Source organism: Trichosurus vulpecula, chromosome 5 (genome assembly GCF_011100635.1).
Source record: "Trichosurus vulpecula isolate mTriVul1 chromosome 5, mTriVul1.pri, whole genome shotgun sequence".
Lineage (NCBI taxonomy): Eukaryota > Metazoa > Chordata > Mammalia > Diprotodontia > Phalangeridae > Trichosurus > Trichosurus vulpecula.
The window spans coordinates 102,127,267-102,199,355 of NC_050577.1; the positions used below are offsets into that span (position 1 = coordinate 102,127,267).

The 72,089-nt window shown below is 41.4% G+C and overlaps 2 protein-coding genes across 3 annotated transcripts in view; one reads left to right on the forward strand and one right to left on the reverse strand.

The window, feature by feature from the left end:
- The window catches only part of LOC118850968 (olfactory receptor-like protein OLF3), a 936-nt gene extending 310 nt beyond the window's left edge, over window positions 1-626 (forward strand). Inside the window, exon 1 of the mRNA XM_036760574.1 lies at window positions 1-626. This exon is cut by the window's left edge and continues 310 nt beyond it. Coding sequence (XP_036616469.1) covers window positions 1-626 — 626 coding nt within the window.
- Window positions 627-27,617: 26,991 nt separating this feature from the next.
- Window positions 27,618-55,600, reverse strand: ARHGEF5 (Rho guanine nucleotide exchange factor 5). 2 transcript variants are annotated; one of them, XM_036760929.1, is made up of 15 exons: window positions 55,504-55,600; window positions 44,200-47,413; window positions 41,906-41,963; window positions 41,347-41,411; window positions 40,917-41,170; window positions 39,342-39,502; window positions 38,668-38,820; window positions 38,247-38,376; window positions 37,869-37,943; window positions 37,027-37,116; window positions 35,653-35,810; window positions 33,027-33,188; window positions 31,075-31,145; window positions 30,466-30,570; window positions 27,618-30,121 (listed from the first exon to the last, which is right to left on the reverse strand). In XM_036760929.1, the coding sequence occupies exons 2-15, from the start codon at window positions 47,399-47,401 to the stop codon at window positions 29,964-29,966; spliced, it is 4,842 nt and encodes a 1,613-aa protein (XP_036616824.1). In that variant the 5' UTR covers window positions 47,402-47,413; window positions 55,504-55,600; the 3' UTR covers window positions 27,618-29,963. The 2 variants fall into 2 exon arrangements, with proteins under 2 accessions (XP_036616824.1, XP_036616825.1); XM_036760930.1 differs by lacking the exon at window positions 55,504-55,600 and adding an exon at window positions 49,515-49,587.
- Window positions 55,601-72,089: the final 16,489 nt, after the last annotated feature.

The window sequence follows — 72,089 nt, forward strand, 5'->3', positions numbered from 1 at the left end:
CACTGGCACTGGGTGGAACTGAATTCTTCCTGCTGGGAGCGATGGCATATGACCGCTATGTGGCAGTGTGCTATCCCCTACACTACACAGTCATCATGCATAGAGGTCTGTGCATGGCTCTGGCTGCTGTTTGTTGGGGTGCTGGTTTCCTGAATTCACTCATGGAGACAATCATTACCTTTCGACTTCCCCTGTGTAAAGATGTCATCAATCACTTTGCCTGTGAGACACTAGCAGTGCTGCGTTTGGCTTGTGTAGACATTTCCTTCAACAAGATCATGGTGACCTTCTCAGGTTTTGTGGTCATCATGTTACCCTGCTCCTTGGTCCTGTTCTCCTATGCCCAGATTGTTAAAGCCATTCTGCGAATCCACTCCACTCAGGGACGTCGCAAAGCCTTTGGGACCTGTGCCTCCCATCTCACTGTGGTCTCCCTTTGCTTTGGGGCCACCATCTTCATCTACATGTGGCCCCAGGCCACCTCCTCGACAGAAAATGAAAAGATGATTGCCTTATTCTATACTACAGTGACCCCTATGCTGAACCCTATGATCTATAGCTTGAGGAACAAGGAAGTGATGGGTGCTCTGAGAAAAGCACTAAAAAGATTCTCTGAAGAAACATGACAGTTCCAACATTTACCCATTCCTCTCCCCAACAGTAACAAGAAAGAGAAGCTAAGTTATAGAATGCAACAGTACTCTATTTTCTCATCATAGACCTCTACCTATTTGGTACCCTATGGTGGTTAGTGCCTCTCATAGGTTATTCTTCAATTCTGAAGGAGGGTTTTTGTGGCAGTCCTTGACCATCAATATTGACATGTGGTGGGACATGAAAGTGAATTTTGTGTGCCCTGCAGGTAACCTTTCCACCTTTGTTGGTGGGGGATAGTAAGGAAAGTTTCCCTCTTCACAGATGTTGTCTAGTGCTTATACTATGGCTTTCTGTAAATCCACATTTCAGGTTTTCCCTGTGAGTTAGATTGGATCACAGAATCAGAAAATCTCAGAGTTAGTGGGTCTTAAAATCCATACTTCCCACCCCATACCAGAACTACAGTCCTTTCTACAACATTTTGTTATTCACTTGTTGTTCAGTCGTGTCTGACTCTTTATGATCCCATTTGAGGTTTTCTTGGCAAAGATACTGGAGTGATTTGCCATTTCCTTTTCCAACTCATTTTAGGGATGAGGAAACTGAGGCAAACAGGGTTATGTGACTTACCCAGGGTCACATAGCTAGCAAGTATCTGAGGCCAGATTTGAATTCAGGAAGGTAAGTCAGCCTGATTCCAGGCCCAGCACTCTATCCACTGCACCTCCTAGCTGCCCCTAAACATCTCCATTTCCTTCAACCTCTACTCATGTCTCATGGTCTCACCATCCTTCCTCATTCTTGTTGCCCTTCTCTGGGTGCTCTCCAGTTATTTACATCTTTCCTAAAATGTGGTACTTAGAAATTGAACATAAATCTCTAGATGTGGTCTGAGCAGAACAAAAGACAGGTGAACTTCCAGCTTCACTCGTTCTGGACACTCTTGTTCTCGTAATACAGTTTAAGATTCCTTTTCAAGATTCCATTTTAAAAAAATTTTTTAGCTGTCATCTCAGATTGTTGACTCACAGTAAGTATGCAGTTCACTAAAACCCAGGGTCTTTTGCCAACAAGCTGCTGTCTAGCCATGGTTTTGCCTTTCCTATCTTATATTTGAGAATTGATTTTTTTAACTTGTGTAAGAATTTATATTTATTCCCATCACGTTGTTAGAGTCAGGCCAAAGTCTTAGCCCACCAAGATATTTTTTGATCTGGACTCTGTCATTCAACATGGTGCCCTCCCTCAAAGCTTTGTGTCATCTACAGATTTAGTAAGCATGCCATCAATAAAAAAATGTTAAATAGAGCCATGCAAAGATCCCTGTTCAGCCTGTTCCTATGAATGTCAATTTCATTTCTATCCCTAAGAGATAGTCCAAAATAACTTATTTTGTGGGCCTTTGCTGAGAGCTATAAGATTCACTTGCAACAAGCTGCTTCCTGCTTCTGTCATTTCTTGACACTTTCATAACCTGTGTTTTCTTTCCCCATTTAATTTACCATTGGGCTTTCTGCATCTTCTTGCCTATGGTGTCAGAGGTCTAAAACCTATAGAACTAATAGTTAGGGTGGAGTAACCATTATTTTTCCCCAGGGCACTGAAATTTAGAGGGTACAAATATTTTATACATGATTTTTTAAAAAGTTATGAAGGTTTATAATTTGTTACATTTTCATTTTCACAGAATTTTCATTCTTCTAGAAATGTTGAAACTAGTTATCCAGAAAGAAAAATGTTTTTTTTTTTAAAATTAGAAAATAACTAGGGGGCAGAGCCAAGATGGCAGGGTAAAAGCAGGTACTTGCTCTAGATCTCCCCCAAACCCCTCCAAATACCTGTAAAAATGACCCTAAAAATTCTAGAGCAGAAGAACCGACAAAATGACAGAGTGAAACAAATTTCCAGCCCAAGACAACCTGGTAGGTCAACAGGAAAGAATGGCTGAGAGGGGAGCATAGTCCAGCATGGGCTATACTAGCACAGATGAGCTGGAGCAGGCCTCAGGGGGACTCAATCACTGGCAGCTGTGACAGTTTCCAGACTTCTCCAGACTTACAAACACCAAAAACAACTTAGAAGGTCAGTAGGAAACATCTGTCAGACCTGAGTGAGAGAGTATGGTCTGGCCCCAGTTCCAGGGTGGTGGTGGCAGCAGCAGTGCAGACAATGGCAGTGGCTGCTTCTGGAGCTCTCAGCCCACAGACAGTGGTGGGATCAAATGGCTCATCAGAGGGGTATTACAGGGATCTCTTTGCTGATGCTGAGGCAAGATTCTCTTGCTTTGCCCATGCCTGGATCTGGGTCACAGTTCTGGGTGGCAGTCCTGGGGTGAGGAGGAGTACTAATGTGAAGGAACTTGTGGTGGTGGTGGAGAGAGAATCCTCATAGTTCCAAGGCAGAAAAGAGTGCTTGTGGTCACTCACTGACCAGAGCACAGGCCAGGAGAGGAGTAAACAACTCTCCTTTGATTATACCACCTTGGAAGAACTGAAAATTTATAGGTCTGTAGAAATATCTCTGAAAACAGTTGCACAAACCCTGAAGCTTGGGACAGTACACACTCCACACTGCAAGCAGAGTCCTGCCTTAACAAAGAATTAAAAAGTCAAATAATTGTCTGGGAAAATGAGTAAGCAGTGGAAAAAATCAGACTATATAATCTTACTTTGGTGACAAGGAAGATCAAAATATACAACCAGAAGAAGACAACAAAGTCAAAGGTCTTATATCCAAAGCCTTCAAGAAAAATATGAATGTTCACAGGCCATGGAAGAGCTTAAAAAGGATTTTGAAAATCAAGTAAGAGAAGTAGAGGAAAAATTGGGAAGAGAAATGAGAGAACGCAAGAAAATCATGAAAAATGAATAAACAGAATAGACCTCAAAAATGCTGAAGAAAATAACACCTTAAAAACAGACTAATGCAAATGGCAAGAGAGGTCCAGAAAATAACTAGATGGTATGATTACTTTGGGCACCAACATTGCTATTTACCACTCTGGAAATCAATTGGTTGTGCCAGTCTGACCTCTCCTTACAAAACCTATTACATTTGCTTCGTCATTGAGTCACTGTGTTGAGGAGGTGGTAGGATTCTAGTGATCTTGCCCATCAATGAGTAGGAGTCATCAAAAGCTTAGATAAGCTGTCTGTGACAAGTCTGAGGTAGCCTTTTCAAAAGACTTCTTCTGTTGCCCTTCTTGCCATGGCCTAAAGATCACCACATCTGAGGTTTCAGAGATCTCTTTAGTTTTATCTTTCCTTTGTCCCTCTCCACCCCCATCCCCATACTCCTTACATGCTGTTGTTAAAATTAAGGCTGTGGGCTTTCCTTGGGTCAGCTAAAAGCACCATGATAAAGGCTTAGGATTTATGCATTACTGGCCTGTGTGATCTTTTGTGAAATTATGTCCCCTGCCCTCAAGTTTCCTAACCTCTAGTACATACCATGACAACTGGTGACCCTCAAATGGACATATCCAGCCATGATCTCTTTTATAAACTCTATTACTGGCATGATGATGATGGCCAGCATTTCTATAGCACTTTAAAATTTACTAAGTACTGTATATAGTCCTCATTTGGTGCTTGCTAGATGCCTCCTGGATACCCCAATATCTCAAAATCGAGATGATAAAATGAAACTCATCATCTCCTACCCACCCCATAATTCCATATTGCCTATCTGCAAAATTTCTTTTTAGGGTACCACAAGCCTCTAAATTAGCTAGGTTATTAAGTTAGAAATCACCCTTGGTTTTCCCTCTCCTTTAACTCCCTCCATGACAACCCCCATCCCATATGCAGTCAAGTAATATGTCTTCTCAATTCTCCTTCCATAATATCTTTCACACCTGTTGCATTTTTTCTATTCACAGGGTCAATGCCCTATTACATCAGGTCCTTATCTCTTGTCAGGATTATTGCAATAGCCTACTAATTTTTTTTGTTCTTTTGGTTTCTTCCTTTTCTAATTCCCTCCATGTAGTTAATAACACAATCATCCCATGTCTGACCTTATCACTCCTGTACTCAAAAATTTTCAGCAACTTCCCTTTTCCTCTAGGATCAAATACAAACTACTCCAACTGGCATTTAAAGTACTCCAGGGCCTAGCTCTAATCTACCTTTCTAGCTTTATTTCATATATGTCCATATATTATGTATAAATAAGCATATATATATGTGTATATATATACATACCTATATATATATATACATATACACACACACACACACACACACACACACACACACACACACACATATATATATATATATATATATATATATATATATATGTGTATATATATATATGGAAACTAGCTATTTGCCATTCCATTCCATGTCCTGTCTTTGTGCATTTGGCCAAGTTGTTTAGGATTGAAATTAAAATCCTTATCTCTGGCTCTCCATAGCCATATTTTTCTTCAGGACTCAGATCAAGTACCAACTCTAGCATTAAGTTTCCTTTCATCTCCCTAATTAGTGCTCTCTCCTTTTTTTTCAAATTACCTTGCATTTAATACCCCACAGGAATAATGTGGGGCTCTGGAGGGAAAAGAGTTTTCTGTTTTTTTCTTTGGGTCTTTAGTGCCTCACAACTTTACACAATTCTGCCTCACTTCAATCCAATCCATGCACAAGTCAAGACATCACCAGTGATGTCATCGGACTTCTTCCAAAACCAAGGACGAACAGCAACAGCCCCACGTAATACTATGCACATTGTAAACAAGTGCCTACTCTATGTTCTATACCTCCTGAGGCTGTGGGGAGCCACAATAGTGGATCATACAGGTCTTACCATCATGGAGGTTAGAGTCTTATAGGAAAGATGTGGTACATATGCAAACGACCATAATACTAATATAGAACACAAGGGCATAATAAAGATACAAACTGATGGAAGTCAATACACACAAATAACTTATGATTATCATCAGTGATAAATCATATAAGGAATAGATGCTTAGTTAATCATGTGTTACTTATTCATGATGCAATTTTAATCCCAAGCCTTCTCTATTACACTGCAGACAAAAGACCTTCCCTTACTGGACTGTTTGCTCAGGGAATGGGAATGTTTGCATATGTACTACCTAATTGCAAATATAAATCTGCTTTACTCACCTTTCCCCCAATACAATAGATAATAAATAATAAATAAATGATAAATTTTAATTATCTTAAAATTATTACAGATTTAGAGCTAAAAGGTACTTCACAAGTCATCTAGTCCAAACTTCTTATTTTATAGCAGAGGACATCGCAATACAGACTTGCCTAAGGTCATATAGGCAACAGCCTCAGAAATAGGATTTGAACTCAGGTCTTCTGACTCCAATGGCAGAATTCTTTTCACTCTACCACATTGCCTGCTATGAAAATTGAAGTTATTAAGATGATTTTTAAATGATAAAAGCTATCACCACTTCCTCTTCTATCACCTTTCAGCGTCACTTCTTAAACTGTGGGTCTCTTTGCAGTCATGACCCACAGTTTAAGAAGCAGTGAAGCGGTTGTGAGTAGAAAAAGTTTGAGAAGCCCTGGTAGAGAATCACAAGTAAACCACTGCATTTAGTAAATTAATTTTAACTTCCAAGCCTTAAGTTAGATTTTCATTGCTATATGAAAAAGGTAGCAGTTGCCACAGGGCAGTCATCTTGTTTGTACTGACAAACTGTCCTCTCTCATAAGGGAACTTCCCCTTCAGTTGGACTGTTAGGCATTTTCTCAAAAAGAATGAAAGGGAATTACATGACTGGATGGACTGCTTTTCCGAGTGTAATATTAGTCTGTGTGACAAGACCTTTCCCATAAGAACACATCCTCAACTGAAGAGAAATCAATTTTGTTACAGACTGGATTGCTGTCACACAACTATGCTATGAGCAAGACCTGCTTAGAATAAAAGAGTTACCACTAGGAGGCAGTAGAAAGTTAAATTTATAGTCAACTAGGAGTCTAATGCTATTTCCAATGATGCCATGGTCCTCTTGGACAAGGAAGGACAGACAACGACAACAACAGCCAATGTGGGGAAGTTACAGAGAAGTAAATTTCGTCAATAGTATAATGAAATGTTTCTAAAAACAAGAACTACTCCACAGTGGACTGAATTACTTCTTAAGGTAGTGAACTTTCCATCACAAGAGATATTCAAGTGTAAGGTAGACACAGAGCTTAGCATCCAGGGTAATAGAGGGACGGTTCTGAAAATCAGTGTCATGTTGCAACAAGATGTGTAGATCTCATTATAATTGAATGTGGTCCTGTATCTACATGCTGAATAACTCAAACCTCTTGCCCTCTGCCCCCCAACTACATGTGAAGCCAGAGAGCTTAGCGTCCAGGGAAGCATAAAGAAGATTGTAGTGATGGAATTATTTAGCAGCCAGGGAGATGGTAGACCCATTATCCTCTGTAAAGTGAGACTGCATCTGAACTACAGTGTTTAATTCTGGCGACCTCATCATAGGAAGGGCACTGAGGAACCAGAGAAGTGTGCAATGTAGCAGGTGACATCTAGAGGGCAGTGCCAAGGGGAAATTAGATGGGTAAGTATTAGGTAAGTAGACTTTATCATATGTCCGTATGCGTTATATACTTTTATCTGCTAAAGAAAGTATACCTTAGTTCTCAAGGGAGGCTAGAGGACTAGAATCTAGGGAAGTAGAGAGAACACTAGAACTGTAATAAGAATAGACCTAAGTTCGAATCCAGCCTCAGATACTTTCTAGCTGTGACCCTATGCTTAATCTCTGTCTGCCTCATTTTTCTCATCTATAAAATGAGGGTTATAATAGCACCAATCTCCTACAGTTGTGAAGATCTAATGAATTAACAGCTATTAACATACTATATAATAATAGCTAACATCTATATAACGCTTGAAGGTTCACAAAGCCTGGTAGAGATGTTGCCTTGTTTGCTCCTCACAACAATCCTAGGAGATTGGTACTATTAACATGTCCAGTCCATTTTACAGATGAGGAAACTGAAGCAAACAGATTAAGTGAAAACAATATCTAAGAATGGGGTTTGGAATTTTGAAGCACAGTTTAAATTACAGAAATGATGGATATTTGGCAAGGGATGCAAAGCATCTAACAGGCCAGTAAAAATTCTTGAGAAGCGATAAAGCTTCAAGGCAAAAAATAAAACAACAACAAAAAACCCAAATCCAAAACCCAAAACAAACAAATGACCTGGATAAAACCCATAAGTCTGGTACTGTGAATAGTATCAGGTATATCAAACACTTAGCAGATAATTCCTAGGGAAGGGCCTGAGGCACAGAAATAGGATCATGGATTTATAGCAAGGGATTTTTAACCATTTTGTCTTGTTATAGACCCCTTTGGCAGTGTGGTGGAGACTATAGAGCCTTTCTCAGAAAAAGTGGTTTTAAGTGCCTAAAACAAAATACACAGGATTACAAAGGAAACAAATTATGTGGAAATATAGTTTTGAAAATATTTTAAAAAAACCCAAATTCACAGACCCCCTCCCCATATTAAGAATCCCTAATCTAGAGGTATTTAGAGCCTCATTTTACACAGGGAAACCTGAGTGCCTTAGGCTCACTGGGTCATAGATATAGAACTAGAGGAGACTTCAAAATTCCTCTATTCTAACACTTTGATTTTCCATTTGAGAAAACTGGAGCCAAGAGATGTTGAATAACTTTCCAGGGTATGACAGGCAATGACAGAGCACGAATTTGAACCTAAGCCCTCTGATTCCACATATAGCCAATTTCCCTCTATAACATGCTGTCCAGGTTCACATAACTGGTAAATTTCAGAAGGTAGAATTTGAATGAAGATCTTCCTGACTCTGGATCTAGCACTCTATTCACCATGCCATGTTGTCCATACTCTAGACTGATGAATAGACAATCCATTTTACTTTATGATTACTATCTCCATTGGGCCATAATCACAATTATTCATTACTTGTCAGCTCATATTGTTTTCCACAATCTCATCTGGTACTGGAAAACAAAATTCATTAAAACAAATAAACAAACAAAAACTCCCTGCATTATGTCTATTAGGTGTGTTCAGACAAGTCAAGACTTTCCAAGACTGGATGACTGATTGTACTATGCTCAATGCCATCAACCCTTTGAATCTCTCCTTTCAGGGTTCTCATAGGAAAAGGACAAGGGTTTTACCATAAACAGCAGAGGGCATCAGAGGGCATCATCTGAAACAAACCACAGTGAAAGCAAACCGATCAACAGCTTTGATGGAGGAGAAAGCCTGGAGAATGGGAGGGTGAAGGCCAAGAAGTAGATAGGCAGCCTAGAGATGGGCGTATAGCTAGAGTGAGACAGTAAATGCACTACTTTGATGAAGCAGAGAGAAAGGAAAGGATAAGGAAATGTACAGATCTCGCTATGTACAACCCTACTGCTACAAAGACAAAAATTTACTGTCTCCCTTCCCCCCACACTTTAAGAAAGCTTACATTATAATCAACAGCATTATGCACCTACCATGTTCCAGGCACTGTGCTAAGCACTGGGAATGCAAAAGGAAAAAATAATTACAAAAAGAAAGAAAAAGAAAAAAGAAACGAAAGAAAAAAAGAAAAAAAATAGTCCCTGATCTCAAGGAGATCACAGTCCACTGGTGTAGGTGTGGAAGGCAGAAAATATAACCAAGCATCATATATTTCAAAATGAAAGGACATTAGAAGCCATCTAATCCAATCCTCTCATTGAAACCAAACTTTTAAGAGTGTAAATAGCTTGTCCAAAGTCACAGAGGTTATGGTTGTTGTTGTCCTTTGAGCTCAAAGAGGACCAAAATGATATCACTATGTCCGGGTCAAGGTACAGTGTGTCTGACTGTGGCTGATCAGAACAATACAAGCTCAAGCTGGGAAGGCTCTACCACGAGTCAGGCAGAAATAGTCCATGTGACCATCTGAGAGGAAGATGTCTGTAAATTTGTGTATGTCACATTTCTTTGGAGCTGCTGTAATTCTGCTTTGCTCATAGAGCATAGCAAATTCTTTGATGTGGGGTTTGAACCCTGGTCCTTTGATTCCTAATCCATGGCACTTTCTACTCTACCATACATGTCCACAGACAAATAAATGCAAATAAACTTGAATAGGGAGAGACCATTAAGATATTGGGAGATCAAATTATAAAGTATGTACCAGATGAGGCTTCATAAAGTCAAGGATACCATCTTGAATTAAGAGTTGGAAGGAACCTTAGAGAATGTCTAGATAAACTCCTTTATTTTACACATGAGGAAACTGATATCAAATGACTTACCCAAGGTCATAAAGGTATTAAGAAGCAGAACCAGCATTCAAACCCAGGTGTTTTGACCATCCAGCTATGGTGCCCTTTCCATAATACTACTCTGCGCTACCTCCTCCTACATCTAGAATCCAAGGCAGCTATATCCCTCTTTAATCAACATAACAGAATATTGGCATTTCAGGCACTCAGAGAATTCAAATGTGAATTGACTACAACCCAGCACTTGCCAAAAGTCTGTAGCCACTTGAAAGAGACAGAGTAAAACACATGTTAACTCTGCATTCCTCTAGGTTTCTAAGCTCTAAGATCTATCCCTGCATTAAGTCAGCTATGTACCTCTGCTATATTATCTTAGTTCCCCACAGAAATGCCTTCCCCAAGTTAAGATTTAAAGCTCTGCCCTCAGCTTTGAAGGTTGATTTAAGAAACATATATTTGACTAACATTCCTGGATTTTTTTTGCTAAACCACAATTGAAGATACTGTCTGATGTTATCTAATGTCCCTTATATGAAGACCCACATGATGAATTCCTCTTAGAATTCCATGCCAGGGGGAAAATAGTTTCTCTTCAGTTGAACTTTTATGCCTCATCTTATTGACTTTTTAAATTTTATTTTTTCAATTAACAAAAATACTTCCCCTCTCTCTCCTACCCCCCCTTTGAAAAAGAAAGAAAACTGATACTTGTATAACAAATATTTTATGCCCCAATTAAAAAAAATCAGTGCCAACTACATAAATTATTCTGTTTCCCTTTTTGCCCAGTTTCCAATGAGCTCTATAAGTTTTTTGTCTTTTAAACTTTTGGCCTTTACTTCTGGCTAAGAGCACTAAAACAATATCCTTGAACTTGACTAGGTTATACCTGAAAATGCTTGAGAATAAGGTGTACTTCAATTCTATTACATCATGATGATTAGTCGAGTGACGTAGATGCTTCTTTGAATCTTTACGATGTTTATCCTACATGTGGTCCCTTACTTCTTGATTTTGATAATTTATTTTCAAAAAGAGAAATTGAAATTTGTTCAGAAAAATATATGATATATGTCCCTTATAATTTCAGAGGTCAAGCAATTTATTTTAATGAAAGAATTAAAACATCCTTTCTGTAACAAAAGTTTCCATTAATTCCATTCATAATCCTTTTGACTACAGAGTACTATAAAAGCTGTTTATTTTTTTCCTGGAAAATGGATATCATTCTCCTTAAACACTCAATACATAGAAATTCCCGCAAAATATATCTCTTTAAACTAACACATTTTCCAACATTACAGTTAGACTTCTGTTAATATTGCCAGTGACAATCATCCTGAAGCTCCACTCTTCCAACTCAATCAACGGCAGTTTGGTTCTTTTTATTTCAAAATTTTTAGTAGTTTATGGGTGAGAGAGGTTGAAGGTTTTCCTGTATAAGGTCTTAAATATTGATCATAAAAAGTTATCAAATCAAACAAATATTTACTTTATTGATGGCTTGATGATTCACAGAATCAAAAATGAAAGCAATTACTACAATCACCCACTTCAAAGGATTAATTAAAAGAAAAATAGTTTCACTGATATTTTGAAACTTTTATAGAGGAAAATGTTGATAATGCCAATTAAATTTAAAAGTGTGTCATTTATACAAGTTCTCCACCCAGAGCCAGTCATTAAACATTTACCCTGTTGTTAATTTTTCTCTTCTGGCCAGAAACTCTGAGGGTCTTTTCCTCCCAGACTGATTTTTTTTATAAAGGCAAACTAGGCCATCTTTTACCTCAATTCTTACCTAGCCTTTAATTACTGAATGGGCATTGCCTCAGACAAACTGAGATCTGGGAAAGAACTTAGCTTGAAAAGGCCAGGGTCTCCCACTGTATCTGGGGACATTGCCAGTCATCTTGACCTGTGTCTTGCTGCTGGACTCAGATGACCAGAGTGAGGCTGATGACTTTGCACAGCTCTGCCTCACTTAAATCCAATTCACTTGCGAGTCAAGACATCCTCCTCCTCCTGATGACATGGTCCTCTGAAAACAAAGGACAAACAACTACAGCGACATCACGATAATTGAGTGCTAAGGAGGCATTTTCTAAAAACAGTTCGTCACTTACAAACAAATGAACTGGAAGAACACTTTATTAATATTATCTAGTGGCAAAGTAGATAGAGGCCTGGAGTCTGGAAGACCTGACTTCAAATCTGGCCTCCAACACTTACTAGCTGTGTGACTCTGGGTAAGTCACTTAATCATATTTGCGTCGGTTTCCTCATTTCTAAAATGAGTTGGAGAAGGAAATGGCAAACCATTCCAGTATTTATGCCAAGAAATCACCAGATGGGGTCAGACATAACTGAAAACAACTAAACAATACTAAAAGGCAATCATGAAACAAAATTCAATTCAACAAATATTTATTAAGTGCTTACCATATTTAATGTGCCAAAAAGAAGCATTCTGGTATGAAAAAATATAGAGTTCCTTGGCTTCAAGGAGTTTATGTTCTAGTGATAGGGTTGATAAAATTTGTCTATTTGCTTATAAGTTAGTAAACAAGGATTCTACAGGTCTCTTGCCCTTGTGTTAATGTTTAGAATAAATGAAGGAATTTTTTAATGTTGGCAAAGGAAGCTCCTGTTATGGGACTCTTGCTAGTTTGTGTGATAAAGATGAGACATAAGCTAGCAGAAATAATGTAAAGTCATACCAAGGAAGTCTAATCCATCCTGCACATAACAGTCTTTCACACTGAGTAAGATCTAGAAAAAACATAAAGTATGATCTGACTTAAAACAAAAACAATTTTCTCTGGAGTATGTAAAGAAGGGAAAAAAGTTAAGTTTTCTACTTGCCCCTCTAACCTAAGAAACAAAGAGAAGAGGAGGTGTCATCTACAAAGGCAGACCTCATTTTTTTCATGTTAAAATAATATTAAAGAGAGGAATTTACCATATGAATATTAAAGAGATGACTTGTATCATGTAACTTGTAAATAGTCTGCCTGTACATAATCTTTGCTCTCCATAATAAAGTATTTATGATGCACTCACAAAACCCAGCCTAACGTTGTTAACAAGACATTTCACTATGAATAGTACAAGAATATGGGAGAATCATTGCTGAAGACATAACTAACAGAGAACATTCCAATCAGTGTCTGTCTGTGATGGCATGGAACAAAGAGCTAGTTATTCTAAGAAGTTGGGGGCAGGGTGGCATGCTTTGTGGGGAGAATGGCGATTTAGTGTAGCTTCAGAAATGCAAGATAAAGAAGGTCAGTTCCTCCCTGTTTCAATCTTTCTAGGTAAAGCATGAATGTAATATGCTTGGCCTTACTGCTAGGCACCAAAAATTTAGGATCATAGACTCAGAGAGAGAACAGATGTTCAAGGTCATCTAGTCCAATTCCCTTACTTTATATATGAGGAAACTGAGACCCATAGAAATTATGCTATTTGTCCAAATTCATACCAATACTAAGTGTTGGATTTTGCCTTTGAACTCAGTTCCTCTGACCCCAAAGTCAGTACTCTTTCTATTTTTCCATACTGCCTGGGTAGTAGTAGCTGAAAAGATTTGTTTACCCCAATATAAATAGCAAGTAGGATTGAAGGATTTGCCACTAAGAGAAAAGTAAAAAACACAAATCTGAAGTGATGGACTCTTGCTGGGCTACCTGCAGTGGGTCTGTCTATGATTCAGAAAACAACCAATAGCTATCTACCAAAAACATTACAACTTCTTCCATGCCAAGAAGAGGCCACAAAGCAGCTACAATTCAGTGGATAAAAAGCAGGTAATTGGGTGTTTTTTTCATTTTTGGTGCTTTTTTGATGGGGAGGGAGGGACCAGTGGAGACACCCCAGATCATAGGATCATAGGCAAACATAACTGAACAGAGACCAAACAATGGCTGTGGAGTGCAGAAATCTGCCAATAACACAGAGGCTTTGTAAAGAAGCCACAAGTGGGAGGTTCAGATTGGGAGAGGTGTTTCAGCTGGGATATAGTCTAAGGAATACAGAATCAAATAATCATCAAATCTGAGAGTTGAGAGGTCATTTAGACCTTGAAACTAGGTGTCAAATGCAGCCCACAGGCTGAACACAATGTGCTAGCCTTTTAGGATCCTTCTGGATCCTGACTCTTCATTTTGTTAACTGTCCCTCCCACCTTTGTGTCATCTGCAGATTTGATGAGTATGTCATCTGTGACTTTAACCAAGTCACTTATAAATGTATTAAACAATACAGGGCTAAGCACAGATCGTGGGGGTATTCCACTGCAAATTTCTTGTCATACTGCATCCTATACATAGCTTGCTTTGCATGTATTTGTTTGTATGTTGTCTCTACCATTAGATTGTGAGTTCCTTGAGGGCAGAGACTGTCTTTTGCCTCTTTTTGTATCTCCAGCACTTAGCACAGTGCCTTGCACATAATGGGGATTTAGTAAAAGTTTATTGATTGACTGATATTGAATCATTAATCTTTGATTCTGGCCATCCAAGCAGTTAGGAATTCTTATGACTATATACTGTTGTTTAATCCATATCTCTTCATCTTCTCCCCAGGAATATTATAAAGTAGTGTTTCAAAAGCTTGAGAGGCTTCAGTCACAGAATCTAAGAACTGAAAGGAACCTCAGGTGTCATCTGGTTCATTCCATATCCAAACAGGAATCCTCCATACAATATCCTCAATTAAGGGTCATCTAACTCTGTCTTGATGGGGCATTTGCTACACCCTGAGACAGTTCATTCCATTCTGGGATAGCTCTAATCATTAAGAAGTTCTTCTTTACCTTAATCTGAAACCTGTCATTCTCCAACTTCCGTATGTTCAGTTCAATTCAATTCAAACAGCATTTAATAGGTACCTTGAGGTACTGTGTTAGGATCTGGAGAGATAAAAAGAGTAAAGAAAAATCTCTAGCCCTAAGGAGTCAACATTTTTGAGTTCTAGCTCTGCTCTCCCAGACCTAGGGGAATAAAATTAAATCATTTTCCATGTGACAGTTCTTCTTCTCCAGGCTAAATGATTTTTTTTCAGCTGATGTTTATATGGCATGCTCTCCAGTCTGTTCCCTAGCCTTGGCACCCTTCTCTGAACAAACTTATTAGTGTCCTTCCTACAATGTGACACCCAGATGTGAACACAGTATTCCAGAGGTAGTCCTACCAAGGTATTATTTGTCCTTCAGTTTTGAAGAGGACCAATGGCATCATGGAGTGATGATGACTTGTTAGTGAATCAGATTTAAGTGAGGCAAAGTTGTGCAAACTTTCATAGTCTGTACACTTACCTTTCCTCTACTCCAGGTGGATACTTCTTAAGCTGGTCATAACAGAAGAGATAAGGTGCTATGCCTGTCTTATTCTGTCTCTTATAGTAACACTCACCAAGGCATGACCTTACAATTACCTTGCTATTCTGTTGGGGAAGAAAACCCAACCAAAAAAACAAGGAAGGTTGGCTCTGTTAGGAATCAACACCCAACCTAAAGGAACTGAACCTGACCAGGAATAGAGATTCCCAAATCAGATTTAAGGCAGGTCTCTGAATTCTCCATCAACAGACCCCAAAGTGAATCCATCTTCTTTCCCACTTACTTCCTCAGTGAGAATTAGAGATTATCATCTGTTATACTTGCAACAGCAAATTAGCTGGCCTTACAGTTATAAAGTAAAATCTGATCTCTCTTTTTGAAACATATTTTGAAACCATGGTAGATGCTAGGGATATAGAGATGTGTAAGACACCGTCCCTGACCCAAAAGGTCTAAAAACATAATTGGGGAAATGGAACACTGACATTAAGAAAACCCAAAACATGATACTATCCTATGTGCCAAAGGCATATTGACAAAAATATTGCAGTTCAAGGGAAGGAACAATGACTAGCAGTGGGGAAGGCTGGCTAAATGTGGTGAAAAGAGCTGAGCTTGAAAGATATATAGGACTAGCAGAAAGGAGTTGGGAAAATATTCCAGGCAGAAGGCAGGAATGTACACAATGAACACGCTGCTTTGGCTGGAGCTGGGTTAATTTTTTGTTGTTGTTGTTGGGGAGTATTATGAGATAAAACTGAAATGGAAGTTGGGGCGAGACTGTAGAAGGTTTGAATGCTGGGCTAAGGAGTTTAGACTTTATTCTGTAGGCAATGGGGAATAATTGAAGGTTTTAGAGTCCCTGCTCAGTGATAGCATAAAGCAATATTTCAGAAAGATTTCTTTGCCAACAGTGTTTGGGATTGTTTGGAAAAGAGAGAGCATAGGTGTAAGGTAACAATGGGCTGGACTTGGCTTGGCTTAGCAGCAATAGAAAGGGTAAGGAAGAGAGAAGGCCAGTGACAATACAACAGAAGAAAATACAGAACTTGGTGATGTGAGGCGAGAGAAGAAGAGACCAAGGGGTGGCTGAGGTTTTCCAAATGGAGAAGCATAGGTTTGTGGAAGTTTCGAGTTGGAAAGGAATTTAGAAATAGTTGAGCCAAACTTTCTCTTTTTACAGATGATGAAACTGAGGACTGCTTGAATTGAACTAGTGCTGCTTGAATTGCCAGCTTTTCTTCAGAGCACAGCTCAGTCACTGCCTGCCACAGGAAGGGCTTCCGGATCCTGCCATTTTCTTTTAGTACTCTCTTTCTCTTGAAGCCATCCTCTTGATACTCTGTCTATGCTTTGTCCTCACTTATCTGTGTACTGTACACTATATCCTTTCTTGGAGAAAGAAACTGTTGACATTTATCAGTTTGGAATGGTTTAGGAACTGGTTCATCTTTGTTACCTCTGTTGCTCGTAGAGTGTCTTGCTCAGAGTAGGTGGTATTCACATGAACAAGACCAGAGAGGGAGTTGGTACCTAATCCAATTCTGTAGCCTCCCCTTTCTCAATTAACATTTCTAGATCAGCCTCATTATCCTGACCAGGTTGCCATACCTGCTATAATTTTCTTATCTAACCATGGAATTTTCACCCATGTAGATTCCCTAGAGCTTTCCTTTCTGATTTTTCATCTGTTTCAGATATGTGACTGTTTATGTCATTCCTTACTTACAGTGCGCACAATGTTTCCCTTTCTTTACTCTTCACTCCATTTCCTATAGGCTTTATAGCTAAGAAGCACAAGAATCTATTAGTTAACCTCTGTTCATCCAATCATTGAGACACTAATTCTGAAGTCCTTGATTTCTGCCAAGCACTCCACTTCACCCACTTGATTAGGGATGGTATGCTTCTTGCACAGGTACTGAGGCATCTACATATTCTGGTTGGAGTTTACAAACTCTTCTTTCCCCCTCTTAGATCTTGTATTGGATAAGCTGGGCACTCTCAGTGATGCTTTCATGGAATTTTAACAAAACTTTTGTTGATAGGTACTTTGTATTTCCTTTGCACTCCTGATTTTCCTGTAATGTTTAGTTAAAAGTAAAACAAAACAAAACATTATGGCTACCTGGTAACTGGTCAGACCAACATGTTTCAGAGGGAGCCTATGCTTCCTATGTAGCTATGTTCCAGCTATTTCCAATGGTTCCCAATTGCTTAATACACCTAAAATCCTCCTCCCTAGTACCAATCCCTTGAGGCAGTCCAAGGCACCCCAGAGAGCCACTCATTTAGTCATAAGGTAGTACCTTATGGGTAGCTAGGTGGAGCAATAGAAAGAACCCCAGGTCTAGAATCTGGAAGGCCCAAGTTCAAATCTGGTCTCAGATAGTTAGTAGCTGTATGACCCTGCCCAAATCACTTAATCCTGTTTGCCTCAGTTTCTTCATCTGTAAAATGAACTGGAGAAGGAAATGGCAAACCACTCCAGGATCTTTGCCAAGAAAACCCCAAGTGGGGTCGTGAAGAGTTGGATGCAACTGAACAACAATATAGAGTGCTTTAAGATTTGTTTGAGAAGCACTTTACAACTATTATCTCATTTTATCTTCACACAACCCTGGGAAATAGGTGTTACTGTTATCCTCATTTCCGGTGAGAAAATTCAGGTAGACAAATTAGATGACATATCCAGGGTCACACAACTACTGGAGGCAGGGTTGGAATTCAGGTCTTTCTGACTCCAGGTCCAAGTGCTTTATCCACTGTACCACCTAGCTTCCTCAGCATCAAGTAATTCAATGGCCAATCAAACAAGACAGGTTACGACTAGACCCTCCTCAATGATTCCACAGCATCTTACTGTTTCCTTCTCTACTCTCACAAAAATATACCTGCCTAGAATCATAAGATCATAGATTTAGATTTGAAAGAGACCTTAGATTTCATCTAAATTAATCAGCCAACATTTATTAAGTTGCTACTATGTTCTATCTAGTCATTGTGGTCGGCACTGGCCATGAAAGGCAACAGTGAAATAGTTCTTGCCCTCCAGGTGCTTACAATCTAGCCAAGAGAGATAGGCACATATATAGTCATATGAAGAACAGATACAAGGTAATTGGAGGGGTGGCAGTAGCAGGATCAGAAAAGCTTCATTTAAGAGGTGATGTTTGAGCTGAGCTTTCAAGGAAACTAGGGATTCTTAGAGACAGAGATCAGGAGGGATTTAATTCTAGACATGAGGAAGGGCAGCCAATACAAAGGCATGAAAATGGGAGATGGACTCTCATGGTTGAGTAATAGTAAGTACCGTTTGCCTGGGGTATAGAGTATGTAATGGAGAATAATGCATAACGAGTCTGGAAAATTAGATTGGGGCCAAGTTATAAATCCCTCACCCTTTTTAAAAATTTATTTTTATTTATTTTTTTTTACGAATGAGGAAACTGAGGTCCCAAGAGATTAAGTGACTTGCCCAAAGTTGTGCAGAGATTAAGTGCTAGACCCCACAGAACTTTGCACCTGGTGCACAAGTTACGTGGCTTTCATATTGTTACACATAGTAGGCACTTAATAAATGACTGTGGAATAAGTGAACTAATAATATATCAACAAATAAATAAGTGGTAAGTACAGACCAAGCTATTCCTGTCCTACTGAATTTCTTTCTACCACCACTTGTCTTCCTCTATTCTGGGTAATCTTATCAATTAATGTTATCTTGTCTAGTTTTGGTATAAAGGCCATGACTTACAAAATTAGGGTAAGCAGCTTGAAAACCAGCATATAAATCAACTTTTAAAGATAAATTCAGTTGGGCTGTGAGATAGGAGTAGGGCAGTTCTGGGCCAAAGAGGTGGGGACGACAGGAAAATAGCTATTTTGTAGCTTTCCTTTTAAGGAAGTGGGTCTCACTCTATCAGATATCTCAGAGCATCAAACCAAATCACAAGAATTCATCTGTTTCCATTTCCATCTTTACCACTTAGATTTTGTAATAATAGCTCATGTTTATATATACACCAGACTTCTCTGAACATGGCCAGTTCTAACATAGAAATGTCTTTGAAGTGCCTTTTGATCACGCCCAGTCTGCCTATCACAGAGCATGCCATGTTCCCTACCACATGGGTAGGGGTAGCTTCCTTTGACTGACTGACAGAATCTTTAAAGCCTCAATCTTCTCCGCTGTTCTTTGCCTTGTTGATCTCTAAGAGTTTCAACCAAGGCAACCTTGGAACTGGTTATTGGGGCCAATCAGTTCAGCATAGAAGTGTTGAGAAGCCATGGTGCCTGGACCTGAATCCCATGGATGTTTGGATTTAGAACTGGGATTGTGCTCTACATGAATTGAGCTAAAGTATGAACCTAATCCCCTGCCTCTCCGCAGAGACTGAGGTGGTATAGTGGAGTAGGAGGAGGAGAATTACCTTAGGGGAAGTAAGTTTATATATTTGTCATTACACCTTTTGAAGTGGGTAAAAGCTAGTCTGTTAAGGGCCAATGTACTTCAGGTTACTATCAGAGGGTCTGGAGCCCCATGTGGAGAACCTAAATATCTCCAAAACACCCTGAAGGGTATCACAAAACCTTGGAGGAGAAGGGAAATGTAACCTACCTGGCCCTCAGGCAGTAAGTGGGCCAGGGCCAGACTAGTCTGTTACATGTATAACAAGGTTTGCAAAGTGTTTTTTTTTAACTAATATCTTATTTTATCCTGACAACATCCCTGGAAGGTAGGTGCTATTATTTATCTTCATTTCATAGATAAAGAAATGGATGCTGGTAGAGGTAATAACTTTGCCAGTCACACCTCTATTGGTTTTTTAGGATAGATTTGAACTCAGGTCTTCCTGACTCCAGGTCCAGCACCCTTTTCACTGTGCCACCCATTTGCCTGATTTTTCTTTTCCTTCTGTTTCTCCTAGGCAGTCTCCTAGGCAAGGATTTCATCTACAGTAGTTGGGACTATTTGTTAAAAAAAAAAAGCCAGGTTCTAGAAGCCCATGTCTATGCTCAAACTCCCTACTGGAAAACATTCTGAAGTCCAGGAGCTTCTTGGACTACACACCCACATGAGAACTCCATACTAGGGCTAGCTCTGCACACGCACACTGAACTTTATGCAATAATGGAAGAGCTCTCACCCCATTTCCGGCCTTCTGCCTGATCTACTGCTGGCTAATTGCCTCTTTACAATTTTCCAGTAAACAAGCCAAGGAAACATTTCTGAATTTATTCAGACTTCCAGAGGACTCTGCTAAGTCCGGCCTTGGTCCCTTCCCCCACCCAGCTTTGCCTTCCAGTGTTATGACTCACTCATTAAAGCAGCCGGGATCAGAGATCAGTTCTCCACCCCCAACAGCCAGGAAAAAAAACAAAAAAAAAAACAACAAAAAAAAAACCAAAACAAAACATGATTTGTAATACTTACATTAAGTAAAAAAAACACCTCTGCCTCCTCCTTTTCTCACTCGCCAGATATAGCATGCACTAAATCACTTGCCTGTTCTTTTCTGAGACCTTTCTCTGCTTAGCTCCTACAAATTTCACAGGCTGAAAGGATCTTCTGCTTCAGTCTTTATCAGGGAAGATATTACGGAGATTGCCAATCCCACAATGCCTTTCGAAATAAACTTCTCAGCAGTACTAGATCAGAGTTGGAAATGCACAGAATGGCCTATACCTTGTCAAGTAGGCCATAGGTCATTGATTCCATATACTTTTATATTCATTCTATTGGTCTTGAAACCCTCAATTTCTCTCATTGAATAATGCAGTAGAGTGGGAATACTACATTGCACCGTGGTCATGTGACTTTTTGCCCTTAATACCAAGAGCCTACCTGCTATCTAAAACTGTGAGAACATTGTCTGTGATAGGATAACGATAAGCATCGAACCTCCCTGGCCTTAGAGTTTGGCAACTTCAGTGGTGGTGGAAATTGTCATCACTTGTACAAAAGGTATAGTTTGCTGTTACAAATGGCTACTGTGCTAGAGAATTATGTATCGCTAGTTTGACTATTTGTAAGATTTCTAGAAAGTACCCTCAGAACTGAAGATTGGAGAGTCACATTTTCTATAAACTGGCAAAATTTATAATAATGGGTAAGACTGCTGAATCCAGGCTGTTGGAGGAAAGGCAACATGTGTGATTTCCCTAAAGGTGAATCACGCTTGACTAAGCTATGAGTCCTTTCAAAGGGTAAGCGTACAAATAGACCACGGGTAGCATGTAGATTTAGTAGATTTAGAAACATTTCTTAATCATTAAAGCTGTCTAAAAGTGGAATGTGTTGTTTCTAGAGATAATGTGTTCCCCCTCATTGGAGGTCTTCATAGGATCATAGATCTAGGCCTGGATGATACTTCAGAGGTAGGTCATCTAGCCTAACTTCCCTATTTTATAGTTGAGGAAACTGAGTCCCAAGGAGGTTATGTGACTTGCCCAAGGTCACACAGGTAGTAAGCATTAGAGATGGAATTTAAACTTGGGTTGTCAGACCCCAAAGCTAGGATACTCACAGGTGTTAGTATGTTATCGTGAGGATTCCTTTTGAGATATGGGTTGGGCTTGATCACTGCTAATGTCTCTTCTAGCTCTATGATTTTATGATTCTGACTTTAGATTGCTAAATTTAGATTGCTAAATTTCCAAAGCCAATGTACTTCAATTATACAGTACACTGTCATGGATCACAGACAGGGAGATGGCTTAACAATAAGAAATGAAGGGCAACTAGGTGGCTCAGTGGATACAGCACCGGCCTGGGAGTAAGGAGGACCTGAACTCAAATCTGACCTCAGACACTTGATACTTACTAGCTGTGTGACCCCAGGCAAGTCGCTTAACCCTGATTGCCTCAACAAAAAAAAAAAAAGGAAGAAGATGGAAAAGTCAGAACATTTCTGGGAATAAATGAGTGGGTATTCAGCCCAAGGATGAATACTGGAACCTTTCTCATTTAATACCGTCAGGAATAATTCAGAAAAGGAAGTTCATAATGACATCTCTTAACTCATAATTGACACTAAATGAATAGCTGGGATATGTGTATGCATATATATGAATATACAATATGAAAGTAATACACATATATGCCTTTTAAGGCTGTGTGATTTGGCACAAATGCAAATTAATTTCAATGTATAAATTAATTTTATAGATTTTAAGTACATTTTGAATGAACTTGAAAAAAAAATGCTCCATGACTTCCTCTGTCTGGCCCTTAGTTTCCTTAACTGTAAAACTAGGATATTGTGCTAATATTTCCAATTCCAAATTTTGTGACCTAGGATCTGACCTCAATGGTTACAAGACTTGCTCAAAGTTGCATAATCAGTAAGTAGCAGAGCTAGGATTTGAACCTAGGCCTATTTGTTCCAAATCCAGCATGCTTTCCAGCATTCCATGATAGAGAATCACATCCAGATTATTTGATTTTGTATCCAATAAACTTTTCGCTACACCAAAAAAATGTTCTAAATTTCCCTTGTCGGATTTTAGGCTTTGAACAATCTGTCACAACCCAACTTAAAAAACCAGCAGTACTATGAAAAATACATGGGACATGGTTGTTTGTAGGCATATACTCCTAGTAAATAACTTTTCTAATCCATAAGGTCCTGTCAGTGAAGAACAAGACTTCTTTTTCTTCTCTTTACTTTTTCGCTTGGTGAGCTCTTTGACTACCATGGCCCCAGTTGTTAGCTCCATGATAACCATATATCCCTATAACCCCTAATCTCCCTCCAAAATTCAATCTCACATTTCCAAGTGCTTACTAGATTTCAGTACTTGGTATCCTGCTAGTTTCTCAAATTCAACATATCCAGAACTGAACTCATCATTTCCTCTTCCTTTTACCTTCCTTGTTTTTGTTAAACTAGAAGTATTTTCCAAGTGACTCAGTATGAAACCATAGAGTTCTCTTCACTTCTTCTCTTCCTCTCACACATTTATTTAGTTGCCATACTCTGTCAATTTTTCCTCTAACATTTCAATGAAATCTGTCTCCACCCTTCATTTACACATCCACCACCCTAATTGACTTTCCCATAGCTTCTTGCTTTAGTCTAGCACTTCTTAAACTGTGGGGTCATAACCCACAGTTTAAGAAGAGCTGAAGGGGTCTCTGGAAGTGACCTCACTGACCCCAGTCTCTTCCTTCTCTAAACCACCTTTCACGCTACTGCCAAAGTGATCTTCCTGAAGAGTAGATATTATTACATCCCTCTTCTGCTCAAAAACTGCGATTGACTCCCTATTTCATCATCATCATCATCATCATCAGCAGCAGCAGCAGCAGCATCAGCATCAATAACAACTGAATCTGGCATTCATGGTCCTCAAGAATCTGGCTCCTTTCTACCTTTTCCAAATATATATGTATTCCACTTCTCTTTGTACTCTCTACCAGTCATTCTCTGGTCACATCTTGCTCTCTCCTGCCTCTGCAATGGGCCTACCATCTTCCATGCCTGCAACAGACTTCTTTCATGTTTCTGCCTGTTGAAATTATTCCCTTCCTTCAAGTCTCAACTCTAGCAACAATTCCTCCAGAAAGACTTTGCTGATCCCCTTGGATAGAAGTGACCCATATTTTCCAAATCTTTTACATATGTGTTTGCCCTCTTGCTCATACCTAACACATTCAAACTTATATTATAATCATTTATGCCATTGATCTACCAGTTTCTAAACTTTCAGATTAAAGAGGATGATGTTTCCAAGTTTTGTATTCCTGGTGCCTAACGAAGCACTTTAAACAGAGTAGGCATTTAATTAATTCTTGTTGAATCAAATTCCTAAGCCAAGTATTAAGCATTAAAACCTTTTAACCCACAGAGAAAGCAATGAAAATGTAACAGAATTTATTCAGATCTCTCCTTCATTTACCAGAAAATTGTAGCATGTTTAACAGATAGAGAGAGATAGCATCCTTTAGAATTTAACTGATTGGAAAAGAAAGTCAGGTGGGAAGAGGGGGAGAAAAAAATCAGTCATGGTCTAAAATTCAGTTGGCAAGAAGCCTTAGAAACCAAAATTTTATCTTCCAGAGACTAGCCTAATTGAATGAGTACATTCTAAACTCCTCATGAGCTACACAACTCTTATGGGGGGCGGGGAAGAGAGAGGGATGTTTTTCTAACAAGGAGAGTGTTAAGAGCATCTTGTTTGCCTTGAGTTAAAATCACCAGGCTCAGCTGGACCACACAGCTTCACAAAGGACTGGCAGGTGTGGTTGCCTAACCACTGCCAGTGATCTTTGAAAGATTTTGGTGAGCAGGAAAGTGCTACTAGACGGGAAAATCAGAGATGTCTCAATTAAAAAAAAAACAACTAGGACTACTAACTATAGTCCAATTAGCATGGCTTTGGTACCTGGCAAAATTCTAGAATGTATCATTTTAAGGGATATTTAATTAACATTTTGAAATGGAAATGGTGATCATAAGGGCCCACGTGGCTTCAAGAAGGCATGCTGGACTCACCTCATTTTCCTTTTTGACAGTTTACTAGACTGGCCAAGAGGGTGCATGATTTTAGTAAAGCATTTAACAAAGTCTTTCATTCTGCTCACACACACACACACACACACACATGTAGAGATGTGAGCTAGACGACAATGCAGTTGCGTGGATTTAGAATTGGTCGAAAGGCCAGACCCAAAAGTAGTCTTTAATTGTTCAATGTCAGCTTGGAAAGAGGTACCCAATGAAGTGCCCCAAGGATCAGCAATCAGCGCTGGGCTCAAGTGAAAGCATCGATGGTATGCTTCTCAAAGTCACAGATGATACAAAGTTAAGAAGGCTCACTAACAAGTTTAATGACATCGTTAGGATCCAACACTGGGCTAAAAAGAATACGGTTACATTTAATAGGAATAAATGTAAAGTCATATATTTGGGTTCCAATGTCTACTCTGTCAGTACGAGATGGGAGGAGTGTGGCTAGGTAGCAGTTCATCTAAAGAATCATAACAGTCAAAAAAAATTCATATAATCTTAGGATGCTTTAAGAGAGAGCGATAGTGTCCAGAACTATGGTGGTGATTGTTTCTCTTTGCCCTGGTCAGATTATATGTGGAGTACTGTGTTCAGTTCTGGGTGCTACCTTTGAGGAAAGACACTGAAAATCTGAAACATATCTGGAATATGATGGCAAAAATGGTAAAAAGGGCTCAAGACGTTGATATGAAGATTATTTAAGTAGTGTTTCTAAACCGGGAGTCCATAAGCCACCAAGAGTTCCAGAGGTAGGCTTCAGAATACATATGATCTTGGATGGGAAAAAAAGAAAACAAACAAACAAAACATTGCATCTTTATTTATACTAACCTTTCACCGAAATTTAGCATTTCTTTTTCTTTAGAAATATTATTCTAATAAAGGGTCCATAGGTATCAGGAGTCCATGACCCAAAGGTTAAGAGCCTCCTGATATAGTCTAACCCTTCATTTTGCATATGAGGAAACTGAGATCCAGAGATTAAGTGATTTGACCACTTGATATCCTCTATGGACATCCCAGATTGACATCTATGTATGAAGTCACGATGCTATGACCAAGGGTCACAAAGTGAGTGGCTAAGCCAGGAAAAGAATTCATGTCCCTTTCTAGAAGGCTGTTTTGTGTCAAAGAGGCTCAGGCTTCTAAGAAGGATTATCAGACTTGTTCTGTTTGGTACCAGATGGCAGGATGAAGAGCAATAGATGGATGGTGCAGAGAGAGAGATTCAGTCTGGCTGTCAGGAGAAATTTCCTAACTTTTAGAGCTATCCTAAAATGGAATGGGCTGCCTTGGCACAGAACAGTTTTTCCTACGTCAACATCTCCAAGCAAAGACTGACAGATCATTTGTCAGGGCAATTCTTCTTCAGAAATGGGTTGGCTAGGTGACCTCTGAGGTACCTTCCAATACTGAGATTTGGAAATGATTGCCCACTTCATCAATAGCTGTAATGAGGTTTCTCAGCAAATTTGTTGTAGGAAAATATTGAGAACAAGCAGAAGAGACACACACATATCCAAGGGGGATTCTTTGCCAGTCTGCTTGGCAGGAACTGATATTTTAAGTCCTTATTCTTCTTTGAAACATACTAGGGAGTTTGGCTCACAAAATATTGATAGGTCTCTTTTTTATCTCTGGGATAGTCTCTTTTGAAAGAAAATTCAAGATTGTCATTGTTATTGTCATTATAAGATTTTGTTATAAAGTCATGCATTAATAAGAAAAAAAAGTGGCACACTTTTCAGTTCCCCAATAAGTTCCTTGCTTTGGAAAAAGATCCAGGCTTTGGGTCTAAGCATTTCTCCCTTTGTCATAGGGGAATCTAGTGATCAGACAAAATAGTCACTCTGTAACAGAGATGGGCCTACAAGCACTCTTCAGATTTCTGGGCCAAAATGTAAAACATGGTTTGTCGATAGAATGTAATATTTAAAGTCACAGTCACAAGGTCGTAAAATCATAGCTTTAGAGCTGGAAAGGGTCTTAGAGACCAACTAATTTAAACTCTATTTTTACTGTTGAGTTACTGGAGCCCGCAGAGGCAAGCTGAGCCAGCCAAGGTCATACAGACACTAAGTAACTAAAACTGAAGCCCAAGCTCTCTGACTTTTGATTAAGAACACTTTCCGTGGTACCATGTGGTCCCATAGCACCATTAATGAAAGTGTTGAAAATAAAGCTGGAAAAAAAATTCAACAGAGGCAATGTGTCATAGTAGAACTCCATCTAACTAGCCTCGAAGCCAAGAAGACCTGGGTTCAAGTCCTGTCTCTGATGTATTTATTGGCTGTGTGACTTGGCTATGTTATTCAATCTTTCAAGTGCCCCTAGGCAACTGAGACAGTAAATTGCAGAAAACCTGCCAACCTGCTGTGGTACAGGGAATTCCCTCCTCAGGTGTTCCCTATGTCAATGAAATCACAGATCCAGTTCCTGTGCCTATCCTCATACAATGACATTTATCCTTGGAATGCGGCTCCGGTCGCCACACATCATGAAAGTCTTAACAGAGCTATAGTATGTCCAGAGGAGGGCAAAGAAATTGCTCATGGGAATGGAGCCTTGTCTTCAGGACAGTTTTTAAAGACTGGAACGTTTCATCTAGTAAATGCACGCTACAAAGGGCCACAGAATTGTAGAGGTTTAGAGCTAGAAGAGACTTTAGATATTGTCTAATCTAAATTTTATTACTAACATGTCCCATACCTGCCTTTGGGGCTCTCTTCTTTAAAAACAGGGAGTTAAGAGTAAGGTGCACTAATATAATTCAGGTGGGCAGCCAAGAGAGGCATCTTGGAAATGAGCTTTATTTATTTTTATTCTTCCCATTCTGGGACACATCGTGAGCACACTCTGGGGCAACATAAACCATGACCCTCAGCTATCCAAGAACTGACCCCTCCCCACCCCATCTCTCACCGAGCCACATACATATACACAATAAAGGCAAAATGGGAGAAAGTCTTTGGCTGCAATACTAGGGGATTGCCACTGCATTTCCCCTAGACAAAAATGGAAATTCTGCTTGCAATCTCCCACTCTGTCTACACTCCAACTATTGTCAGAAACAGCCATTCTGATAGGGAGGCCACCTGGTATGGTGGAAATAGTAGCATGAGCTCTGGAGTCAGAGGAACTGGGTATATATCCTGCCTCTTTTGATTACTATCTATGTGACCAAGTCATTGAACTTTCCTGGGCCAGTTTTGTTATCTGAAAAATGAGGGGTTTGGACTATATGACCCGAGTTCCTTTCCATTTTTCTTGATCGATGATGAAGAATGCATCAGTTTTATTCCCACTGACACTCCTAAATGCTATAGATGACTGCAGCTCCCACCTGACCCAATGAAGAACAGTACAATTTTGAAGTACAGGACTTGAACCCAACAATCAGCCTCCCACTCCACTCATTTAGTCCCCCAAACCCTGGTGCAGGGGTTTCCAGTGAATCTTCCCACATGATACGTGATATTTGCTCCCACCTACCTCTTCTGTCTCCATTCCCTGAAGTGCCTCATTCTTCCTACTAAATTGACACTTTCCTTTTACATTTGAGGAAATTGAGGCCCAAAGAACTGATTTGGGGGGTCACACAACTGGAGCCAGATTTCCTTTTGATCCAGTGTTCTCTTTATGGTACTATGCTATATCCAGGTGGAAACACTAGAGAAATGCATTTAAAATGTGTATAAAGTAATAAATATTACAGATTAGGTGAATATGGAATACTTAAACAGAAAGCCTAGTGTATCCTGTTAAATAGCCTACTTTAATAGATGGTATTTACTGTCATTCGAGGTCCTCAAGAAGAGGCTAGATGGCTACTAGTTAGGACATTTTATTTCCTGTTACTCTTATTTCCTGCTGCTCCACCCTCCAAACCAGATTACTAGAAATCATGCCTGGGATGAGCTAAGCCATTGAACTCTAGACACACTAGGGCCATCTTCCACCCAGCAGCTTACTGCTGTATGGTGCCCTCTTCACTACCCTCTCCCTTTTTAACACCTCTTGCTCCAAGAAAGGTAGTCGAATTAACACTACGATTGCCTCTGAAAAGGACAAGTCAATGGATTGTCTTATTGTTCCACTTACCATTACCTTCCCTGGTCACAGTGTTATCCACTCCATACCCAAAAGAATGTAAACTCCTTAAGAGCAGGGACTGTCATTTTTGTATTTGTATCCCTAGCTGTCAGTGCTTGACATGTAGTAGTAGGCACTTAATAAATGTTTTTGATTCATTCATCCTATAAAGATAATTCATCTTTCAGGCAAGAGTGAACTGGAGGATCATTGAATTCCCATCCCACTCAGAAATTCTGTTATATTATGACATAACCCTCACTGTTTGTAGTATAGCTACTGGTGCACTCAAGAAGATGGGTCTGCATGAGTGTATTGCTGGCATAACTCCTTGCAGGAAGAGGCACAGAATCAAGAAACAGCTACATTCCTGAGGTCATAGCTAAGAGAGAATCTCCCCAGATCCCTGGGGGAGTGGCATCGAGGCAAGAACCAACAGCTGCCACAATAATCTATGCCCACTGCCTACATACAGCCCTTCATGGCACCCAAACCCAGCTGAGCCTGGATTCCTCCCTGAAGTCCAGCCATGTTATGAACAATGCTAAGTGCTAAGGAGCATGGGAAGAAAAATTTCAAAGTGCCAGGTTTATTAGAGTGAGAGACTATCCCCCTCACATTTCCATAGCAACATATAGCTTCCCTAGAGGTACCTTAATTTCCTTCCCAATAATGCTGGTTCCCAAAGGAAAGGAATGTTGAAGAAATGATGCAGTTTGGAACAAAGCATTTGAAATTCCAGCTCCAAATTATCAACCTGGGAGCATGGGAACTGGTAAATTTCATAGAAGTGGAGCCCCTTGGCTCAGGCTCCAGTGTAGATCTCCCAGATAGGTAACACTTCCTTAAAGAAATGGTTCCCAGAGTCCAGGCCCTACCCCAAATCCTTTTGCCCTATATTCTTATAGTGAGCATCGGGGCATGTGTGTGTGTATATGTGTGTGTATGTGTGTGTGTATGTGTGTGTGTGTATACACGTGCTCAAACACACCAATGGGCAATGAGTGGAAGGTCTGAAGCTTCTGTCCAGTCTTGCTGATTTTTGTTTTCAGACTTTCAAAGAGGTTCTGTTACAGAGCTGCAGGTGACAGCTGCCTTCCATTGAAGTATCATGTCCATGGGCCCAAGGGGATGCCCCTGAGCAGCAGTTATCTTTGGCGTCCGACCAGTTGTAGTTTGGCAGTCTTGACTCTATGTGCCTCTGACAGGTTCCGCTTTCGAACATCAGAGTTGGTGATGAACTCCACGTGCGACAAAGGGAACCAGCCCCTCTCCCCATCTGACAGCCTCATACCCTCCAGCCAGCCTGGTGGGAGAAAGGGGGAGGGATGATAATATGGGTATTGGGAAGAGGAATCAACCTGGACAGGCTTTCCCTCAGTCTCAGACCTGGAATTTTTTCTCAACCACAGAGTTTCCTGAAATGGAGGCCACCCAACAAGGTGAATCATTCCTACCCTTCCCCACCCACTCTTCCAGCCTGAATACAACAATATCGTTCAGTGATACTGAGTCCTCAGGCATTTAAAAAAAAAAAGGCCTATTAGCATGATGTCTACCTACAACCCACTTAGCTGTTAGTAAACCTTCTCCATGAACAGCCCTTTTCCACTATCCCTTATACTCCTTTTTCATACCCATTCTTCTTACCATCACTGCTCTGCTGAGTCACCATCACCACATCTGCTTTCTCCAGTGCCAACTCATCATTCTCTCGAGGTTTATAAGAACGTAGACACTGAACCTGTGGGGAGTCTAGAGAATAGGGAAAGTGTGGAGGAGGCAAAAAAAAAGAAGGTGATTGTGACAGAGGGATGACCAAAGATGGTTGAGCCTTCCCCCTGAGGCTCTTTCCCTGAGTCATTGCCCAACCACCAGCAGCATGCCTCCTTCCTTCCTCCCATTAAAGAAATGTGCCAAACAGGAAGGAGGACAAGACTCATAGCCATGCCTCAGAATCAGTTCTGACTGTGGTTTCTCTTTACTCTCTTAAATGGGCTATATCTGAGAGCAGTTGGAATGACAGACCTTTTTCCTCTCTTAACTGCTCTCACCAGGCCTTGCCTGGCCTCCAGGGATCTTGAATCTCTCTCCTGCCCCAATCTTCTTGGTTTAGGTGTGTCTTTTCATTTCTCTCTTTCCACACCCCACAACCAGGGATCATCTTATACCTGAGTGACAGTTCTGGCTCTGTTCCCACTTCTTTTTTCCTTCCCCCTTCTATTTCTCCCCGGCTTTCACTATCCCCCTTATTCTTACCATGACATTCCAAGAGGTCCAACTCCTCTCTTGGAAGAGCCAAAGCTGAGATCCAGCGAAGCTTTTCACTCCTAGAAAAAGAAAGTTGGGTCACAATTCCATCTGGAACATGAGAGGGTTAAGAATAAAGAAGGAGAATAGTGGGGATAACAATAGATAAAGGGGCACTGGGAGAATGTGAAGACTATTTAGAGGGTATAGGGCAACTTCTATAAAAAAATGCCTTCTGGAGTTCTGCTTAGTTAGAAGTCAGCCAAGTACTTGAGCCATAATGTTATTTTTCAGCTCCTAACTGCTTAACCTGCTTTCCTTCCCATCTTCCTTTATGATTGTTTCTTCTGGTTGGGGTAACTGTATTTGAAAATGTGGGAATGCAGTCAAACTTTCAATTATACACACATGGGCCATGAACTTTGTTGGTTACATATTTTTTCCAGTCTTATCACTCACTATTTCCTTAAAAACATCCTATGTTCCTGCTTACTTACAATATCTTCTGCTCCTTGAATACATTTCTAATTTTGTACCTCTATGATTTTACTCAAACTCTTCCATCCACTTAGAATGCTTGACCCCCTCCACTTCTGCTGTCAAAATTCTACCTATTAATGCCCAGTTTTGATACCATCTCATCCTAAAAAGCTGCCCTGATAATTAACTGGATGGAATCTCTCTTATTCCCCTGTAGTACATACTAGAGTTAATTTTATGCTGATCTTGGCTTCGGAAATGATGCCTTATTTCTCATTGTATTTCCTGAGGCACCCAACACATGATAGCTACTCAATGAATATTTGTTGACTAAAGAAAATGTTAATTAATAGTGTTTGCCTTACCCTTCTGCATGCTTATGGACAGTCTCCTTCTACAGCTGAATTGTTATATACTTGGGAATGCAAATTAATGCTATTATTTATTTAAGCAGAAAATTTGATTTGTAGAATAGCATCAGACAGATATTATCAGAAAAGTTATGATCCATTTCAAGTACATTTAGGAAGGTTAACTTGAGCTTTCTGGATTATCCATGCCATTGTTTCTGTATAATATAGTGGCTAATTGAGAGTTGGCTGTATTAACACTCCCAAAGGACTCTGGTGGGGAAAAAAATCACTAAACAAAGGAGATGTACTTGTTCTGGATCACCTGCTTACATAATGTATTCTTAGAAGGCCAGAGCTCCTATGAGCTTCCGCTCAACATAAAGACCACATAGAGGTAATACCTTCGTCTTGAAAGCCCACACTGATCAAAGGGAACTGAGTGTATACAGCATATATGAACACCCAGAAATTAAAGCCATTGTGCAATAAAGGGGCCAAGAATATGAACAAATAGTTCTCAGAAGAATAATTGTGAATATTTAACAACGATATGAAAGAATGATCATAATTATTTATAAGAGAAATGCAAATCAAAACAACCCTTATCTTTCACTTCATACTCAGCAAGTTGGCAAAGACGACATGAGAAGGAAGTAGTCAATGTCTCAGGGGTCATGGAAAGACAGGCACATTACTGCCCTATTGGTGGAGACTGAATTGGTTCAACCATGCTGGAAATCAGCTTTGTTGGAGTTATGTAAAGAAAGTAAGTGAAATGTCATACCCTTCAACCTAGATATTTCACTGTTAAAACATATACTCTAAGGAAGTCAACAGTGAAAAAGTAAGGTTAGCATCATAGCAGCCCTTTTTGTAGTATTAAAAAATGGACACAAGGTAGTGCCCTCTGATTGAAAAATACTGAAGCAAGTTGTGGCACATGAATGTAACTGAATATTACTGGGCTATAAAAAACAATGACTATGATTGAAGCAGAGAAGTCGGGAAAGATTTATATGAAATGATCTAAGCAGCTTTGTGAATGCTCCTTAGGTAGGCCTCTGTCTCATCAGCACTGCCTACTAATGCCCTCTTTCATTCCCTCCCAGTCACTGATTTCCATCTCACTGAGTCTCTGTGCGAAAGAGGAACTCGGCCTGGGTGCCCTGTGCATTGTTCCGGAGGAAGAGGCGGAAGAGGTTCTTGTGTGGTCCATGCAGCTTCATTTCACACTTCTCCCCCCGTACAGATGAAAAAGGGGCATGGTCAAAGACCAGGAATCGGTTACCCCTGCAGAGAAATAAAGGGTATCAATCTCATTCCACAGACTTCATTCTTTTTCACTTACAATGCTCAACCCCTCTCCTACAAAGCTTCCTGAACCTGCAGATTACAATATGAGTCACAGAATGGCAGTCATTTGACTAAACAAATTCCTGGCTAGGAATCTGAGTCAGGATTAGTTTGGCCTGGGGTTTTTCCAGGGGATCATACTCCACAGGCCAAATGACCCCAGAAGTTTGGCCTGGAGTATCTTCATAAGCTCTGAATCAACCCTGATCCCAAGGAGATGGTTCAGACTTTAACCATCCTTCCCTCTCATTTTGAAGATTTAGGCCTGAATTTGATCTGTCAGTCAGTCAACTAGCATTTATTAATCATCTAATATGTGTCAGTTGCTATATATACTCAGCTAAGCATGGGGGATACAAAGAAAGGCAAAGCAAACAAAAAATAAAACAAACAGAAAAGAATCCCTGCTCTCAAGGAGCCCATATTCTAACGGGAGAGACAACATGCAAATAGCTATGTATGAACATGCCATATGCAGGATACATTGGGGTAATCTCAGAGGGGAAGGCACTAGCATTGAGGGAGATAATGAAAGGCTTTTTTGCAGAGGGCAATCTTAAGCTGAGACCTGCAGGAAGCCATGGAAACTAGACAGCAAAGATGAGGAGGAACAGCATACCAGGTGTGGGGGACCCGATGGAAATGCTCAGTCAAGAGATAAAGCTTGCAATAGTCCAACTGTGGAGTGGTGAGAGGCTGACACCAGGCTGATGGCAGTGTCAGAGCAAAGGGGAAGGGTATAAAGGAGATGTTCAGAAAGTAGAAATGATGGGACATGGTGGATGAGAGAAAATGGGGAGTTGAGAGGATGATACATAGGTTTCTAGTCTGGGTAACTGTGAAGATGATGGTACATTCAATAGCAATAAGCAAGTTAGGAAGAGGTGAGGGCTTAAAGGGATAGACAAGAAGTTCACTTTGGGAATGTTGAGCTTAAGAAGTCTATGGGCCACTTAGTTCTAGATGTCTAACAGGCCACTGGAGGTATGGGACTGGAGGTTTGGAGAGAGATTAGAACTATGTGAGAGATACACGTAGAGAGATGATAATTAAATGCATAAGAGCTGATGAGACCATCAAGACCACCTAGGGAACCTGAGTCCTCAAGGCCACATGTGGCCCTCTAAGCCCTTAAGTATGGCCATTGGACTGAATCTAAACTTCACAGAACTACTATGGTACACAATGGTTAAAGAGTATGAATTGGAAGAGGATGCAGCAAAGGAGACTGAGAAAGAGGAGTCAGATAGTTGGGATGGGTACATATTGTAGGAGTTTCATTCATTGCAAAAAGAGAAGTTGTACACATAGCAAATAGCTAAAGTTGCAAAGAGTTAAGAGACTAAAAATGAAGAATGCAGAGAAACTCATTGTAGATTTCTTTCTCAAGGAGTTTGGCCATAAAAGGGAGGATATATAAAGGATGATAACTAAAAAAGGGGATGGACAGATCAAGGGAGGCTTTTCTGAAGATGGTGAAGACATTTGCATGGCTGTAGGCAATAGGGAAGCAGCCAACAGACATGGAACAACTGAAGATTAGTGAGAGAGTAGAGATGATGAAGGGGAGAAACCTCCCAGAGAGAATGGAATAGAATAGGATCACTTCTTAGTGCAGAGGGAGTTTGTTTTGGCAAGAAGCAGGGTCACTTCTTCATGTGAAATAGAAGTGAAGGAAGAGTAAGTGGCACAAGGTATCTAAATGTGAGATGAGCAGCAGGGGAGAAGAGGGAGCTCTCTTTGAATGGCTTGTTTCTTCAGTGAAATAAAAGGCGACATTCTAAGCTGGGACCATGGGAAGTGGGGAGGAGTTATGGAAAGTTGAAGAAGGATGAAAAGGTTTTGAAAAGCCTTTATGAGTAGGAGAGTGAATTCATTAGGGAGTTGTAAAAAGATTGCCCAAATTGGAGACCTATCTGAGATTAGTTAACATAAATCTGCAGTGGATTGAATCAGTCCCCTGAGTTACCCTCATGCCATCAAGTAGAATCCTAGAGCCTCAGGGTTTAAAACTAATGCAGCTTCAAGACCTTTTGGATCAAGGTTGACCCAAAATGCTAACTGGAGGGGACCTCCACCCCAATCTTGGGCACTAAATCACTGAGCTATACTTAGAGCCACCAGGGGATGTATCCAATTGAATCACTATTCTGAGCTCTGTTTTAATTACTGAGTTTCAGCTCTAAATACTGACTCCATCCCAGGAGCTTATTCGTTCCCTGGATTTCTACCCTCTTTTATAATAGTGCCTTCCCACAGCACCATGAGTTACCAATAGGTCAGTGAAAAGGATCCCTCCTGGAAAATATGCCACCCCTCTACCCACTCCCAGGTCAACTAAAGCTGTCAATTCTGCTCCCCCACCTAGTTTCCCTCCCTGTCTTCCCGCCCAGTCACTGACTCTCGAGGCCGTGATAGCAATAGGCAGTCATTGAAGAGATGCAAGTGGACAGGTCGAGTGGCCAGTTTCCTCCGTAGCCCAGGCGACACACTGGACTCAAGGGCTGTTAGCTCCCCACTCTTCACCAACCATCGTGACTGTGAGATCAGTGGGAAAATCTATGTAAAAGGAGTAGAGAGAGAGGGAATTGTCACAGGACCACAACTATATTCTTCCATTCTCTCTTCTTTCCTCTACACTAAGTGGCCATGCTACTTCCATTCTCCATTCTCTACTCATGCACACCTAGGGACTTTCTTATACCTTTTTATTATTCCTGCCCCCCCCAACAAGAGTGAGCACTGAACACAGGTTTGCTTGGGGGTGTGTGTGTGTGTGTGTGTGTGTGTGTGCGTGTGTGTGTGTGTGTTTATGGCAGATGTTTCCGTGTTTGAGATTGGGGGGAAAGGTAGAAAGAACTTAACTATAATTCTATGAACCTTTGCCAAAGGAGAAATTTAGAGACCTCAGTAAGAAAATTAAGGGCCTGCTTATTACTAGGAATTGAAGGATTAGAAATGAATAATTTCATTACCAAAAGGACATTCATTGGAAACTGTTCTGGAAACTAGTTTATCTTGTGTTATAACTAAGGACTGAGGAGCAAAGTCTGGCAAAAAGCACAAACCAGTTAGAAGATGAAGAGTGTTAGGGGCTAGGGGTTAGGTTTTGGGGGCAAAGAATTATCTGCTCTGCATACGGGTGTGCGTGGAAGGGATTTCTGAAATATAATGGTATTTTGGGTAGGAGACTCTTAATAATAATGATAATGATATCAACAGCTAACATTTATACAGCACTTGAAGGTTTGCAAAGAACTAAATATAGTCCCATCTGGTTCTCATAACCCTGAAACATAGGTGCTATTATTATTTTCATTTTAAGATGAGCAAACTAAGGCTAACAGAAGTTAAGTGACTTGCCCAGAGTCACACAGCTAGTAAATATTAAGCAGGATCTGAATTCAAGTCTTCCTTACGACAAGCCATCATACTATCTGTGTGATATTGAAGCAAGGGAGATGGCAGATGAAGGGGATGAGGCATTCCCTAAATTGAGTTTGAATGCAGGATATGTGAGGGCAGGATTCATGACCAGAGGCTACTTTAGGATTCTGGCATGCACTGGTGGTTAGACGGGATTCTAAAGATGAGAGGACTGGATACAGAGTTGTGGAAGGATAAAAATATTAAAGATGAGGGTTAAAGAGGGAGGCCAGGTTAAAGCCTAGTCAAAGGCCAGTAGAATGGTACTTGGAAGGTCATTTGGGAACTACAGGGTCAGACAGCGATTCAGGTTTGTGGTTGGTGGCAATGGGAGATTGGAGTGGCTCACTTTGCACTCGAACTCAATCTTCTGACTTAGGTAGATCAGTTCTTCTGTCCGTCGCATACTCTGGACATTGCTATTGCAGTCCCGGATGAGCTAGAACGTCGGGATAAGATGGGGAAACAAGAAGAATTACAGGTATTAGAGACTTTGGCCTTTGACCATGTTGCTAAGAAAATCCTTTGTTCCAGAATCTGGAGAAATACAACATCCTTGCTCTTTAGGAAAGGATGACTGGAGGAAAGAGATGAGGGCACATTCGCCTGACACAGGATATCTTTGGTAGAGAGACTTTTTGTTTTTCCATCTTGCCTATTGAATAGGGAGAATTTGGGGGTGGTAAAGTGTGTGTGTGCGTGTATGTGTGTATGCGTAAGAGAAAGAGAGAGTTAGTCAGAGACACACACACATATACACAGAGAGAGAGAGAGAGAGAGAGAGAGAGAGACAGAGAGAGAGAGACAGAGAGACAGAGAGACAGAGAGACAGAGAGACAGAAAGAGAGACAGAGAGACAGAGAGAGACAAAGAGAGACAGAGAGAGAGAGACAGAGAGAGAGACAGAGAGAGAGAGACAGAGAGAGATAGAGAGACTCACACAGTTATGTGAGGAAAGGAGGCTTCATGGATTAACAGAATAATGAATACAGGGCAGACAGAACTGGATTGTCTTTTAAAAGGACATTCATCCTCATAACCATGGATTCAAGGATAAAGAGACACAAGTACAAAAACTGAGTGGCCAGTTTCCTCTGTAAGCCAAGGGACAGACTGGACTTAAGGGCTATTAGCTTCCCACTCTTTACCAGCCATCAAGACCATGAGATTAGTGGTTTCAGGACTACTCACCTCTTCCAAGACATGGTGTGCTTCCGTGGCCTCTGCTTCTTCTGGGGAGCCAGGCTGTGTCCTCTTAAGAATATTCTGTGGCAAAGGAACCCCATAGTTCAAAGCACAGATGTGAAGGAGGAACAGATAAAATGGCAAAGGAATTAGGAAGGAGAGACTGGGAAGAGAGTAATGAGTTGGGAGAGACAAGGTGGGGCACAGACATGACTAGAGGCAAAAGTGAGATGGTTTCCATTACTCTCTGACCCTGGAGTGGTTTGAGACAAGTGACTGCTACACTGAGAGAGGCTCAGTAAGGAGACTAAATACTCAAGGTTAGATCTTCAGGATTAGAGGATCCTGAAGTAGGGTCAGGGGATAGGAGGAAACCCAAATTACCTGGAGCAGCAGTTTGAGGCGGGTGATACGCTGGAAGGGCAGTATCAGAAAGGACTTTAGGGAAAGGCGCTGGCAGATAGGGTCACTTTCTAGCTTTTCCAGGACCTCTCGGAAATTGCTGTTGCTGTTCCTGTCATTAACACAGAAATTTAGGTAGAAGGAACAGAGAGGGTATACTCAAAGGAATGAGGACGATGGCAAAGGTATGGACTGTGACTGAAGGAACTGAGGTATGATGGGGAAGGCATGGAGGGGCACACACATGCATAGTTTGGAGGTCCTAGAAACTTCTGGAAGCTCAGGATCTCACAGTAAGCCACAAGGTGTACTATTCACAAGTTGGTGAAATTTGGAGATTGGGAGGTTCAATAGGGTTGTGAGGAGAAATTGTGCCAAGATGAGGCAGAGAAAGTGGTCTCACAGTAGGCCTTGAAAAGTGCGCTCCTGGTAAGTCTGGTTGGTCACATAAGGTAGGTAGACACGCCGGAAGGCAGGTGCATGGGTCAGGACCACATCACAAACGTGGAAGGTAAAGATGTCATGCTCGAAGTTCTCTTCCAGGTCCGAGAGAAACCTGTGGTTTCCCCACCAGATGTAGTGAGAAATCTGGGTCTGAACAGAGTAGTCAAAGTATTTCCCCCAACCCTGCTATTCCTTAAGCTACTAACTTCCTTCTTCTAGATACTTAATTCCATCTCTTGGAGTCCCTCAGATCTACTCAACCTAGTATTTAAATTGCCTCATACATCTGCTCTCCTCTCTCCCTATCTCTGGAGGTATCCTGATCTTTGAGGGACAGTACAGTGTAACAGTAAAAGACATCTGGGTTCAAATGCTGGCTCTCACACTTGCTAGCCGCATGACTTTGGCCAAATCATTGAATTTGGTTTCCTCTTCTGTAAAATATGGCTAATAATAGTTATGCTTTCTTTGTAAACATTAAAGCACTATACAAACGTGATCTCATACTGAAACCTCAAATTCTTACTATGGCCAGGAGAGGGAAAGGCTTGCTAACAGGGAAGGATATTAATTTTGCAAATCATCCATGTCTAGGAAACAATGGAAGGTGATTCTGGAGGAAGGAAATCTCACGTGGTGCTGACATCCCGCACTTCTTGTAGACGAGAGAAGAGCCACTGGTGTTCTTGGTTAGACATTGTAGCCCGGAGCTGTGATGAGAGCTGGAAATGGTCTACAGCCACATGAAGACTTCGCAGGTAGGAAGCTTCTGACATGATAAGTTCAAATTTGGCCTGAGGAATGATGGGAAGGAACTAAGCAGAAAAGAAGGCAGCTGAAGAAAACCATCAACTGAAAGAGGAAATGATGGCGCTGGAGAAGGAAGAGGCCCCTACTATTCCAATAGAATTCTATGAAAGTCCCTTTGCTCCTGCCTTTAGTCTATTTCCTTCCTTTAAGACTGATTTCAAACAAGTAGAAGTTTGAGAGGCTTTATAGCCTTCCATATAATCCCAATACCACAGAAATGAAGATAACCTGAAAATAGTTAAAAAGCCCCTCCTATAGTTAAGGTTAAAACTGGAGGACCTAGAGTAAAATCTTCTCCAGAAAAGGTCACTTTGTTCTCAAGATCTCAATGATACGACATCTGCCTATCCTGGGGGCAGCCACCACCCCAAAAGACACAAGGAAGGAAGGAAGGAATGAAATATGTTATTTATTAAATACCTACAGTATGCCAGGCACTGTTCTATATGCTTTACATATATTATGTCATTTAATTCTCCTAATTACCCTGAGAAGTATCATTACTGTTCTCATTGCTATTGTTATTATTATCCCCAGGTTACAATCGAGGAAACTGAGGAGGACAGAGGGCAGTGGCTTGTCCAGGGTCACAGAGCTAGTAAGTGTCTGAGACTGGATTTGAACTCAGTTCTTTCTGACTCCAGGCTCAGTGCTCTATCCACTGAACCACCTAGCTGCCTCTGCCCCATGCAACAGTACACTGACCATCATGTGACTTAATTGGCCAGCAATTAGCACAATGCACTACATTAAGTCCACTTGATAAATACTTATTGAATTGGATTCACATAATCTTTAGTCCACATGGAAGTAGCAGTTTGAGATAGAGACAGGCAAAAGGATTCGAATCTATGACCACTCCAATCCAAATTTAGAAATCAAGGTCAGACCCAGTCTCTCAAAATCTCTGTCTTCTGCGGTTTAAATGCTACCTTCTGCAGATCTTTCCCTGTCCTTTTAGCTGCTAGAGCCTTCTCTCTAAGGTTACTTTCCATCTACTGTGTATGTATGTATTTTTTGTTACATATATAAATTTATATATATTACATATACATATATATATATATTCATTCATTCATATGACATCTTCCTCATTCAAATGTGAGCTCCTTGAGGGCCGGGTCTCTGTTTGTATTTCTTTGTATCCCCAGTGCTTAGCACAGTCCCTGGCATATAGTAGGTGCTTCATAAATGTTTCCTTTTTGGTTGATTGAACATGAATTTGCATATGTGAGAGGAAAGGGGAAGATGGTTATAGCTTGAATATAACCTAAAATTCTTCAGAGAGGATTTCTCCATGAGCCAATGGATGGGGATCATGCTTAAGTGGGTAGAAAGCAGGGGTGGGGGATGATGCCAATCTTTATCTCCAAAGCCCCTGTCCCATTTCTCTCTTACCTCCTGCAGTTTTTGGTTCTCATGAGTCATAGAGAGCAGCATGGTGCTATTGCGTACTCGGGGGATGTCCTGCCATAAAGATGCACTGGAAGCGATGGAGAGGCGCTGAAGATAAGAGTCTGGGGTACCTGGAGACTTTCGGGGCTGTCGGGGAGAAGCTGGGCTGGACACTTCGATCAGGCTGTCCAGCCTCTGCTGGCTTTGTATCTCCTTGTTTAAAGCCACATCACTATACTCCTGATAAAGCAGGTGGGCTGTAGAAAGGGAAGATAGAAAGGAGCAAGAAGAGAAAATGGATATGGTTAAAAAGAAAAAAAAAACAACAAATTTAGAATGAACCCATTAAACTGGCCCCGAAATGGCTCTCAAATCTGACTCCCGCTGATATTCATCTCAGCCTGGGTTCACTGCTTTGTCCCAAAGTACTCACAAGAATTGATGAACTTGGAGCAGCGCCTGGCAACACTACCCATCACTTCTCTTGGTTTCTTCTCTCTGTGAAGTAGATATGGTCAATGGATGGTTGATATCTTTGGGAAGAGACATTTACTAGGTAGCTGGGATATTTGACTATCTCTTATGCCTTCTCCTTAAGTACCATACATATGCTCTAGAGAAATGCCAAAATGGGATCTGGGTTTCTTTAGGATATTTCTGAAGCCCCTATGAGTCCTAAAGAGTATTTTCAGGGAGACAGTTCATAGGGCTTGGGGGAAAGGGTCAGGTAGACCTACCTGTAAGTCCAAGGAGTATCCTCTGCTTAAATGTTTCCTTTAGAATCCTGGTGTCAATAATTTACCCCTTCCCCCCAACCATGGGTAGATAGGGACACTGAGAACTTTGAGGGCTCAGAAGGAAGAATTTTTTCAGGTTCTGGACCCTAGTTATCCATAAACTGAGATTTTCAAGGAGGCTTCAGTACCCTGAGAAAAGAGGATGCATAGATGCATATGTTTGGGGGAGGGAAGGGTTCCTTGCAAATAACTCACCGAAGAACAATTGTGTCTGAGGGACAAGGAGGTTTTTCCATGGGGGGGCCTTCCCTATCTGGAAATAGAAATGGGGAAAATTACTTAGGTTACAGGGACTCAGAGGGACAATTTCACAACAGAGCAGTACGGAGGTTAAGGCCCCAGAAAGGGAGACACAGGTACTGCGGAAGGAGAACGGTAGGACCCTGATCCTCTGGCCACCAAAAATCCTCAAGCAAGCAAACGTTGCATTATTAAACCCACAGCATTCACAAAGTGGAAGAAGCAATGAGAGCCCTGCAGCTCTCTGTCCTGATCAAACCTCTTCTGAAGTACTAAGTTTATTTCTGGAAAAACTCTATTAGGAAGGAAACTGACAAGCTGACACATATTCAGAGGAGAGGGACCACAAAGGTGAGAAGAATAAGAACCCTACAGCAAATGATCAGTGGAAGGAACTGGGGATAGGAAGATGAAAGAAAGGGAGAACAGGGGGATAGGACAGCTATGTTCAAAGGGTTCCACATGGAGATGGCATTAAACTTGTTTGCTTTGGTTTCAATGGGTGGTAGTAGGATCAGTAGTTAGAAGCTCCAGAGAGGCAGATTTCACTCTAACACAAGGGAAACCTAACAATTAAAATTCTATAAAAATGGAACAGGAGCATTTTAAAGTAGTGAGTTCACTGTTCTTGGAGGTCTCCAGGTACAGACTGAATGCCCACTAGTTAGGGATGTTTGAGGGGGTATTTTTGCTCAGACCTGAACTGAGTTAGAAGATTACTGGGTTCTCTCGCTCTCTCTCTGTCTCTCTCTCTCTCTGTGCCTGTCTCTCTCTGTCTCTTTGTCTGTCTCTGTCTCTCTCTTTCTCCTCTCCCCCTCTCTCTCCACACCCACACACATCTTTGGGGATTCATACTTAGCTACAAGTTGAACTAGGTGACTTCTAAGGTCTATTCCAACTCTGAGATTCTTTGATTCCCAACAAGCAGTCATCCAATCTGTTCAAAGATAAATACTGATGGGAAATACACTTTAAAAAATTTCCTCTTCAAGGGACAACACAGGATCCTGAGGATTAAGAAAAGAGGCAGAGAGGAGCCAAGTGTTCATGTCTGAAGGAATGACAAAGAAAACCAAGGGGATACAGAAAAAGAAAGAGATCTGGGTGGATCAGGGTGGAATTTTTAAGGAGCACATGAAAGAGGAAAAGAGGAAGTGGGAGAGAGAAGTAAAAGCATTACTGTGTGGTTAAGGAAACACTGAAGTGCTCTGTACATTGGGTATGTGATTGGCGAGCATCACACAAATACAAGCACCATATGGGATGGTATCTATGTGAAGCTTTTGCTGATAAGACAATCCTAAAATGGAATGGAGTGTACAGCTGGCCCAAATGAAGTCCCTGAGGCATTCCAATCACCCAAACACCTCTGGGGTAGTTAAGGAGATGACTTATATTCTTTGTTCTCTGGGGATTGATTATAAGGGGAAAAAAGAGATTGAAGTTGAGGGGAGGGTTGGGTTTATATTAATATGGGAACTTGGTCAAGTAGCACAATGGAAAATTGGATGAAAAATGAAGAAGGGAGTTCTGGTTCAGTTGAACCAGAATCAGAGAAGGTGAGAATTGGTAGTGTGCTCTAGGAAGATTGAAGGTGAAGAAATCAGAGCAATTCAAGGTTAGAATTAGAGCCTGGGGAGCTCCCTATGGGAGAGGGGCTGGTAGGGTGAGAGGGGACAAGCTAAGTCCTGTGGTGCATAAATGCTCAGCCTGGTGTCTGGGAGCCTTGAGATAAAATCCAGCCTCAGATGCTCCTAGCTGTGTGACCTTGAGCAAGTCATTTAATCACTATTTGCCTCGGCTTCTTCATCTGTAAAATAGCATCTCCCTCCCAGGGTTGATATATGAGATAATGTAAAGCACTTAGCACAGTGTCTGGCACATAGTGGGTGCTATACAAATGTTAGCTATTGATACTTTATGGGCACAAATTTGTGGGTTGGGAGATGGTAAAGGAAGACACTAAAGATCATGTGAGAGTAGAGAAAAGGTATTGAGGATGCTATTAAAAAAGGAGGGAGACATAAAGCCATGCGGGACAGGATGTGAGAACAAGAACCCACGTGGGAAAGCATATGGGGTTATGAGGGAAAAGGCATAAGAGGAGGAGAGGAGGGCAGCAAGCTGTTGTGGGGAAGGTGGTCTCAATGGGACCTGCAGTACTTTCATCAAACAGCCCCCCATCCTCCTTTCAATGCACTTCCCGTGACTGGTATAAAGTACAGGATGATGACCCTTGCATCACTCACCTAGGGCCTCCCCAGGCAAGACAGATGGTCTGCGCAGGCCTTGCCGGTTCCATCCCTTGGTCTTGTTCTGCTCCTCAGCAGGACTCTCTGAGTGCCCACCACTCATTTCCAAGAATTTCCCAGGATCTTTCCTGTGTGGCCAGCTGGATGATTTCTCCAAAGGTGGGTGGCTAGGTTTCCCTGACTGCCGCCCCAGGCCTCGATTTGACCTCCGGGGTCCATTGCCATCCCCTTGAAGAACTCCTCTGCTCAAAGTCCTCAAAGTCCCTTCTGATTGTCCATGTTCATCCTGGACTCCTCCCAGGATAGAAAGCTGTGGGTCCTGGGTCATGGAGGGAGCTGGGGAAGAAGGACTCAGCAGAAGGAAGTTGGTCATGTTACTGAAGGCCAGAGGAGCAGACATCTCACTTTTGTTCCTGCCAGGAAAGGTCAAAGTGTCTGTTGGCCTATCCACAGCTGGAGGCCAGGAGGTACGTCCAGCAGAGAGGGGAGAAGGGGCTTCCCAGTTCCCTCCAGGTACCTTGGAGGAGCCAGGTTTTGACCTCAACTGATCTCCTACATCCACAAGTGTCCTGTGAGTACTGTTGCTTCGCCACTTAGCCTTTGGAGGCAGTGGAGGTGGCTTGGTGTCAGGATCCGAAATGGGAACAGGAGGAAGAGGTTTGTTTTTCTTACTTGGGGTGGTAGATATGGGAGGTTGGTAGGGCGGGGGTGTGACTGGGGTGGGAGGTAGCGGCTTATTGTACCTCAGCCTAGGAGTCTGAGTATGGTGGGAAGTGTCTGTGACTGGAGTAGAAGGCAGAGGTCGATTCTGTCTTGCCTTAACAGGGAGAGAAGGTCTTTCAGGGGAATCAGGCAGTATTGAAGCTAAGGCCAAGGTGGGAGGGTGGCTATACCGTTTTGGGGCTGAGGGCTTGTTGAGATGATTGCTATGTCGTGCAGCCAGGGGAGGATGACTGTGCCTCTCCCGTACTGGGACAGGAGGCAGCAGTTCATGTAATCCCATTTCTACCATGGATGAGGAAGTAGGGGAGCCATGGATAAGTCCTCCTGAGATGAAGGCTTCCTTTTTTGGTGGACACCAAGTTTGGTTATGAGTGGCACCAGGCCTCTCTAAATATGGGGTGAATCCTTGAAGTTGGCTCAAGGAGGAAGAGTCAGAAAAGGGTTCTAGCCTAGGCTGCTCCTCCCTTCCTGGGATCTCAGCATGGTGGATGGCAGGCTCAGAGAGCCTCTGAGACAACTCAGAGCGATAGAAGGAGGCTGGAGGCTGGGCCAGATACTGAGGCTGCCCTCCCCCATAGGAACTTGGAGCAGAATTACTCATATGGTACTGGAGAGTTTCCTCAGAGGATTCAGGGAGGCTTAGAGTGCTGGCCCAGTCAGAGCTGGCATGTGGTACCAAGGGAGCCTCTTTAGCAGAAGGTATGTGGAGAATGTTCAAGGCAGCATCAGGGTCCCAGTGGTGAAAAGAGAATTCTTTATCAGAGGAAAAGGACCTAGAGAACTCTGGCAGATGGGATGGGAGTGAAGAATCTCCTATAGGAAAGAAGGTAGAGGGGCAGGAAGATGATGAGGTGGTTGTGTTGGGATCCACCTTAGTAGAACCGAAAGGAGTTGAGGTCTCTGTCCTAGGAGCTATAGCAATTGGCCTTGGGGGTGTTGGTTTCTTCCCCAAGCCAGGCATTGCTCTATCTCCTTGACCATACTCTTCCTCCCAGCCATTTTGCTCTGCTTCTTTCTCAGTATCCTTTCCAGAGAGACTGTGAGGAGGGAAGGACTGGACAGATTCTGATGACCCCTGTCCAGACTTTGGAGTAGAGTCTGGGCAGGAAGAATACATGGAGACCTGAACTCTAGAAGACTCAGTCTTTATCCCTTCTTGAGTCTCAGATCTTGTGATAGTGGAAACAAGGTCTTCTGGGAAAGAGCCCCATGAAATATTGGCACCTGGGACAACTTGGGTCAACGGGAAGGAACCATAATGCTTCTGAATCTCCTCATTCTCATTTCTCCTTACTATTCCTGCTACCTCCAATGTTTCTCCAGCCACACTCTCCTGTTCTTCCTTACTTCCTTCTAGCTTCCATTGCTCCTCTACAGCTCCCTGTTTTTCCTTACCCTCATCCACTATCTTCCCCTGCTTCCCATCTAACTCTTGGTCCTTATCATAATGATCTGCCTTTCTCTGCTCCTCTGCCAGCCCATTTCCTTGATTTTTCTCCTCTCCTACTTCCCCATGACCCTGCATCTCCACATCTGTGTCTCCTGGGTACCCTTCCCTCTGCTTCTGATCTTCTACCTCCCTATTAAATGTCTCTCTTTCTTTTTGTTTTCCCAGAACCAATTCATCCTGTCCTTTATCTTCTTGTCCCGGTTCTCCCATTTGTCCTTGAACATATGTTACCCCCTCCAGTTCCTGTTTTCTTGAGAGTCCATCAATCCACTCCAGCTCCCCCTGACCTTCTAGTTCCCTCTGTTCCTGCTTCTTCTGTTTCCCTAGATCCCTGCCCTCCTCTTGTCTCTGATGTAACAGCCCTTCTTGCCCTCCATTTTCCTTCTTCTCTTGGGCTTGGGGTTCCCCCTCTTGCTGGGAAGCTCTTCTTCCGGCATGAGAGACTGGACTATTGGGTTCTTCAGGAGGAGAACAGGACCTAGCCTCAGTGGAGGAGGGAAGAATGATTCCTTTCTCCACTGTCTCACTAGCTCTTGACCTTTCAGTTTCCTTCAGAGTGTTAGGGAACTCTGTCCAAGATTCTACCTCAATGTTGCTACTTATTTCATTGGGGATGGGTTCAATGCCCAGGCTAGTAACCAGGGTGGGACTGACAGAGCTCTCTGTGGGAATAAAAGGTACATGACCCTCTTGGGGGCCCTGAGATGCTAGCCATGAGGGTCTCTGAACTCCTGATTCTGCAGTTACAATATCTCCATAGTCAAGCTCCAAAGAGCCTAGAGAATCTTCCTGGAAAACGGGTGGTGTCTCTTCAGTTGTGCTTAGGTTACTCAGATCTCTCTGCTGAGCCCCAAAGACATCATCGTCCTCCTCAGCCCACTTCCAGGCAGGGTCCTCTGTCTCTGCTGCTTCGAGCTCTGAAGCAGGGATACCTCTATTCTTCATGAGGGATGTTGGAAAGATGTGGAGTTCCTCCAGAGCAGTAGTTGGAGTAGAAGCACTTCGAGGAGGCCCTTCAGCCTCCATCAGGGCTGATTCCTAAAGAGAAAGAAAGGTCAGCATTTTCCAATAGAAGCCAAAGCTGGAGGGGCCTATGCTGCTTTTAACTATCTGAATTTGGGATCAATTTTGGTTTGGATTTAAGATTACACTTACATAGAGAAATTCAGAAGAGGAAACTCCCTCGAACACTGTAAGTCTACAACTTACAACCTTAGAGAATTACCTATGGCAATGGGAGGAGGTTAATCGACCTGCCCAGTCAGTTACTGACAGAGTCAGCTTGACTCCAAATCATCCTCACTCTGAAACCAGCCTATGAAATACTGCATTTCATAGGGACTGTAAGGAAGAAAGAAAGGAGACATCTGTTCCTTGTTCCTTGAATTGTCATTTTGCAAGGCTAAAAGTATCTAGCGCATATTTAGGGAGAAAGGGTCTCCAGCAATGTATGTCTTCATCATCCAACCCACAATAGAAGTATCCACATAGATCATATTAATTTCCTCCTACCTATTCTCCACTACAAATTCTACTCCCTCTCTGCAATTCCTCTGCTTCAGACTCTTCTTAACTCTTGCTTAGATTATCGTAATAATTTCTTAAGTAGTCTTCCTATGTCCAATTTCTCTCTTCCTTCCCGATCCATTCTAAGCACATCTACAACAGTATTCATCCAAAGCACCACTCCAGTTATGTTATTACTTAAGAATACACAATGGTCCCTTGCTGCCTAATATCCAAACTGATTATCCTGGCACTCAAGGCCTTACATGATCTGATGTCAGTTCACCTTGCCGGCCCACTGTTCGCCTTCATGCCACCCTATGCTTCACTTAAACTGCTGTGCTCTCTGGACAGTCTCTGAAACTTTTTGCTCCAGTTTCATTATTCACAATATCCCTTCCACCTAGCTAAGAGTTTCTCCCCCAACTGCCTGTCAAAATTCTATATTCCATTCAAGACTTAGCTCAAACACCCTTTTCCTTATTTTTTCCCCAGTCACAAGCAATGTATCATTCCTATGAATCCCTATAGCATAGTGGTCATCCCTGCCTGATGGAATTTATCATTATTTACCTTGTCATTGTATATTTGTGTACCTGTGTCCTTGATGGGGCTCATCAGCTCCCCTTATAAGACTGTTGAGTCCTTTAGGATGATGCCTGTGGCTTATTTAGTCATATAATCTAGTACAAGGCCTTGTACACTTGCTCAATTAACAGCTGTTGGAACAATGACTAAATGAATGATATGGACAATTATATACGCTTGGAAAGGTAGCAGCGTGCCACAAGTCATTCACTAGCTATTCACATCCCTAACTATCCAACAGTCATCATGTGTAAAAGACACATGTAACTACACACAGTTTGGTATAGCTGAGCATCTACCACCTAATATTTAATCTAATTCATCAGACATGTTTTAACCACCTATTATGTGCACAGAGGCATTGTGTTGACTGTAGGAGAGCAAGGACAAAAATATGAGGTCTATGATTAAATTCTACCAGGGAATCAAATAACAAAGTCCAAGAAAATTTGAGGACAGGAGACACTCTGTCCAAGGGAAGCTTTGCAACTTTCTTCCAGACAGTTGAAAAGGGATTGCTTATATAACTCAGGCTCAGTCATTCTCAAGCAAGGTCCAAGATACTGAGCAAAGGGGAAACGCAGGAATCCATTTCAAATGGAGGATCATAAGAGATAACTATGTAAAATGCTTTGCAATACCTTTAAGAGCTATATAATGCTGGGTATTATTAGTTCAAAATCCCAAGGCCATTATCAGATATACTAAAGACCTCAGACTAGAGAAGCCAGGGAATCTGAGACTTTACTGAGAGTCCAAGCAGCAGGGCTAATTAAGCACATCATTGACCAGAGAAAGAACCACATAGGGGTTTTAAATACCAGGTTGCACATGGCTTTATATCCTCCTCAGGCTAGCCCATACTTGAAAGTCAACCCTGCTTACCCAGTCTGCCTGCTCCCTCCCCAGTGAGGACCAGACACAGAAAATGACATAGCCCTGTCTACATACAAACATATACAGGGTAAGAGGGCCCTAAGTAACTTCTAGACACGTGACCTTATATACTCAGCAGACAGGACTCTATATATCCAATAGACATTACCTCCAGAGTAGGTGACAAGGGCCCATCCTCCCTTGTATAGAGTTTGCACGAACACCCAGTTTCAGTTAGAAATATAGAGAAGTTCACGTCTCATATCCAGTTCTGAGGCATCATATATATCACAGACATATAGCTAGACCAACAGATAGACAGATAAAACACTTGATGGGAAATCATTCCTGAAATCTCACAGACACTGGGTAGAACCTGGTCTCTGTTAATCCTTTACAGATACATCATATAATATTAATCCATTCAACCCATCATTACTGTATGAATATAATGACTGATGGTTTTTGTCAACCTTATGGATACTATATATAATGTGGCTCTTTTTACCCCATCAGGGAATGAACAACAAGCATTTATTAAGTGTTTACTGTATTCTAGGTATTTTAGGTGTTGTGTTAGGTGTTGGATTAGGGATTCAAAGACAAAAAGGAAATAATCTTTGCCCTCAAAAAACTCCCATTTTATCAGAAGAGAAAAGGTATACTCATGTAAATGTAGACAAAAACAAATGTTGTGCATCACATTAACGAAGGTCTGAAAAATATCTGTGGTTTGGGGGAAAGCTCATATGAGTCAACTATGTGATACGGTATCCCAAAAAGAAAAAAAGAAAAAAAGCTAATGTGATCTTGGGCTGATGAAAGAGAGGAATAATGATGGAAAAAGAGGAGAAAACAGACTTGCTCTACTCTGCTCTGTATAGACTACATTAGGCTATTGTGTTCTATCTTGGGCGTGATGGTTTATGAAGGGCACTGACAAGCTGAAGAGCATCCAAAGGAGGGTACCAAATCAGTAGAGAACCTTGAGTTCATAACATAAGGTCATTAGAATGTGAGCTTAAGGGAAGGTACTGTCTCACTTTTAAAATTTGTAAGCCCAATAGCTAGAATGGTACTTGATACATAGTGGTTGTTGAATCATTTCATTGTGTCCGAATCTTTGTGACCCACCTTGGGGGTTTTCTTGACAAAGACACTGGAGTGGCTTGCCATTTTCTTCTCCAGTTCATTTTATAGATGGGGAAACTGATGCAATCAGGGTTAAGTGACTTGCCCAAGGTCACCCAGCTAACAAGGGTCGTTGATTGCTTACTGATACCTAGCATTTATAAAGCACTTTAAGGCTTTCCAAGTGTCTTATAAATAGTATCCTCATTTGTTCTCACATGAACTCTGAGAGGTAGGTACAAGTATTATCGTAGTTTTACAAATGGGGAAACTGAAGGAGACAAGTTAAGTGATGTGTCTAGGGTTGCATAATGATAACAATAACAACAATGATAATAACATCCATATAGTGTTTACTGTGTGCCTGACACTGTGCTGAATGCCTTATAATAATTACCTCACTTGATCCTCACAAAACCCTGGGAAGTGGGTGCTATAATTACCCCCATTTTACAGATGAGGAAACTGTGGCAGACACGTTCAGTGACTTGTCCAGAGTCACATAGCTAGTAAATGTCTGGCGTAGGAATAAACTCAGGTATTCTTGACTCCAAGTGCCGTACTCTTTGCATTATACCGCCTATCTGCTTCCAGCGATTGATCAGGTGAAGGAACTGGGAACATTTAGCTTGGAGAAGAGAATAGTCAAGGAGGACAAAATAGCTGTTCTCAAGTACTGTCATAGGAAGAGGAATTCGCCTTGTTTGACTTGGTCCGTGAGGGGAGAACTAGAAGCAATGGATGGAAATTGCAGTCAAATTCAGGCTTGATGCAAGGGGAAACTTCCCAATGATTAGACCTAGTTATAGGTAGAATGAGCTGCTTCAAGAGATAATAGTTTCCCCTTAACTGGAGGGCTTTAAGCAATGGCTGAATGACCACTATTCCAGGGAATTTTATTGGGCATACTTTTTTTGGGGGGGTGGGGGTGGTTATACATTGGACTAGGTGGTTGTGAAGATCCCTTCCAATAGGAAAATTTTCTGATTTCGTGAACCCATTCACTCTGGTACACCATATGTGGCATGGTCCTCATTCACTACATAGATGCTATATGAAACAGCAGAATTCACCTAAAGATGTTGCAGGATTGAGTCCTTTTTCAGTCCATGTATGTCTCTTCTACAGCAATGTTATCCAGTCCTCCGTGCCTAATGTGGACTCTAACACTTCCATTAATACCATTTTGTCCTAACTCTAAGCACCAGAAAATGCTAGATGTCCCTTACTTTTTATTCAGTCCAATTATACATTTACTTCATGAGTTATACAGGTGCTATCCATTCAACAGATATCAGAACTGAAAAAAGACCTGTTCTGAAAAAAGCCAGTGTTCTTAAACGGTCCCTATATACCCCCTAGAAACTGTCTATCTGAAGGCACTTGTAGTGACTCTTTTCCTACCTTTTTCAAAGATATTATGACATAGTCTCTATAAAGCCCAAAAAATTGTTCCAATAATTCCAAAGGTACTGGGTATGGCAAAATTGTAATCACATCATCAACACTGTGTGTCCCCATGTACTGGAAGACCCTAGGAACAATGGGCCACCTCCCTACCTTAGAAGACATCTTATATGATACGACATCATTCACTCATATACACTGTGAGTGCCCCTAAGCACAGGAAGCCAGTGAAAGTAACTTGATTCCTGTTATCTTGCAGACACCATCAAACTGTGGTTCTCAGGCTTTTTTGAATCATGGACGTCTTTGGCAGTCTATAACACCTATGCATCCTTTCTCAGAATGATGTTTATAAATGCATAAAATTATATATGTGTGTAGATATATAAAATTATATATGTATGTATGTATATTTACAAATGAAATCAATTATATTGAAATAATGATGCATTTTTTCCCATGCAAGTTCATTGATCGCCCCTCCCCACCCCCACCCTCTGTGAAATCTATTCATAGACCTCCTGGGTTGTGGGGGTGGTTTGTGGACCTCAGCTTAAGAAGCCCTGACATAGAGTATATCCATTTCAATAATACTACATTATAGGAAGAAAAAGTTTCTTTCCCATAGAAAATGGGTGACATATCACCTTTCTACCTTATAAACACCTATCTTGTATCTAGTCTATGGACATTTTGTGTTGACATACCTCCACTGGCCACATATACATCATGTGTAATGGGGTACCCATTTACTCTATATCATGTATGACAACTCTTACCATACCTTTAAGACACCAATGTGATATGACCCTTTCCGTAGACAGCACATATGAAATTCATACCAAAGACACCAAGGGTGATAAATGCATTCACTAGTGCTCTTATGGGTGCCATGCGTAACACTGCTTTTATCTAGACCCTGTAGTGTTTAATACGGTCTACATATCCTCAGAGACGACAGGGCCATACTTCAGACAACCAAGTGACCTGTTTCACCAGGGCAGGTGTGCCCTCCACAAACACAGGTTATCCATCCTCTGTAGCTTAGCAGTTACATTTGTATATGTTGAGGAGGGGTGGGGGAGGGGGGGAGAATAATCCCCTGATGGCCAAACTTCTAATGATGAATCTCTTTGACTTTAGCGGGGATGGTGCTTGGAAAAGATTCCAGTTTTGGAGTTTGTAAGTGAATGTTTTTCCCCAACTTGACAGGACCTTCTGGAAATTGTGATTAGCTGGTGTAGTGTTTAAGAGCCCAAATGATTTCCATATCTTTATGAGGCAGAGTCTTCAGAGTAGGGCTCTAGTGGAAGACAATAACCATACAACCCAGATTTTCTTGAACCACACCCACTTATAAGAAAAGAGGGTGTACTTTTATCAGCTGCAAAAAAAAAAAGAATACCCTTTGTTTGGCTATATATCCTAATTATAAATGGTTGGTGATTGATGGTTATGGTACCCAGAGAAAACAGAATGATAACCCTTACATACACCATAGATACCACATTATACATGCCATATCTACTTCTTAGACCCAATTGGCAAAACACTCCACCCATACCACAGACAGTGTAAAATTGTCCTTATTCCATTCCATACATACTTTATATGTCACATTGGTCATTACCTTATAAATACTAGGGTGCCAAGGGTGCCTATTTATTTACATGATGTCTTTTCCATTAGAATGCAAGCTTTTTTAGGGCAGGGGATTTTCCCCTTTGATTTCTTGTGCTTACACAGTGCCTGTAATATAGTTAGTAATCTCTTAATAATGTTTGCTGATTAATTGGTTGATTTATCTCAGACATTTTATATAACATGGGTATTACTGCTCTCCAGCTATTCTCATGAAAGCATATGACACTGTTGGTATTATTTACCCAATAGATACCAACCACATATGGTATTTCCATCTACCCCACTGACACTGTATTAGATAAGACCCCTCAACATCTGACATGTGCGACCTATCATGTTTATCCGCACACCTATATATACCTGAATTTGCCACACTGTCCAAGTCTTGAAGGTGAATCCTGCTGAACCAGCCTGCCTGGTCCTCAGTCAGATCCTGACACAGCCCTATCCACACAAACACTGATAATACAAATCCTTCCCCATCTTGGGGACATCCTGATCTATCCCTCTTCTGCGCCAGAATCTATTGTGTATATACATTCCTCTCTTTATCCTCATTCACAATCCATACCTGCAATGTTGAACTGCTCTCTTGAAGCATCCTCTGTCCTAACTTCCCTGGGCTTAAAGAAGGATTATTTCTATTTGGAGACCTTAAGGTGATTTAACTAACTCGTTGCATGTTAAGGCCTGGGCTAGAAGTTCCTTCACATCTGGGGTACAGAGTTAACAGGAAGTCTGGGATATGGGCTGGTACAGAAGAATAGGCAAAATAGTGAAAGCGTTTGGAAAAAGTACAGTGTGGATTAGTGGATAGGGTGGTATACTTAGACTCAGGAAGACCTGGGTTCAATTCTTGCCTCAGACACTTACTATAATCATGTGACTCTGGGCAAGTTATTTAACCTCTCCATGCCTCAGTTTCATCAGTGAAATGAGGGGTTTGGATTCCACCATCTCAAAGGCTTTTTCCAACTCTAAATTTATGATCCTATAATCTGAGGACAGTACTACAATAGCTATCCCTACCTCCTAGAAGGCCTTACTTAAGAGTGCAAAAGAAGGCACCAGAGGGAAGAAAAGGAGGAAGGAAGCCAAGAACAAAAATCCTCCTCCCACTACCACCGCCACCTCCTCCTCTTCCTTCTCTCAATTTATCAGCAACAACAGGACAACCTAACCCTGGCCAGAGTTCACTTTCATGAAGACAGGCGGAGTTATGCGTCTGGAAATGAAAATCCAAGGCCAAGTGCCCGATCGAGTACCAGACTCTTAGCAGGCTCGTTGCCCAATAAGTGTCTTCTTGGAAGTGGGCTACTAAGTATGCTATGTTATGTTTCTGGAGATGAGGCTTTGGAGGAAGTACCTTTGGGAGGAGCTCCCAGAACTTGAATTTGGGGAGGGGAGGTTAAAGGGTGGAGGGCTCTCATTTCTAGTTGAAGCATCTTTATTATTGAGAGGGTGTGTTGTGTATGCCTGTGTCCCTATGTATGTTTGGATCTTGGTGTGTATGTATGTATGTGTCTATGTATATACTTGGAAGGAGGCCCCAAGTGTGGTTAAGGAAAAGAGGAAAATATTTCTGGGGATAGGGTGCTTTAGAGATTGCTTATTATGGTGGTTAGATCTCTAGTGAAGGGATTCTGGGGCCCAGGGTTCTAGGTGGGAGCCCTGATTTCTGGGGTTGCAGAAGGGTTAAGAGCTCGGAGTTGGGACGGTAATTCTCAGTTGGGAGCCCTGGAGCACTTATCTTGGACCGGAGCATTTCCTTTCCGTTCTCCTACTCTCCCTTCCCCAAGGGACTCACTCAAACACCTAAAACTCTTTGCCTATCTGCCCAGCCCCCCATTTCCGGAGTCTGCTCCCAAGGACCCAGCTGGGAAGGCCTCCTTTCCCCACTGTTCCCCACTTCCTTTGAAGCCCCACTGGAGCTCAGCCTGAGCTGGGGGCAAGGGGAAGAGGAGGAGGGCACCCACCTGGTCAGTGTCACATGGTCCGGGCTGTTTGGGCAGAAAGATCTCCACTGGGGTCCCAGCTCCTGCCGGCAGTCCCCGACTCAGGCCCCAGCCGCCCCACCCTCCCAGCCTGCCCCTCCCCTCCCAAAGCGGGAGGGATCTCATTCTCCTAGGAAGTTTCAGGTGAGGCAACCCGGGACACACCTTCCTGGGGGTGGGACGGCACCCATCTGTGCTGCGGCCTCATTGGTGTGAGAGGAGCCAGGCGTCAGCCCTGGAAAGTGACTGGGGCCCTAAGAGGAGCCCGAGGAGCCAGGGGAGGGGCAGGCTGTCCTGGGAGGGAACGAAAGGAGATGTTTGGTGGGGCTGGGAGCGAGCAGGGTTGAGTAGGGAGATGAAGGCAGCGAAATGGGACTACCGTGGACCAACTTGGGAAAGGAAACGATCGCCGAGGAAAGATTGCGCTGAGGGGTGGGGGTGAGGGGGCTGGGGGGGAGGGGGTTGGGGTAGCGAGGACCGAGCTCGGAGTGACGTCGAGGTGGGGCCGGGAGAGGAGGCTGAGGAGCGGGGAGGAGGAGCACAGAGCTGGGTTTATCTGTGTCTCTGGGTACCTTCTCCCTCACTCTCTGGATCTGTATGTACCCTCTGCCCTTAAGGCGATCTGCGTTTACCTATACATTCTCCCCGCGCTGAGATTGTCCCTTCATGCTTCTGTTTGCGCCCCTCTCCAGCCTTTTTGGGTTGATCTCTCTCCATGTCTGGATGTGTGGGACTCCCTTTATATGCGTGTGTTTGTGTGTGTGTGTGTGTGTGTGTATACATACATACATATATATATACACACACATATACATATACCTATATGTATATATATCGATATGTGTGCGTGTATATGTATCGATATGTGTGTATGTATCTATATGTGTGTGTATAAATATCTATCTCTCGATATGTGTATGTATACATAATATATATAATTTCTATATATACATATATGTGTATTTGTATTGTTTCTTTTGCTCAGAGTTTGTTACTTAGTATCTATGTCTTTCCATATCCGGTTGTTAGCCTTCTGGTTTTATCTTTCTCCCTTCCCATGCTAAGCCTGTCTCCTTTGGACTGTATTTCTCTATAAAGTGAAGTTTTTGGCTCAGTCACAGTGTCTTTTCTCGGAGTTCTCTGCGTCTGTGTCTCTCTACTCTCCCAGTTACCTTAGATTACTTTGCAGATACTCTGGAAATTCTTCTATATGTATACATTGTTGCCCTGATAAAATGGATAGAATGTAAGCTCCTTGAGGGGCAGACAAAGGGGGCTTTCATTTTTGCCTTTTTGCGTGGTGCACTGGCAATTTGTAGGTTCTTAATAAAAGCTTGTTGGCCGGTTGTTTGATACTTATCTCAAGGTGTATTTGTATCCCTTTTATTACTTCATGTGCATGTTGGTATTTTTGCTTATGCCTGTGTCTGATTTTGTGTCCTGTATTTTTGTCTTATTTGTTTTCCTATTTGTCTCTGGGTCTGTGTGGAAGTATTTACGTCTGCATGTCTCTCTGTACTGGTCTGTACTGGTCTCCTTCCCTGTGCCTATGCACCTGCTTGTGTCAGGGTATTGCTATGCCAGTGTCTCAATGTTTGTATATATTTCTTTATGTCCTTGTAGTTATGTGTTTCTGTGTGTGTATATGCCTGTGTCTTAATGTAGTGCTTTTTTCATCAGTGTGAGGCTCTCTTGATAATTTTGGAGTGTTTGTGTTAGGCCTTTTTATTGTGGGCACATGAGTGAATCAGTATTGGTGCAGATAGGAAATGGTAAAGGAAATTTCATCTTAGAGTTGCCTAGGCACTGAGACATTAAGTGAGCCTGCTCAGTCACACAGCCAGAACGTGTCAGAGGCAGGACCTGAGTCTACAAGGCTGGCTTTTTATCTACTGTACCATGATGCCTCTCAGTTGTGGCAATGTGTGTTTTTCTCAGGGTTCCCTCATTCTGACCACAGCCTCCTAATCTGTATCCTCTCCCACTTCTTCCACCTACCCGATCTACTTTCATTTTTATTTTCAGACAAAGAAGCCTCAAATCACTTTGTCTTTCCTTCTTCAGTCAATTCATCAGCCCTCTTCTCCCTGCATTTGATTCCATGGTCATATACTTCCATATGGCATTCATAACCAACTCAAGGGTGTTTTTCTTCCTCACCTGTCCAGTGTGCCTGCTCTGCCAATCCAAACTCAGGGCTTGTTTCAACCCCGCCCCCTCCTCCATCATTTTCCTTTGTTCTTTTATCTGGGTTATATTATATTACTGAGAATAAACGGAAAACCATGCACACCTGGACACTATCAATAAAGCTCAAACTTATCTAGGTCTTTATGGCTGGCCAGCACTTATTTCTAATAAGCTTTCTATTATCTTTCACATAACTGCTATTCTAAGCCTGCTTCATTTTCCTCAGTCCCCCAAATCTCATCCTTCCCACTCTTGCTTTGATGTCCTATGCTTTCAGAAGCAGGGTAGGCACTTCCTCTACTGATGCCAGTCACAAAGCAAGAACTCATTTATCTATGTAGCACTTTTAAGGTTTGCAAGGAAGTTTCCTTACAATTATCCTGTGAGGAAGGTAGTACAGGAATTATGATCCCCATTTTATACATCGGTAAAAAGACTGAGAGTTTAAATGACTTGCCCATTGGTTACAGAGGTACGATGTTCCTAAGGCAGGATTTGAACCAATTTTTCAGCATCACATCCTCCTCAGTCTTCATTTTCCTTATTTTTTTCTTCACTTATTCTTGACCATCTCTTACTTAACATTTCCTCCTCCTTTAGCTTCTATGATACTAGAATTTGTCCTTCTCTTTCTCCTTTCCTGATTCCTTTCATTCTTCCTCCCAACATATAACTATGGGTGATTTCCAAGCCCCCACCTGAGATTTCTGCTCTGCTTTCTCTATACACACTCTCTTATAACTTGAATCTTCTTAAAATACTTATTTCATCCTCAGAAATGTCTGCTCAAAAGTGTATAGCAACTTCCTATTATCTAAAGGACAAGGTTCAAATCTACTCCCTGGACCCTCCACAATCTCACTTTACCCCTCCAATCTATATACATACTACTGCTCTAACATGTACTACCTATCCCAGTTGGGAAGATCTACTCCTTGCCCCCACATATGCCACAATTTCTTCTACATATACTTGAATTCATGATATTCCTTTCATATAGAACATTTATTCCTTCTTCCTCCCCACCTATCCAAATCAGATCCATCACTTGTGGTCTTACTTTTATATCCCTCTTTCTTCATGAAGATTTCTCTGATTATTAACTTTTTTCACACATCTTTTTTTCCCTCTGAATTGGGTTTAGAACTAGAAGATCTGGGTTTAAATCCCATCTTTGTTCCTTAAACCTGTGAGTCATTTTCTTCTGGGACTCAGTTTCCTCATCTGTAAAATTTAGGGATGACTTCTGAAGTACCTTAGCTCTGGTCGTATTGGCTTATTGCAGTTGCAGTCATTACACACAATTTAATTCTTAATTTTTCTCTATTTGTATATTAGTCTTGTCCCTCCGACAACTATGCCTATTATAATTCTTTTGTAACCCTCTACAATGCTTAGCATCTTATTGGGAATCAATGCTTTGTATTTAGTAGGTACTTAAAAATATATATTTGTTGGCATGTTGTATGACTATGAGGCAGTTAGGTGGTGTAGTGGATAGAATGCCAGGCCTGGAGTCAGGAAGACTCATCTTCTTGAATTCAAATCTGGCCTCAGACACTTACTAGCTGTTTGATCCTGGACAAGTCACTTAACCCTTTTTGCCTCAGTTTGCTCATCTGTAAAATGGCTGAGAAGGAAAAGACAATCCACTGGAGTATTTTTGCCAAGAAAATCCCAAATAGGGTTATGGAGAGTCAGATACTACTGAAAAAAATGACTAAACAACAAGATGACTTTGAGATTCACTTTCTCTGTGAAAAGAAGTGGTCTGACACATCCATCACCTATGCATGATGTGTAAGTTTTTTGCATCAGTTATATGGTTTAATAACAAAAAGGTATTGGCACTACAGGAACTCTAAGGCTTGTGTCAGACAGAGAAGAAGAAAAAAAAGAGGTGAAGGAACTTGCTTCAGAAAGAAATGCTTGGAGAAGAGGGAAGAAGGGTGGGGAAAAGTTATAAAATGTGGATTCATTGTGCATTAGGAAAGGAGTTGAGAGTTACAATCCAGGGCCTGGATTCTGTCACCCAGAGAGAATGAAAATGTTAGAGCAGAAAAGAAGGATCATAGAACTTAGAATTGGAGTGACTTTAGAGCCTTTAGTCCACCGCCTTATTTTACAGGTAAGAAAAGTGAGGGAGGCCAGAGATTTGATGTGATCTAAGTTGGTGCTAGGGCAAGATCTAAAACCATATTTTCTATTTCTAGAGCCCATGCTCCTTCCTAGGTTCTTAGCCTGGGGCACATGAACTTTTTTTTTTAGTAGTTTGATAAATATTTAAATAGAATTGGTTTTAATTGTAATCTTATGCATTTTATTGAATGCATTTTAAAACATGATCTTGATAAAGGGTCCATAGGCTTTGCCAGACTGCCAAAGTAATCTATAACACATGAAAAAAACTCCCTCTGTATCTTGCCACAACGCCAAGTGAGTCAAGTGAATGAGTCAGTTTCAGTTTGGCAGTAGCCAATGGCATCTTTTGTTAATAGAAGTGACGCATGTGACTGAACTTTAAGCCTTGAATGTATGGAGAGAGCATATACGACTCCAGAGATCTCTGACCCTGGCCTCCAGGCCAGGAGACAACGTAAGACAACAACAGCATCTGGAAAGAAACCAGATGGCTGCTTAAGTTAAATTGCAACTAGCAACAGGGCGGCCACACAGCCTTAGCACAATGTCCTACGTAAATAGTAAGGGCTCCATAAGTATTTGTTGATTCATGGATTATTATCTGTGCCTAAAGTTCACCTCATTTAATGTTATTCTTACGAAGATTTCTGGATTTTTTCATCCCTTGTCAATATTTATACCATTATGTTTTAATATCCATTTAAGACCTACTTTGATGTTAATACTGATGTGGAAGATGCCTCCAGCTTCTCTAAGAATTATGATATAGAGTTCGAGTTCTGACTTTGAGTATAAGCTCAATGATAGACCATGACTGTTGTCCAAGAAACAACATAGCTGATTTTCAGGGAGACTCATGACCACATCAATGGCAGGGGGATAATTTTTTTTTGACACAGAAACTCTGGAAGACTATATACTAACTTAACTTACTAACTTAACTGTTATTGTTTTCTTTTGGGGGGGGAGGAGGCAATGAAAGTAATTAGTAGTGGTCATCGATGGAAAGAGTATCATTCCTAATAAATTTGTAGCTGTTTGATGTATATTTTCCGATAGAAACTATCTCTCTCTAAAAGGCTTTGCACTCTGAGCCCTTAAGTTATTCCTACTCAAAGAATAAATTTATCTTTCCTATAGTCAGACAAGACCCACTGTCATCTGATGGCAGCCACTCAAATTTTAAGTCCAGCCTCAAAGAGACTTTACTTTCAAAAACAGTGATTCCTACCTTGTTGTTGTTGTTGTTTTGGTTGCTGTTGCCTTTTGGTTTGTTTCCCCTTTGTCACTTTGTGAACCTAATTTGAGCACTAATGATGTCTAAGGGGTCACATCTATTTTTCATCCCTCCGGTGAACTTTGTTACAAAAAACAACCCTTGGAGTTTTATATGGTTATGTGTGGTGTGTATAATGACATTCTTCCCCAGACACTTCACACACTACATTCCCTTACCTAGACAAGAAACAAATATAGAAGTGACCTCTGCTCTTGTAGAGATGGTATACCTTTGGTGATTGTCATCCTTCATGCTTGAAGAGGACCAAAATGACATCATGATATTGGGGTCAAGGTACAGTGTGTCCAACTCTGGCTGATGAGACTAGTTTGAGCCAGGAAGGTCACACAGGTTAGGGAGAAATAGTCCATATGAACATTTGGAGTGGAGATATCTCTAAATTTGTGCATCTCATGTTTCTTTTGAGCTACTGCAATTCTGCTTTGCTCAGGGCTCTGTAGACCCTCAGTTTTGTAGGCAGCCTAATACTTATTATCTCTCACACTTTCCTTTAGAGCTTTTCGAACACTGAGCTAGCTCTGGCAATGCATGTACTAACCTCTTAATTTATGTGTATATGCCTGGAAAGTCCACTGCCAAGGTAAGTGAACTTATCCATTGCATTGCAAATTTCTCCATTTGCTATTACCAATGTTCCATGTATGGATAGTGCAGTGCTGGCTTGTGGGGAACCTTGGTGTTAATTGTCAGTCCAAAATTAGCAGAAGCCACAGAGAATCAATTCCTACTCTGTTGTATCTCAGCCTCAGAGGCTGAATTGAGGGCATAATCATCTGTGCACAAAAAGTCAAGCACCAACTCTCCCTCTTAGCTTGTAGTCTTTTCAAGTTAGATAGTTTCCATCAGTGTGGTAGCTGACCTTGATGCAGTTTTCCTCCTTGTTGAAGGCATCCAACAACATCACTGAAAACATCATGCTAAAAAGCACGGGGGCAAGCACACAGCCCTGCTGCACACGTTGGTGACTGGGAAAGCACAGGAGCACTATCCATTATACAGAACACATGGAAGCATGCCATCATGAAACTGGTATACAATACTGATGAACTTCTCTGGGCAACCAAATTTTACCACCATCTTCCACAAGCCCTCACGACTGACAGTATCAAAGGCCTTGTTCAGATTGATGATGGTCTGTATAGACCTCTGTCCTACTTCTGGCATTTCTTCTGGATTTATCAGGCAGCAAACAACATTCTGACAGTTCCTCAAACCTTTCTGAAGCCCCACTGGATCTCAGGTGGATGACTACCTTCCAGGTGAAAGATCAGCCTATTATAGAGGATGCTGGCAAGAATCTTGCTTGTGATGACTAAGAGAGAGAGACACTCCCCCCCCACCATGTGACTGTCACAGGACAACCTTTGGTATATTGTTACTGGTAGAATTGGGAACCCCTTATGTCATATTCTAGAAACAGCCTCTACTCCCAGGCTACTCCTAGCCTCTCCACCCCACCAAAAAAAAGTACTTTTTCTTCTCCAATCTTATTTTTTTACCTAGATTCTCAGAAGTGCAGTGTGTGTGTGTGTGTGTGTGTGTGTGTGTGTGTGTGTGTGTGTGACTGTGTATGTGTGTGAGATAGAAAGGGTGTGTATGTGTAATCTTAACATCAAGCAGTCCTTGGCAATCCAATTGGAAGACAACATAGGAAAGCAGTGTCAAGTCAAATCACTAAACTGTACATAAGGATCACTGCTGATGCATATTGACTTTGAAAGCCACACTTAACATTATGTTTTATTGTCATTTTTATTTATGTTTTTAAATATTCCCAATTACATTTCAATCTAGTTCTGCTACACTCAGTAGCGTTCCAGGTTGCTTCGGACCCCATGTTTGATACCTCTGTATCAAAGACCATGGTGAGTGGGAATTGGATTGAACTTTCTGGAATCCTGCTTCTGGTTTCCTTCCTGTTCTGACCATCAGTGGTCTTTGGCACCCCAGTCCCTTCTTTGCCAATTATGTGATCCATCAGAGTTTAGTGATACAAATGCCCCCACTCAATTATGATGGAGTATTGGATTCTCTTCAAACCCATTTTCTTCTCCTCAGGCCTAGTTTCTATTCCTATGATCTGGTTTCATTGGTTAGGTTTTTGGTTTTTTCTCTCTTCTCAAAGCATTACCAATCCTCCCAGTACATATTCTTGTCCTTCAGACCCATCTTTTCCTCATCTTCCATATACATTAACCAATCAGTCAATAAGTATTATTTAACCATTTACTATGTGACATGCACTGGGATACAAATGCAATGAATGAAACAATTGATACTTGTGACAAGCTCACATTCCATAGGGAAAGATAACCAGGACACACACACACACACACACACACACACACACACACACACACACACATATATATATATATATACATACACACACACACACACACACACACACACACACATATATATATATATTTTTATACCAACCCTCCTCACTCTCCTAACTGCCATCACAACTGACGGTGGGTTCCCAGAGGACAATGACTATCATTCTCTTCATGATCCAAGTGACAGTCCTGAGGAGTTGTGGCTTCTTGTGGCTTTGAGTGGCTCCCCATTACATAAGCATATTTAGAATAAATGCAAAGTAGTTAAATGCAAGGTAGTTTGAGAGGAAGAACACTGGAAGTTGAGAGGCTCATGCAAGGCTTTGTGTAGAAGGAGGTACTTGAACTGGGTCTTGAAGGAAATGAGGGGTTTTAGGAAGTTTGGGTGAAGAGAGAATTAACTCTGGTCATAAGGGACAATCATTGAAAAATCACAGAGATAGGAGGTGGAGTAAGGAATGTAGAAAAGGCCAGTCTGGCTAGATCACAGAGTTTAAGAGGGAGAGTAATGTTCAATGAAGCTTGAGAGATAGACTGGAGCAAGGTTGTGGAGAGCTTTAAAAGTTAAACAGGAGAGTTGATTCTGGAAGCCGTGAGAAGCCCCTAGAATTGATTGAGTGGGAGAGTGATATGGGAAGATTGGTATCAAAAGAAAATAACTGGCATCAGAGTGGAAGATAGATGGATCCACTAAAGAGTCTTGAGGCAGAAATACTAGTTTGGAGGCTTTTGCAATAAACTAAGATGGTAGCTGTGTTATAAAGAGAAGTGGTTGGAAATGAGATGTGTGAAGGCTAAAATGTATAGATTTGGCAACTGATTATATATATATATATATATATATATATATATAATATATACACACACACACACATATATATGTGTGTGTGTGTATGTGTTTGTGTGGGGGGACATCTAGGTGGCATAGTGGATAGAGTTCTGGGCCTGGAGTCAGAAAGACTAGTCTTCCTGAATCTAGCCTCAGACACTTACTAGCTGTGTGATCCTGGACAAGTCACTTAACCCCCCTTTTCCTCAGTTTACTCATCTGTAAAATGAGCTGGAGAAGAACATGACAAACTACTCCAAAGATAACCCAAATAGGGTCACAAAGAGTCAGATATCACTGAAATTACTGAACAAAGATATATATGGCGAGGAAGATAACAGCAAGGTTAGGAATCTAGATAACTGAAAGTATGGTGGTGGTTTCAACAGAAACAGAAGTTTTGAAGAGTGGTGGGTTGTTTTTTTGTTGTTGTTTTGGGGGGAGGAGACAATGAAAGTTCTTTTGTGTCTAAGAATTTTTTTCTCTCTTTTTAGTGCCAAATCTAGTTTCTAATAGCCTCAGGGCCTGTTCTTGTTGGTGTCTATTCACCTTTCTAGACTTGATCCTTTGTTCAGTACATTTTCTGTTTCCTTAGTGTATCCTGAACCCCGCCTGCAGGACCTCAGAAAAGCAGTTAATTCTAAGTATCTAGATACACAAAAGGACCCTTGGAAGCCTCTAAACCTTGCATACACACATGCCCAGCCATAGTCTTGAAGTTCTTCTGTGCTTTGAGGATGTACTGTTTTTGCATTGGAGCATTAAAAAATGTTTTGCCTCAGGCAAGCAGTATGAGTCACAGCCTCAAATTCTTCTTGCTGTTCAGTCGTTTTTCAGTTGCTTTCATCTCTTCATGACCCCATTCAGGTTTTTCTTGGCAAAGACACTGGAGTGATTTGCCACTTCCTTCTCCAACTCATTTAACAGATGAGGAAACTGAGGCAAACAGAGTTAAATGACTTGCCAGGGCCACACAGCTAGTAAGTGTCTGAGGCTAGGTCTGACCTCAGAAAGATGAGTTCCTTACTCCAGGCCTGACACTCTATCCAATGTACCACCTAGCTGCCCCAAACCTTAAATTAACCTTCTAAAAAGAAAATTTTCTTGAGGAGACTTTGACACATTGTGGTAAATGACCCCGGGCACTAGGAAGCTGTTGCTGGAATGACCACTGCTTGAACAAAGGAAGGAATGAAGGGTGGAGTTCAGACTGGAAAGAGCTGAACCACTGTTAGAAGCTGTCTTCTGGCAGTTGTGTATTTCAACTAATTATTTTTGCTAACCAGGCATTAAGCTCGGTTGTTTACACTTTCCCAGAGGACTACAGTGCTGTCAACATCCACTAAATTTTAGTACTGTAAGGCAAAACTTTTGCTCCTTCCCTCCCCAGCCCCAATAGCAGAAGTATAGCTTCAGACTAGGATCATCAAAGTCTTTATTCTACTCTACTCTCCTGGACCAAGGGGAGAGTCAACGTGAGGAATGACTATGGTAGAGAGTCCAGCTAAACTGGAAGAATCTGACAGATTTCACAGGACTAAAGAAGCAAAGGGTCAAGGTCAGAGACTGGAAGGTCAGAGTCAGCAAGAATAGCACTGGGGAGAATGGTTGGAAAATTTCTGATTGTAGGGCAGACGCTGTTTACTCTGTTGTACCTTATGATGCCTGCTGGGTATGGATGTTCCAGGCCTACAGGACTTCATTGTCATCATAAGGAGGCCAGAGGGTTATAGGTGACCTCTGCTCTTGATTGGGTTCTAACCTGGGATTACCTCATACAAGTCAGCAATAGCTTTGCTGGTCTTAGGCCCTGTTTGACTGTTACTCACCCTGGTTCTCTTGGACTGTAACTCTGGACCTTTCTCTCTCCTGGTTTTCAGACCTCAAGGATTTAGCCTTTCTGCTGAGGGTTTACATCTGAATCATGAGCCTGCCAGATGATGACCTCTGTTTCCAATCTATCACCTATTGCCTGATTGGATCCCCATTCTGGCAACAGGAAATAAAGCTCAGGGCCATATCGATAGCACGTAAAAGACAGATGCTTGTCTACTTGGGATGTGTTCTCCTCTCCAGAGTCCATCCTACTCCGTTAGCCTTTTCTTTCTCAAGGGTTATTCTCTGTTAGAGCCTACAGTGTTATGTATATAGTAACAGCTATATTGTTTTAAGAATGACTTTTAGTGGTTAAGTCATTTTGACTGTTATAAATACCCAAATTAACTATAAAGGGCATATGAAGAAAGATGCTTTCTGCATCTAGAGAAAGAAATGATAAATAGAAATATATCTAGAATAATTTTTCACATACATGTATGTATGTATGTATATGTGTATATAAATATGTGTGTATACACACACAAATATATACAAATTTGTGTGTAATGGTAGCCATATCTAAGGTAGGGGGAAGGAGAAAAAAAGGAAAAAAAAGAAATTTACATGATTATTTTGTTGTATATTTAAAAGGAATAGCAAGTTGTACATAGTGGGTTTGCAATTTTATGTGCAATCATCTTTTTTTGTTGTGGTATGTTGTGGAAGTGTTTGTTTTGTTTTGTGAATTAAGAATAAAATAAATTTAAAAAATGATAAATTTGGCTTCATAGGACCTCGGTTCAAATTCTTATTCTGCCATTTACTCCCTCTGTAACCTTGGGGAAGCCACTTCTACCTCTTGGGGAAATCAGTTTCCTTCTCTGTAACATTAAGGGGTATCTACTCAGTAGTCTCTGACACCTTTTCCAGCTCTATCTCTATAAACCTATGATCTCAAATCTCCTCTTTTTTCTCACAAGGACTGTGATATTCTCTCAGGGCCTTATATTGTCTCCCCAAGCATATTCTGTGCCCCTAGGGCCTTTGCTGGTGTCAGTTCAGACCAGTAATAAAATTTTGGAGATGTTAGTAGAGGGTTCAGAAAAGAACCAGGAGGTGGGTTGTAGAATTTTGAGATTATGAGTTGATAGGTGATCTAGAAAGCAAAATACTGGACTGAGCATCAAGAAGACCTGAGTTTGAATCCTGTTTCAGATACTTACTGGGCAAGTTACTTAACCTCTCAGTTTCCTCATTTGCAAAATGGGAATAATCACAGCCCCTATCTCAGGGTTATTGTATAGATCAAATGAATGAATGTATCTGAAGCTCTTTGTAAACGTTAGCTTTGGTTATCTTTTTCCATTCCTATCTTTGGTTATTTAATTACAGAGCCCATCGATAAATGGCAGCACAGGCCTTCCTATGACTATCCTTGCACATACTTCTTTTTACTCTGATCAAGCAGGTAGGATATGGCCCATTGCTTGGCATGCCATTTTAGCAGGCTGAAGGTGAAACACACTGTAGCCTCAGAATCATGTAGAGTTAGGTCTGAGAGAAGGCAGCTACGTCTTCTGGGGTGCTTCTCTCTCTAGCAGAGGAGAGAGGCCTGAGACTCAGTCTGAGTTGGGTAACCTGGCTGTCTCTAGTGAGACATAGAAAGGCATATGGGATTCTAGAGGTTTGAAAGTATTCAAAGCAGAGCTGTTGATGCTTCCTAGGCATTCTACTTGCAATGTGACTTTGAGTAAGTTATTTAATCTTTGGAACCTAATTTTTCTTCATCTGAGAAGAGGAAATAATAATATTTGTCTTTTCCGCTTTAAAAGATTATTGTGAAGAAAGTGTTTTATAAAGCTTAAAGCACTACATGAAAATGATTTTTGGTGATGCTGCTGCTCCTGTGTTGTTTAGAGGTGGCAGGGTGTAATTCACATACTGGCCCCAGGTATCCCTAATTGTGACCACTAGCCTCATATTCTGGGATCATTGGGATCACTGTGGCAGGGTTTAGCTCCCAGATAACTGACCCAGGAACAGCAAAGATCTCTTCTTCCTACAACCAGCCATCTATCTTCTTTCTTGGGGCAGTCAGACAGCAGTTCAATTTCACTGGATGCTAATGGTTAGTGAGTTTAAGTCTTGACTCTACTATTCAATAACTGGGTGACCTTGGGCAAGTCATATACCCTCTCTGGAATTTAATTTTCTCAATACATGGTGGTTAGACTAAGGTCCTTTTTCATTCTAAACCCTATGATGATCCATTAGAAGGTTCAGGATTCAGGAGGAGGTTCTAGGGCTTGGGAGGGCTAGGCAGGGTCCAGTCTCAGAGGACATTAATTACCAGGCATGGTGCCAAGGTTAGGACTTGAGCATGGTGAATTAGATAACTCTTTGGAACTAGATTGTAAGGAGAGGGATTGATCACAAGGTAAGAGTAAAGTTATTAGAGCCAATATGCTAGAATAAGTGACTTCCCGGCCTTTGGTAAATTCACATAGAAAAATGCGACCCATCAATTGACTTAGCACCCAGCCCCTTCTGGGCCGATTCAAATTTCTAACTCTCTCAGTGAACTAGCTATTTCCATGGCAAGGTAGAGTGATCACTTGTACATGATACATTTTTGACATTCATTTAAAAAAATGAGTTCTGAATTCTTTCCCTCCCTTCCACTCCCCCACTTCATTGTGAGGGCAGGAAATTTGATATCAATTATACATGTGAAATCATTCTAAACATATTTCCACGTTAACAATCTTGCAAAAAAGCAAGAAAAATTAAGTGAAAAAATATGCTTCAATCTGCATCCAGACTCCATCAGTTCCTTCTCTGGAGATGGGTAGCATTTTTCATCATAAGTCCTTCAGAGTTGTCTTGGATCATTGTATTGATCAGAATAGCTAAGTCATTCACAGCTGATCATGGCACAATATTTCTGTTACTGTCATACATGTTGAATTGAGGCCCAAACTAGAGAAGACTAAACCTTCTTACAACATCAATGTTGGCAGAGACCGCTGAGTAGCAACTTTTTCTGTGGGATAGTACAAATTTGTCTCTGAACTCTTTTAAAAATTTCCTTTCCTAAAGTCTAAGGGATGTGAGTACTATACCCCAAATTCCATTTTCTGGCTATTATGAATACTAAAGTTACATGGCAACTTTCTCCCAAGCTCACCTCACTGGACAGCTCTTTCTTGTTGGACAGGGTTCTTGTAAGACAGCAAACAAAGTGGTGGGGAATCTTTACTTCTTAAGGATCCTTATTAGTGTTTTGACTTTTGATCAAGAAGGAAAAGAATTGTAGTATTAATCTGACCACCATAGCAATTTCGTTTAGTTCAAGTGAAATAGGCAGAGAGAGCAGGTATGGAGGAGATCAGGAGAAGAAACTACAAGTACCTGGTACGTTGTAAGTAGTTAATAAATATTCGGTTGATAGCTATCTTTGTTTGTCTGCATTTACTCTATCTCTCTCTGTAAGAGCCTGAGCCAGGATGGTGGTTGTGAGAGTGCAGAGAAGGGGACATATGCAATAATATTAATAGCAATAAGAACAGCTACATTTACATAGCACTTACTATGTGCTGGGAACTATGCCAAGTGCTTCATAATTATTATTTCATTTGATCCTCACAACAAGTGGGGACATGGAGGTGGGAGGTGGTATTATTATTTCTATTTTATACATGAGGAAACTGAAGCAAACAGAAGTTAAGTGACTTGCCCAAGGTCACACAGCGACTACATCTGAAGCCACATTTGAACTCAGGTTTTCTAACTCCAGGTTGTGCAACCTACCTACCCCAGGAGTTTAGGATGATGGTGAACCTGAGTGAACAGATGGATGGTGGTAGCTTTAACTGAAATAGAGACATTTGAGAGAGGAAAGAGAGATAATAAGTAGCTAGATGGCACAGTGGATAAATTCCTTCCTGGAGTTAGGGAGATGTTTTTGTTTTTTTTAGGAGTTCAAATCTGGCCTCAGATACTTCCTAGCTGTGTGAGCCTGGGCAAGTCACTTAACCTTGTTTGCCCAGCTTCCTCATTTATAAAATAAGTAGGAGAAGGAAATGGCAAACCACTCTAGTATCTTTGCCAAGAAAACCCCAAATGGGGCTGTGAAGAGTTGGAGACAACTGAAATGAATACACAACAACAACAACAACAAGAAGGGAGATAATGCTTCTATTATATTCCACTCTGGTCAGGGGAAATATATGGAGTGCTGTGTTCAAGTTCAGGCAATATGTTTTAGGAATCACAGAGAAAAGCCAAGATAATATCCAGAAATGGCCCACCATGATGATGAGAGGACTGGAGAATATACACTTTGAAGATTAGTTGAAGGAATTGAGTACATTTAACACAGAGAAGAGAAAATTAAGGGATACATGATAGCTATCTTCAAATATTTGAAAGTCTGCCATGTGATTGTGGCAAAACTTTGTTCTAGATGGCGCTTGTTCTCCTCTTTGGGTTCTCGGTGTTTGCTTCTCTTGGTTCTTCTACCTAGGCATGACTACTTGTTCTCAATCCCCTTTGATGGATCAGTGTCTTTCTTGAACTCTACCCCAACTGTCTAGTGGGCATTTTGAAAGGGATTGCTGCCATTACAAATACAACATATCCAAAACAGAATTTATTATATTTCCTCCCCTCCCCCACTACTACTCTCTCCCTCTCAACTCTTCCCAAAATTTCCAGTAAGGTCAACATCATCCTTTTAGTCATGCAGATTCATAACTTTGGTATCATCCTAAATTCCTCATTTTCAACTGACACATCTAATCAATTGCATATGCCCCCTTCTCTCCACTCACACATCCACTAACCCAATTTAGGATATTCTCACCTCTTACCTGGACTATGACAACACCCTCCTACTTGGTCTCCCTCCTGCAAGTCTCTCCAGATCCCAGTGCATCCCCTACCCAGCTTCCAAAGTGATTCTCATGAAGCACAGGTCTGCCTTCTCCATAATATAAGTTTCCTATAACCTCTAAGATCAAACATAATTCCTTGTTTTGTATTCAAACCCCTTCAGAATCTGACTCCAGAGTTTTGAGGATTTCTCCTCTCCTGATTCTCTCTCTATCTGGAGTGCCTGGGTCATGTTCTTTACCTTTGCATGGAGCTGCTTTGAGCAAGGTTTCCTAACAGAGTAGGGAGGGAAAGAGGCTCTTAGAACAGGCAGTGCTGGGAACAGGGAGATTTTGCAAACCTTGCTAAACAGGATTGAGTGACAGAGATAGAGAGAGGAGGCGAGGTGGCTGGACCCAGCCATCTTCCTGCCTGGCCACTCCTGCTCAGTCTCATTGGCTACATTTTTCTCCCTGTGATGCCAGATGAAGAGCTGTTGAAAGAACTGGATGTGTTTAGCATGGAGAGGAGAAGACTTAGCAGAGACATGACAGTAATTTTCAAGTATTTGAATGGCTATCATATGGGGAGGGATTGGATTTGTTCTTTTTGGCCCCAAAGGGGTAATAGATGATGCGAAGAAGCAAACAATGATAACATTTATATAGCACAAATATTATCTTATTTTATCCTCACAGCAGCCCTGGGAGGTACTGATTTTACCGATGTGGAAACAGATTAACTGACTTGCTCAGAGCTTCATTGCTATTAAGTGTATGTGGCTAAACTTGAACTTCCTGATTTTAGGTCCAGTGCTCTAGCCACAGCATCACCTGGCTGCTTCAAATTTAGTTTTGATGCTAAGGAAAACAAACAAACAAACAACTTCAAAACTGAGATGGCAATTTCCCCTTCACTGGAGGTCTTAAAGCAGGCCTGTACAACATTCCATCCACCAAAGGATGTCGGGTGGCCTGAGAAAAATGTAGAGAATGTTACTAAGGTTCAGGTCATCCTCAGGCCCCAAGGCTGTTCTCAGACAGAGCTAACAGGGCTCAATGGTCTTTTAAGAAGA

Excerpts from the sequence above, each read along its gene's own strand:
- ARHGEF5 (XM_036760929.1), bottom strand. The coding sequence starts at position 47,401 with ATGGAGGCTGAAGGGCCTCCTCGAAGTGCTTCTACTCCAACTACTGCT. Across the intron at positions 41,171-41,346 it reads CTCCAAGTTCATCAATTCTT|CCCACCTGCTTTATCAGGAG; the intron begins GTGAGTACTTTG and ends CCCTTTCTACAG. Across the intron at positions 39,503-40,916 it reads AGAACCAAAAACTGCAGGAG|GCCAAATTTGAACTTATCAT; the intron begins GTAAGAGAGAAA and ends ATCATTCCTCAG.